Genomic DNA, 72,089 nt, shown 5'->3' with positions numbered 1-72,089 from the left:
CTATATACCCACATACTTACACATATGTATATGTGTGTATGTATACATAAAAACTAGAATATATGTGTATGTGTGTATATATGTATGCATTTATATGTGTATGCACACATATATATGCTTAGTGTGCATATATATGTGTATATATGTACATGTGAGTTGAGATATAAGTGTATGTGTATGTACATATATGTACACACATACATGCACATACACATACATGTAGGCATATGTGTCTATGTGTAAGTGTGTGCATGTGTGTGCATATATGCATGCATACATATATGCACATGTAAATATTCATGAATACATATATATTAATATTCTAATTAGTACAAGTTTATATAAGCAAACTATTATATACAAATGTGCAACATAAATATACACACATATCTACACACATATGCACATATATACACATCTACATATATACATATACATACATGCACATACATGCATACACATTCATACATACATATACATATACATATACATATACAGACACATACATATGGGCAGGTTGTGTTGCAGTGGATAGAGCACCAGTCCAATAGAACCTGAGTTCCAATCTCACCTCAGACACGTGACACTGGCTAGCTATATGCCCTTGGGCAAGACACTTAACCCCCGTTGTTTCATCCTGGGTCATCTCCAGTCATCCTGATGAGTATCCATTCACTGGATTCAGATGGGTCTGGAGGAGAAGTGAGGCTGGTGACCTTCACAGCCCTCCCTCACTCAAAACAAAGTCAAGTGCAAGTCATGTCATCATTTCTCTGATGACATTGTCTTCTTCAGCAATGAAGGACGAACATACAGACACTCATATACATATACATACATACATACACACACACATATATACATATACACACATATACATACCCCCACATATATATACACATGCACATACATATATGCATACACATATACATGTATATATGTACATATATGTGTATGTATGTGTGTATATATGCCTATATATTTATATATATACACATCTATATATATATATATATACACATATTTATATACATACACACACACACATATATATATACCTATATATATATATATATATATATATCTATATATATTTATATATACCTATATATATTTATATATATGTATAAATTTTTTTTGTACTAGGGCATTAGACAAGTGTGACCCCCCAAAAAAAAGTATGAGAAAAGGTAAGTTACTTCATTCCAAAAGGGAAAACAAATGTTTCTTCAGATAAATGCAGTTATAGAGGTATTTGATGCTGCTAAGATTAGAAAATATTTATCAGCGATGATCACAGGGAGCCAAGTTATCGCCATATCAGCCAGGAGGATAACAGACTGAGATAACACTTTTTAACTACGGAAAGAATGGTCAGATTCTCTCATTTTCATTATTGGTTTTTTGTTCTTTTTTTCTTAGTTGTTGTTTGCTGATCTTGATGTTCTTTTGATCTCAAGAACTCACAGTACACAAGAATCAATAACTAACTCTCAGGTCCCTTTGAATTCCCCTCTGAATTCACTGTTGTTTATTTTCTGTACACACATAACCACTAATCTAGATTTTAAGATAAGACAAACCAAACAAACAATATTATTTTTGCATTTGTATGAAGCTTTAAATCTTAGCAAAGTGCTTTAAGTTCACCATTTCAGTTGGGACTCAAAGTAGCTCAGGAAGGGAGGTATCCTTAATGATAAGGAAAAAGTATCATTCTGGAGAAATAAAGCCCATTATCAGCTCATATCAGAGATAGAATTCAAATCTTGTTCTTCCTATTACCATATACAACACAATGACTTTCATTAAGATTCAAGGGTAAGCATTATCATGGAGTCCAGTAACTTATACCTGACTGTTTAAGAAGGATAGCAACTACACATTAATGACAGAAGACTATATAATATGGGGCATTTGGATAGTAAACAAGGTGAACTAAAAATCTGAGTAAAAGAATGTAAATTTCAACTGAAAGGTTTCACAGATATTGACATTGGCAAAGAATATCAGGCATTTTCAAAGCAATTATTTAAATAATATTCAAAAATTATTCAAAGAATACAGTAGATTTTCCAAAAAGGTACAAAGTATCCTTGTATAGCAAAATTCCTGTGACCAAGTCCACAAACTAGTGCAAAGAATTACAGTGTCAATGAAGTTTAAAGAAGTGAGCAAAAGAACCTTATATTGTGGTAGAGGTATATTTATGACTAGTTTTGCAGAAAGAAAAAAGTTAACAAAAAGCCAGCAATGAGGAATACCATATAATTAAAAGTGATTGAGACCTTCAATTGTACAGGTAGCTTTAGGAGTTTTTGTCTCTATTAAAACAAATACATATCTCACTATGAAATTTCATTTTTCAGAATATAAATTAAAACGACAGAAAACTTGTGATGAATTGCCCGTGTCTTATACACGAACAAGGTCAGATTTGGGAAATCACATTTCAAATACTTAAGCATAGGACCTTTTTAAATTAAAATCCTTACTGTGATTAATTGGCTAAAGAGGAATGGGATGACTTTAGGAATAGTATTCTAAGAATAAAAAGACAACAGGATGTCTCCCATCTATGTGCCTTAACACTTGCTGTCTCCTGTGCCAAGGAATGCTTTTCCTTCCTCTTGGCTCATTAGAATTCCTTCACCACTTGACTCAAAAGCTTTCTTCTGTGTCATAGTTTTCCTCATTCTACTAATCTTCTAAATAGACTTCTCTCTAGTTCCCATTCTTTTTGCTCTGTATCTTGTAATAATCTATGCATATGTGTGTACCCGATTATGTACACACACACACACACACACACACACACACACACACACAGTCTCCCTCCATTCAAATATCAGCTGTTTGAGCACATGGGTTATTTATGTCTTTCTTTGTATCTTCTGGGTTCATGATACTGTCTGGGACATAGAAAGCACCTAATAAATTCTTGATGATTGTGTGATAAATGTATCTGATGGTAATAAAAGTAATTAAGAACGCAAGAGAAGAAATTATTTGAACAGTTACTATTTGAAAGACACATTTAAATAATGTGGAAGCAAAGACAGATAATTAATTAGGTATGAATACAAATGAGGACCACCCTCCAAACTTCTCCCCCTCCCTCCCTCCTTCTCTCTCTCTCCCTCTCTCTCTCTCTCTCTCTCTCTCTCTCTCTCTCTCTCTCTCTTTCTCTCCCTCTCTTTCTCTCTCTCACTGTGTCACATACAACATGGTCTTGTCATGAATGTTAAGAATGCAAAAGAGGGACTTTTGATTATCTCATGAAGAAACAAAAACAAAATAAACTGCAGAACATGGGGAAAAGATACAGTATGATTTTAAAAGTGATGATAGAGGGGAAAAAAGTCTCTATTGCTCGTTTGTTTCAGTTCAATAAGGAGAATGAACTTTGACATGGAAAGATAGGGCAAAAATCGGTAATAGGAAACTGAAATCCAAAATGAGGTAGGAGATCTAAAGCAAGCAGGATTTAAAGCGCTCAAACCTGTGGGTTCATATCCTTACTCTTTTGCTCTGTAACATATATGAAGTGATATCGTTCTTTTTTTCTTTATGTGCAAAAAATTTTGGTTTAAATAATATTTGAAATCCCTTACATGTAAAAATTTTATGATTCTATGATCTTCAATGATAATAAGGGATCAACTTGAATTTCTTATGTATTCTAATCAAAAAGGTCAAGATAGAGTATTGAAAAATTAGAAATATGACAACTCAGTTTTTTCTGTTTTCAATTATCTAGGAAAATTTCTTTTAAAATTTAGGAAACGCTGCAATATTGGAAACAAGCAAGTATTATTCCAATTTTCATCCAGGGAAATAATAGAGACTCTTGAAATCCAATACATAATTAGGAATTTTTGATCCATAAGAAGGGCATGCAAGTTGATGGAGAGAAGGTGTGCATTGTCCTCTTGGAAGGAAATAATGAAGCTGACACATTGGTGTCATTGCTTAACGTAATTCATGGTACATAGTATGTACTTAATAAATATTCATTTCTTGGTTGGTGAAAGTTTATTGCTAGAGACATTGAAATGAGGATTTGGGGTGGTGGGAAGGAAGTGAAGAAAATAAAGCAATAATAATACACCCTAGCACACCATCTGGTACCTTCCTATTTTAACTAGTTACTCCTTCTGTCAATTTGCTATCTCTAAGTGATGAGATCTCTTCTTTATTTGCTACTGAAGGTCTTCAAATGCTTCAAGCGCCCTCTAAATTCAGTAGCCTTGGACACAGTCGTAGATACTCTGCTTTCTTACAGAAATAGTTTGTGATCATATTTAGACAAAGAAATAGTAATTAACTTTGAGCCATCATAAGTTCGTCAAGGAAAAGTTATATCAGACTAACCCCATTTGTATTCTTGCTATGCTAGTAAATCTGAAAGATTCTATGGACGTATTGTAACTGAGTTTAAGTATTGTTTTTTTGTTTGTTTTTTGTTTTTTGTTTTTTTGCCAAAAAGTTATCACTTTAAAATGTCCTTATGAATCGGGGAGAAAGATCCGTCAGAGAAGAAAGTATGGCTAGTTATAAAAAAGTAAAACTGAAGAGTAATAGTTAATGTATTGATGTCAGCCTACATGGAAGTTTCTAGTAGAGTGTCGTCATGATCTGTTGTTGTTTTCTTTTCTTTCTTTCTTTTTTTTTTTTTTTTTAGCAATTGCATAGAAAGATAAATACTTAATCTGTGGGAGAGATTGATATCATGTGATTGGACTCAATCGAAATTCCCGAAGGTCTCAGTATACCATAACGATGAACGGGCCCAAATATGATTATATTTACTTCAATAATTTTTCTAAGTCCTTGATTTTTAAAGTACTTTCATTGGTTTCTTGATACTTCAGCCAAGTCTGAATCTCCAGCTTTCTCTGGGTTCTAAGTGGCCTACTACTTTGCCTCATGTCACCCTCTTCTCCAACAAAATTCTGCGGCCAAAAACTGTCATCACAGATGGCCATCCTTCTGGTGATGAATCTCTCCAAAATTAGTGAAGATGGTCTTTGGATGACAGTCAGTCTCTAGGCCCATGATCAAAGCTGTGACAGCTGTGAAGAGACATCAGAATAATACTTTATTTAAGGAAGATGTAAGTTAGTTGGAGAAATTTAAAGTACTATACCTGTGTCCTAATATACCAACCCCACAAATATATGATGAAGAAAACATCTTTGGATGTTAGATATTTCGTTTATGTGAAAAAGACATAGGTATTTGAAAGACAACATGGTTTAATACAGAGATATCAATGGATTTTGGACTTAGTAGAACTGAATCTGAAGCCAAACTATTTTAATTATTAATTCTATGACTGTGGAAAATTTATTTATTTTCCCTCATTTTCTTCATTTGTGAAATAATAAAAAAACTCTTGTTTTTCTTGTTGGTTGTTGCTGCACTTCATCTTCAAAGAAGACCAAAATGACATTTCCATGATACACTGAAATTTCAGTGTGTCCAACTGTGGCTGTATTGTTTTTTATCGCAGGGTTGGTGGTGCACTGGATAGAGCAGAATGGAGATATCACCGGACCTGGCATCCGGAAGACTTTATTTCATAATGCAACCTCAGATACTCACTAGTTTTGTGATTTTGGACAAGTGATTTATTCTCTGTATGCTTCAGTTATCTCAAATTTTAAATGGGTATAATAATGCACATACCACCAAGGCTTGTTGTGAGAATTAAATGAAATATTTGTAAAACATTTTCCCAAATCCCTGGTACACAGTAGGTACTATATAAAAGCTAGCTGCTAGTATTATTATCACTACTTTTTCATCACAATATTATTTGAATTATTAGTGCCAAAATCAAATAACATCAACAAAATGGAGTAATGTACAGTGATGAACAAATGCAATCACTTCCTATTTGTGAGGGAGTTATTTAAAGGACAATGCAGTACACTTTTAATACTCTTAGTAGAGGCATCAAAGGGGAAGCTAGTCCAGTGATTTGGTGAGAAGCACGGACAGTCAACTAGTATTGGCTGGCAAATGAATCTGAAGTATTGATTTTAGAAGATGGACTGAGTGTGGTAAAGAGAGAGGAGTGACAGGGAGTCTAGCACCCAGAAAATATATGGGAGAAAGATAGTGTGGTCAGAAGCTACGAGAGTTGTTGTAATTGGTGCACGGAGATTGACATCTTCTACTTTAAGATTAAAACAGTGCCTGAGGAGACTGGAATCAACCATCTCCGCTAAATATATGAGAATAAGATTTGAATGGGTGCACATATTTTTATGAAGTGGTGGTGGACAGGGGGTATTGGCATTGTTTACAATGCTACTGTTCACATCCATTATGCATTAATGTCAGTAATTGGAAGAATGGATGCTTGATCATTATTTACATTTCTTATGCCACTTATCTAATATGGAATTACTCAGTTCTCAGTGGTCTTTAAAAGGGAATAGAAAGTTTCTGCAGTCCACAAAGCGACCTTGAGCTTGAATTATGAGTTAGCAGTAAGTGACAATGTGAATTGGGTCTTAATAATTTTGTGGAAAGAAAGCAAAACATGAGTTGGGGTTCCCCCAACACAAATGACATCATAGGCTATTTTAAAAGAAATACAGTACAGAGAAGGATGGAGATTATTTTAGCAATGTACTCTTGCCTGGATTGATCATGTTTCAATTTGTGTTTAGTTCTTGAAAACCATTTTAACTAGGACTTGGAAAAGATAGAGACTAAGGAGAAAGTAACAACCAGAATGATGGGGGAGCCTGAAGATCATGCCATATAGAAATTGAGGATATTTAGCCTGGAGATGATCTTCCAATCTTCCAAATATTCCAAAGGCCATAACTTTGAAAAGGGAGAAGACTTATTTTATTAGGCCTTGAAAGACACAAGTAAAACCAACGAGTAGGCAGCTTTTACCTTAAAGGAGCAATTTCCACATAACTAGAGGTTTCCAGTGTTTCATGAAGGTAGTGTGATCTTCATCATTGAAAATCTTTAGAGAGATATATCTAATGAGATCAGATGCTATCAGGCTCTGATGTGACAGATATTTGGCTCTTCCTTATGACAGTGGATAAAAACTGAAAGTTCCTGTCTCCTGTCGGCTGCTGTTTATATGTTATGATACAGCTGAAGTTCTTACCTGGGGTGTGTGAATTTAAATAGTATATACATGTTACACACACACACACACACACACACACACACACACACACACACACATATATATATATATATATATATATATATATATATATATATATATATATATATATATAATAGGGCATATAAATATGTATACATATGCACATATATACGTATGCCCATATGTGTGTATATATAATATATGTACATATATATTTTTTTTTCAGTTCTTTGCCATCACAAAAAGACCTGCTATAAATATTTTTGTATGTGTTGGTACTTTTCCCGTTTTCATGATTTCTTTGGGATACAGCACTGAGACTAGCATTGCTGGGTAAAAGGGTATGCACGCACGTTTGTATAGCTTTTTGGGTATAGTTCCAAATGGCTCTCCAGAACAGTTGGATCAGCTCACTGCTCTACCAACAATGAACGTGTTCCAACTCTGCCACATGCCTCCTTTTCCTGTTTTGTCATGTTATCCAATCTGATTGGTGTAATGTGGTACCTCAAGGATGTTTTGATTTGCATGTCTATTCAATTGTGATTTAAAGGTTTTTTTTCATATAACTATAGATTGCTTTAATTTCTTCTGAAAACTGTTCATATCCTTTGTCCATTTGTCAATTGGGGAATGACTTGTATTCTTGTAAATTCGAATCAGTTCTCTATATGTTGTAAAGATTTTTTCTCAATTTTCTGCTTCCCTCCTAATCTTGGTTTCATTGACTTTTTGATTTAATGTAATCAGCATTACCATTTTGCATTTCATAATGTTCTTTATCTTGTATTTGGGCATGAATTCCTCCATTCTTTATAGGTCTGACAGTTAAACTATACCTTATTTCTATAATTTATTTTTAATATTAACATTTATACCTAGACTGTATACAACATTTCTGACTTAATTCTGATATACAGGGTGAGGCATTGGTCTATGTCCAGTTTCTGCCACGCTATTTTCCAGTTTTTCTAGAATTTTTTGTCAGTGAATTCTTATTCAAAAAAATGGGGTCCTTGGATTTATCCAACAATAGACTGAGGCCACCACTGACTACTGTGTTTTTTGTACCTTAACTATTCCATGGATCTACCCTACTATTTCTTAGCTAGTACCAAGTTGTTTTAATTCTTGCAGCTTTATAACACAATTACAATTTTCTATGGTTCAGCCATCTACCCTACCATTTCTTTTCATTAATTTCCTTGATGTTCTGGATATTTGATTCTTCCAGATTAATTTTGATATTACTTTTCTAGCTCTATAAAATTTTAGGTACTTTGGTTGGAATGGCTCTTAATAAGTAAATTAAATCAGGTAGAATTTTCATTTTTATTGTATTAACTCAGCCTACCCACAAGCAATTGATGTTTTTTTTTTTCCAATTATTTATACCTGGTGCCATGTGCATAAAAAGTGTTTTGTTGTTGTGTTTATATAGTCCCCGAACTGGTTTTGGCAGGCAGAATCACGAATATTTTATCATGTCTGCAATAAAGTAAAACAGGACTTCTCTTTTTATCTCATACTTTGGTCTTTCTTAGTCACATATATAAATGCAGATGTGGATTTATCGTGTATCTTGCAACTTTGCCAAAGTTGTTTATTGTTTCAAGAAGTTAGTTTTTTTTTTATACTTGATTCTCTAGGATTTTCTAAGTATATCATCATATCATCTGCAGGGAGTGATAACCTAGTTTCTTCTTTGAGTATTCTAATTCCTTCAATTTATTTTTTCTTTTATTGCGAATGCTAACATTTTTAGTACCATATTGAATAACAGTGTAAATGGGCATCATCGTTTCAACCCTGGTCTTATTGGAAGTGCATATAGATTTGTCAAGTTCAGCGGGGAGAGGTTGAGTTCCCCCACTAGCACAGTTTTACTCTCTGTTTTTTCTGTAACTCCCTTAACCTCTCCTCTAAGAATCTGGATTCTATAACATTTGTTGCATATATGTTTAGTAATGATATTATTTCATTGTCTATGGTGTCTGTTAGCCGGATATAATATTCTTCTTTATCTCTTTCGACTACATCTATTTTTGATTTTGCTTTATCTGAAATTAATATTGCTATCCCTGATTTTTTTTTTTACTGTAGCTGAAGCATAATATATTCTACTTTAGTCTTTTACCTTTACCTTATGTGTATTCCCCTGTTTCAAATGTATTTCCTCTATACAACACATTGTAGGATTACGGTTTTAAATGTATTTTCCTATCTGCCCCAATTTTATGGGAGAGTTCATTCAATTCACATTCAAAAGTTATGATTACTATGTGACTTTCTCTCTGTCCTAATCTGTCACCTTTCATGTATGCTTTTATTTCTTGCTTTTCCCTTCCCCTCCTCAAAAGAGCTTTATTTTTATCCAATGTCTCCCTCAATCTTCCCTGTCTTATATTAGCTCCCCATTTTTCTCTCCCTTTTCATTTAACCACGTTTTTCCCTCCCTTCTGACCAACCATTTCTTTTCTTTCCCCTTTCCCCTCCTACTACTTGTAGGGCAAGTTAAATTTCTATACTTAACTGAGTTTGTTATTCCTTTCTTGAACCAAATCTGAAGAGAAAAACTCAAACAATGCTCATCTCACTCCATTCTTACCGTCTACTATAGTATGTTTGGTGCCTCTTCATGTGATGTAATTTATCGTTTCTGCCTCATCCTTTCCTTTGCTCTCATTACAATCCCTTTGCACAATTTAATTACATTTTTATCATCACATCAGTTAACTTATTCCTACTCCCTTTATGTCTGTATATACCTTTTTGGTGCGGCTAGGTGGTGCAGTGGATAGAGCACCAGGGCAGGAGTCTGGAGGACCTGAGTTCAAATCTCACCTCAGTCACTTGACATGCACTAGTTGTGTAACCTTGCACAAGTCACATAACCCCAGTTGCCTCATCCTGGGTCATCTTCAGTCATCCTGATGAATATCTGGTCACTGGATTCAGATGACTCTGGAGAAGAAGTGAGACTGGTGACCTGCACAGCCCTCCCTCACTCAAAACAAAGTCAAGTGCAAGTCATGTCATCATTTCCCTGATGACATGTTCTTCTTTGGCAATGAAGGATGACCACACACATATCCCTTTTAAATGGCATAACAAATGCATATTTATAAAGGATAACATCTATCATACTCCCCATATAGGTCTGAAAACAGTTTGTGCATATTGAATAATAAGCTGGGTTTTTTTCTTCTTTTTTTCCCTACTTCCCCTTTTATGCCTCCCTTGAGCCTTGTATTTGAATACCAAATTTTCTATTGAGTTCTGTCCTTTTCATCAGGAAGGTCTGGAAATCCCGTATTTCATTGAATATCTATCTCCTTGCCTGAAAGATTATGCTCAGTTTTGCTGGGGAGCTGATTCTTTGTGGTAGTCCAAGCTCCTTTGCCTTACAAAATATCATATTCCAATTCCTCCCAATCTTTTAATATAGAAGCTGCAAAGTCCTGTGTGATCCTGAATATAGTTAACTGATATTTGAAATGTTTCTTTCTGGATGCTTGCAGTATTTTATCATTAATCTGATAGTTCTGGAATTTGGTTAAAATATTCCTTGGTTTATACATTTATGATCTCTTGCAGAAGATAATCAATGGATTCTTTTGATTACTATTTTGCCCTCTGAATCAAGGATCTCAGGGCAGTGTTCCTTGATGATTTCTTGGTAGATATTGCCCAGGCTCTTTTTTTCACCATGGCATTCTGGTAGAAAAATAATTCTTAAATTTTTCTCTCCAAAATCTATTTTCCAGGGCACTTGTTCTTCCAATGAGACATTTTACATTTTCTTTACTTTTTTTCATTCTTCAGATTTTGGTTAACTGATTCTTGATGTTATTAGCTTCTACTTGCCCAGTTCGAACTTTTAAGGAATTGTTTCCTTAGTTAGCTTTTCTCCCTCCTTTTTAATTATTCGTTCAATCTTTCCTTTCTCAAACATATATGTGTGTGGTCATATATATGAATATATAATATGAATATACATATAAATATATATTTATAAATATATATGTGCTTTATTTATTTTTCATTTCTCAGCATTCACTTCCACAAGAATTTGAATTCAAAGTTTTCTCCCCATCTCTCCCTAACTTACACCCCAGGACAGCAATCACCTTTTTCCACCCTTCCTTAAAACTATCCTTTCATCTATTACCCACACTTCTTCCAACTCCCATCCTCTCTCATTTCTTGTAGGGCAAAACAGTTTTTTTATATGGCATTGCCTGTATATCTTAATTTCCAACTGCATGACAAAACAATTTTTAATATTCATTATTGAAGTCCTGAATTCCATATTCTCACTCATCCTCCCCACCCAACCTCATTGAGAAAACCAGAAACTGAATGTAGGTCATCCCTGTGTAACAATGCAAAGCATTTACATAATAGGTATGTTGTAAGAGACTAACCATATTTCCCTCTGTCCTATCCTGCCCTGCATTTATTCCATTCTCTCCTGTTAGCTGTTCTCCCACAATAATTATTGCTTCTGATTGTTTCTTTCCCCAATATGCTGCCCCTTCTATTATCTTCCCCCTCCTATCCCTTTCCCCCTTCCCTTCATGCACGGAAAAATAGTTTTCCATATACAACTGAGTGTGTGATATTCCTTCCTTAAGCCAAATCCCATGAAAGGAAAGATCAATTATTTGCTTTCATCCCCCCCTTTCACCTCCATTGTAAAAGCTTTCTTCGCTTTTTTATGTGTGATGATTTGCTGCATTCTACCTCTCCCTTTGTCTTATTCCTACTACATTCCTTTTAACAGTAAATTTATTTTTTAGGTATTCTCCCTTTATATTCAGCTTTTGGGTCCTTAATCTGTGTGTGTATGTGCATATATTTATATGAATATGCATATATACATACACATATATGTGTGTATGACTGTGTGTATATAAATGTTCATGTATATGTATATATACATACATGTATATTTGCATATACTAATATATGTATGATATGTCCACACATATACACATATATGTATACATAAATACGTGTATATATATATATAAGTATGTGTATATATGCATATGCATGTGTATATATATGTGCATATGTGTATATACTCCCATACATTTTATAGCGTCTATCTTGGCTTCAAATGGGATATATCTTTCTGTCTCTTGCTTTTGGGGTTTGTTAATAATATATAGAAATGCAGATGATTTATGTAAATTTATTTTATAGCCTTCACCTTTGCCAAAGATGTTTATTATTTCAAATAGTGTTTTACTCTATTCCCTAGGATTCTCTAAGTATATCATCATATCAGTTGCAAAGAGTGATAACAGTTTCTTCTTTGCCAAGTTTAATTCCTTCTATTACGTGTTCTTCTTTTATTGCTAAAGCTAACATTTCTTGTGTCATGTTAAAAACAGTGTTGATGATGGATCTCCTTGTTTCACCTCTGATCTTACTGGAAATACATCTAGCTTATCCCTAGTACATATAATGTTTGCTGATGGTTTAAGTTGATTCTCCTTATTATTTTAAGGAAGTCTCCATTTGTTCCTATGGTATCCAATATTTTCCATTGGAATGCGTGTTATTTTTTGCCAAAGCTGTTTTTTTACATCTACTGAGACATTATTGAAATAAAAATATGGTTTCTGTTAGTTTTGTTTTTGATATTGTCTACAATGCTGATAGTTTTCGTAATTCTGAACCAGCCCTGCATTCCTGATATAAATCCTATCTGATCATAACGTATTATTTTCATGATAGGTTGCTGTATTCTTTTCGCTGATGTCTTATTTAAATTTTTTGCATCTATATTCATTAAGGTAATTGGTCTATAATTTTCTTTCTCTGTGTGGGGTCCTCCTGGTTTAGACATCAGAACCATATTTGTATCATCAAAATAAATTGGTAGGACTCCATCCATTTTTCCAAATAGTCTATATAGTATTGGAATTAGCTGTTCTTTAAATATTTGGTAGAATTCCCTTCTAAATCCATCTGATTGTGGAGATTTTTTCCTAGGGAGTTTGTTGATGGCTTGTTCAATTTCTTTTTCTGAAATAGGGTTATTTAAGTATTCAACTTCCTCTTCTGGGAATGTGGGATACACACACACACACACAGACATATATATGTATGTATATATATATATATATATATATATATATATATATATATATATATATATATATATATATATATATATATATATACACACACACACACACATATATATGTATATACATGTATATATACATACACACACATATATGTATGTATGCATATACACACATACCTACATACATATTCAAAGTATTGTCCATCTCACTGAGATTGTGATATTTATGGGCATACAGTTGGCCAAAATAATTTCTACTTATTGTTTCAATTTCCTCATTATTGGAAGTGAGTTCACCCTTGTCATTGTTGACATTGGTAATTTGATTGTCTTCTTACTTTTTTTGTAATCAAATTGACCAAATGTTTATCAATTTTGTTGTTTTTATTAATAAAAGAAAATTTAGTTTTATTTTTTAGTTCAATAATTTTCTTAATTTCGGGATGTTTTAATCTCTCTTTTGCTTCTCAGTATTTCTAATTTGGTAATTACTTGGGGATTTTCAATTTGTTCTTTTTGTAGCTTTTTCAGTTGCAGGAGGTTCATTGACCTCCTGTTTCTCTGTTTTATTCATGTAGACATTCAATGTTATAAAACTTCTCGTAAGGACTGCTTTTGTAGTGTCCCATAAGTTTTGTAGATTATTTCATTATTCCAGTTCTTTTGAATGAAGTTACTGATTGTCTCTATGATTTGTTGTTTAACCCACTCATTCTTTAGGATTAGATTATTTTCTTTTCTTTAATTTTTGGTCTACCTTTCCCTGGCCTTTTATTACATATAATTTTTATTGCATTATGATCTGATAAGGCTGTATTAATTATCTCTGCCTTTCTGCTCTGGATTGTGAGGCTTTTATTCCATAGTGTATGGTCATCGATTTTTGTATATGTGCTATGTATCTCTCAGAAAAGGTATATTCCTTTCAATCTCCATTCAATTTTCTTTCATTTTGTCAATCTCTCATTTGATTAATAGGATTTGTATTTAGTCAAGTGGGGAGTGTTGATTTGTTGCTTTTTTTTAAGGTTTTGCTTTTAACTATATACCCAATTTTAATTTGTTTTGTCTCTTTTATTGGTCTTTTTTATATATGTAAATGTACAAATAATTGCTACTCTTGCTGCATTCCCTCTCCACTTTTTCATATTAAATCACTCTTGCTGCCATCTTTAAGTAAATTGATGTTTCACTAATTTGATCTTTGATCCACCCTATATTTTTTATTATCCTACTTAGTTTTTTACTAATGTTTTGAATCTTTCCTTCAAGGAATCTTTATTTAGTGTAATTTCCATTTTATTTAGGCAAATAAAAGTGCATTTAATATTTCTGCTTTTGCGAATTTATTAAAGATTTTTTTTCTAATCATCAATAAATAAATAAAATTATGGGCTTTAAAAAAGATAAACCAGTGCAAGATTCTGGGAAGACGACGGAGTAGTTCAGAAAATTCCAGTATAAAATTGAAACATTGCTATAGTATAGGGAATGATGTGTTGGTGTACTTAGAAAATCATGAAAAAAAATTGAACTTATGGAGGAAGATTATTCACCCTCAGAGAAATAGAGGATAAAAAAGTGTAGCACAGTCTTACACAGATGCCTGTGAATATATATATATGTATATATGTATATATATATATGCATATATGCATATGTATATATATGTATATATAACTGTAGATATCTAAGTATCTGTATGTGTATGTAAGTATATGTTTGTGTGTGTGCATATATATATATGTGTGTGTAAACATATTTGTGCGTATATAAATATTTTTGTGCATGTGTATATATTAATATTTATTCACAATTGTAGCCTTGAGGCGGGCAAGGGAGACAGGAAAAAGAAAAAAAGTCAAAAGTACATAGGACAGAGGGAAACAACCAAAAGATTGACAGGACTGAATATAACGTGTGATATTTATTATATAGACCTTCTTGGAATAGAAATTTATTGCTGTATATTTTGAATCCTTTCATTTCCTCTGTGCATAGGGAAATGCTTCTTTTTCTTTTCTTGCTCTGTATTTTGTATTTGTTTTAGCATTTAAGTTTATAATAAGTTTCAATTTCTTTTCTTATTTTGTATTTAAATTGTAGTATTTGAATTAAATAAATTAATAAGAAAAGAAAAGAAAAAGTTCTGTTAAATTGCAAGCTAAAAAAGTAAATCTCATAAATGATCAACATCTCTGTATATTACTAAAGGAAAGAGAGAGAAAGAAAGAATAATTCCATTTAAAATAACTACATAGAGCATAAAATACTTGGAAATATATTCACCAGTATGTACATGGGAAATATATGAATGTCATTGCATAATATTCTTCACACAAATAAAGAATCTAAAGTATTACAGAAATATTAATTGATCAAGCGTAAGATGAACCAATATAATAAAAATAATAATACTACCTAAGTACATTTACTGTTTCACAGCTTTGAATTGGAAAGGGAAGTCATCAGAGATATCCTCACAGAGGAGAGGACTATCATTTGCCTTATTTTGTAATCCCCAGCACTTGTTGATTGGCACATGATAGGCACTTAATAAATGTTTATTGCCATCATCCTAATACAAGTGGTCATCACCTCTCACCTGGAGTTTAGCAATAGTCTTCTAGCTGTTTTTGCATGCCTTGTGCTATATTTCTCACTTTTTCTCCCACAGGATTTTCCTAAAAAGTACTTCTTACCATGAAACCTCCTTACTTAATATATTCCAATAATTCCCTAATGCCTCCATGAATAAAAAGTCATTTGTTTAGGATTTAAAACTCTTTGTAGAGAGATCCCTTCCTACCTTTCCTTATTTCTTTCTATGCACTCTGCTTCTAGCAATCTTGGCCTACTAGTTGTTCCTGACACATGATACTGTGCCTCACATCTCTATTTCTTTCCTCTGGCCATCCTTGTTCCCTTGAGTATTCTCCCTCTGCTCCTCTTGCACCAAGCTTCCTTGGATGTCTTCAAAATTAAGCTTAAATCCAATATCAAATTACCTTCTCCCTACACAAATATATCTTATATATACGAATTTTTTTTTTGGAATGAAAATTCCTTGTGGAAAGAAACCATGTTTTTGCCTTTCTTTTTTACTGGTACATAGTAAATATTTTTTAAATGTGTTTTGATTTACTAACATTGTAGTGTTTGCTGATTCCAAAATTAAATGAACTTTAGAACTTTAGAAATCAAAATTTTCTCAATGACTCTCCAATGACAGGGGGTTTTTCTTGTATATGTTAAGTTCATTGTGCAGTTGGAATGATGCGTATATCAAATAATAGGTATATCACATTGGACAAGACAGGTAAACTACTTTTTTCTGTTCTTCAGTTTCTTCAACAATAGAATGTGACTTCAGGGTTACACAAAGGCAGCTAGCTGATTATGACTGCTGCTTCTAAAGGCTGTTTTTAAATCCTACCTCAGACATTTTTAATAGATGTGCAATCCTGGCAAGTCACTTAAATTCTGTTTCTTTCAGTTTCCTCATCTCTAAGTAAGGATAATAATAGCACATACTTCCCAGAGTTTTTGTGGGGATAAAATGAGATAATATTTGTAAAATGTTTTGCAAACCCTAAAGTGCTATATAAATGGTAGTTATTAGCTCTTCTCTTTGTGACATTCAAGTTCAAAATCTGTGATCCTTGATTCATTTAACCATAAATGTAAAATTGACCTTCTGCTTATTTACATTGAGTAAGCAATATAATAAACTAGCAGATATTTGTGAAAAGTATATAAAAATAAGTATGTGAAAGGGATTTTTCATATATTGTGAAGATCCTCAGACATTTCTCTTTACAGAACATTTTGTGATATACATAGCACACTCTCAAGTCCCAGAACATTATAGAAAATACTTGATGAGAACATGATTACTCTAAAGAGATTTTCAGAGCAATCTGGATAGAAAAATAAATGACAGAGTGAGGGTGCTGGGGGAAAGAAGGTGTGATGCTTAATCTACTGGAGGAGACATGATGAAATAGGATTATTTGAACAAGTAGAGGAGGCAGCTTTGGCTTCCTTCAAGATTTAACACAAGTCTCATGTGAGCCAGCAGTGAAGAAAGAGATAGTGGCAAAAGGTATCTGAGTAAAGCGAGATAACAAAGAGGGGAGTAAAGGGATTGCATTTGGAAAACTATGCAAGATGTTTTCCTACACATACACATATACACATGCATCTTCGGAAAACAAATGTCCTAGTGAAGCTGTCGAATTGTGAGTCTTGGAACACCACAGAACTGGAAGAATCAAAATTAAAGGCAAATCAAAGAGCAATGAATATGCATACGGTGGATAAAAACCATCTGCAAAATATTTCCAGTGATGACTTTTGCAGACGAAATGGCACAATCAATGCATTATCTACATGGAGTACTAAGAAAATTGGCTTACTTTCTCCCTCAATTCCTACTATATTGAACTAATGAAAATTCCTCCAAAATTCCCTTTTATCTCTCCATTTTCTCACTATGACTGCTGCCCATGCCTCAGATACTCTGACATCTTGCTTTTAATTCTTGGTTTCTTTGGCTTCCTTCAGGATTCAACTCAAACCTGATGTTTTACTGAATGCCTTTTCGACGTCTATGGCTAGCCCTTCAGATTACCTTCCACCTCGTTTGTAAATATGTAGTTGTCTACATTTAGTCACCTATTAGAAGAAACTTCTTCAGGTCAAGAAAATGATTTTGTTTTTGTACAAACAGCACTTATCAAGGTGTTCCAAGGATAGTAAGAGCTTAATAAATGTATGTTAATTGACTGAGAAGAGATAAATGCTCTTGGTAAACAGATATCCAAGAACTATGACAAGTAAAGACAAAAATCACAGAGGGTGAAGAATCTGATGATGGCTTTATTTATATGACAGACAGAGGGCAATCATACTCACACTTGTAAGTTCATAGACCCATTCAAATTTTGAAGTATAAACAGTACCACCCTAACTAACGGTTTAGATCGAGGTAGCAAAAAGACAACAGATATGAGAGGTGGGGAAATAAGACACTGATACAACTACTAAAAATAGATATTTTAGAGATCCAATAGGACAAAGGATGTGCCTTGACAAAATATTTTTCATGACTCCTGTATTAAACAGTCAAACAATCTTTCAATCACATGATGACATGCTGTTTGGAAACAGAGTCTGGAGAAATTTTGATAGATGATATCAGATCTATTTTAAACATATATAATCTGAAAATATGGGTTTCATTAATGTTATATTAAAAATGTAAAGGAAAAAGGTATTATCCACATTGAAAATGAACAAAGAAAATACTCTAAATGATTGGTGTTAGCTTCAAGTTTTTCATAATCAGAAAATATAAGAACTTTTATTAAGATGTTTCATTAATCAAAATTCTAGTCCATATTAGTTGGTACTTTCAGAGTTCAGTGAAAATGGTATAGAGTTTTTGTCCCAATGGAAAACATTAAGGTATAATCCATTCATTTGAATGATAAATCATATATTTGCAATATTTCACACACACACACACACACACACACACACACACACACACACACACACATACTGGAAGCCCCAGAACCACAGTGCTTCAATACTTTCATGTCTATTCAATCAGGCCATGATAGATCCCACAACTCTTTTTTTTTAAAATAACATTGTTATGGTAGTGCCAGACATTTATATATGAAAGTGAACCCGATACCAATCTACTCAGCAGCATCATACACACATAATGGAGCCACACAGAAAGGATTTATAGGAAGATGATATAATCCGAAACACAACTTCCTGGAACTGATAAATATAGATACTGTCTTTCTCCCCTTTTCATAGGATGGTGAATACATGACGCTTTGCAATGTTAAGAAGCCAAAGAAATAGAGAGATATAATTGAAATGGTGTTTAAATTTGTCATTTTCTACAATCTGAAATAGGCTGAAAAACTCAAAGGAAATCAAATAATAATCGCTCCCAAATACTACAGTGTTTGAGAGTTTACAAACTGTTTTCTTTACAACTCTATGAGGGAAACTACACATGTATTTATTGTCTGCATTATCTTTTGTTTAGTCAAGTCTTACTCTTCATTACTCCATTTGTGGTTTGCTTAACAAAGATATTAGAGTGGGTTACCATTTCTTTCTCCAGCTCATTTTACAAATGATGAAACTGAGGCTTGATTAAGTGACTTGCTCAGGGTCCCACAGCTAGAAAGTATCTGAGGCCAGATTTAAACTCATGATGACCAGTTTTCTTCTCTCCAGGCCTTGAACTCTATACACTACACCATAAAGCTGCCCCACTACCATTTTACAAAGAGGGAAAATGGATGTGAGAGACGGCAAGTGATTAGCCTCACATGGTGATAAAGTTAACAAATAACATCAGGATTTGAGACTATTTCTAGTGCTATTACTCTTTGAGGTATGTCACATCATTATCCCTCTGGACTATTAACAGCATTGCTTTTTTCTTCAACTTTAAGATCCTACAGCCAAGTTACTATTTCTTTTGAGGTAGCTCTCTAGAACACAAAGATCTTGACTTTGATATTCCTCCTGGTCTCAACCCAAGTCAAGGTTTGAGATCTGCCTGGCAGCAGGTGAAGTAGGAAGTCATTCACTTAATAAGCTGATGAATTCCTGTGCAAGAGTAAAGAAAAGGTGAGGGTTAGTCTCTAACTTTAGGAGGGAGGAATTGGGGGAGGAGGTAGAGGAGGAGGCACACATACAATAGTCTATTCCTATAAATGCTGGGTTGAGCAATCACTAAAGTGAGAGCCTGTATTTAGGAGTCAGAGACAAAACACATTTTCCAGGTGGGATACAGGAGTCAGGATGTACTTTGACCAAAATAGAAACCAAGGAGAAAACAGAGAGCTGGTTCAAGGGATCTAGAAACAGCAATGATCATAAGTTCACATGATCCTTATGCCCTTACCTCTCCAAGGTGAAGCTGCATAGGTCCTTTAAGACATAGATGGGGCCTCCTGCCACAGAAAGTTGCAGCTGATCAGCTCCTATCATCATTGATCTCTAAATATACCACATTAAACTGCAACACATGGTGATCCTACTTTCATTTAACACAGGTGGTAAGTTAGTGTTAACAAAAATCATATGTCTGATGCATGCATTATAGTAAAATGGATGTACTAATTTCCAGGAAGAGAGGACTGCTCTATTTATATTTAGGTGAACACCTATTTTAGATTGTATTGTTGCAGACCTTCAAACCATATAGTGTAAGCAGAGAAGTAATTAATAACAAAAATACTAATTAACATTTATATCAAGGATCAGCAAACTATGAGCCTCAAATAAACTATAGCCTTCTTATCCTAGAAGAAGAGTTTTAAATGTGAAAATACAGATTTTTCTAAGGCCCTAGTTTATTGAAACCTTCTCTCTCTCTCTCTCTCTCTCTCTCTCTCTCTCTCTCTCTCTCTCTCTCTCTCTCTCTTCTCTCTTACAAAAAATTAACCTACGTAATTAATTTTTGTCATTAGAACAACCCTATGTGGTAGATGGTATTGTTATTTCCAGTTTTATGCTTAGGGATAGAAAATGTGTCTTGGGGCAAAGGCAACGTGGTGGAGGAGAATGATGAATCTGTAGAAGCTCCCCCCCCCCCCCGTAACCCACAAAATACCTGTAAAAATGACTCTAAACAAATTCTAGAGCAGCAGTATCCGCAAAACGACAGAATGAAAGAGATTCCCAGCACAAAACAGCTTGGAAGGCTGACAGGAAAGGTCTATTACACCAGGGGCATAACACAACTCAGCGTGCATGGTGCTGTGACAGAAGGGACAGGACTAGAACAGGCTTCAGGGAGTCAGTGGCTAAAGCAGTTCCCACATTGCTTAACCCACAGACGCCAAAAACAATGTCAAAGGTCAGGGAAAAAGCTCTTTCACCTGAGATAGAAGGGAACATGATCTAGACTCTCCAGCAGCAGCCACTGTTACAACAACAGCATCCATATTTGGAGACCTCCGTTTGAAAACTCTGGGGTAACTGAGCAGCTGATCTAAATCTCAGGCTTGCATGGCTCTCCTTGGTTGAGGAAGAGTGCTTACAGTGGAGCTAGGGGTGCCTCTGGAGAGGGAACCCCACTGGTAGATCCTGGGCAGAACAGAGTATTTGTGCTTGCCCCTAGACCACATCACAGGCCAGGAGAGGAGGAAACTCCTTTCCTTTGATTGCGCCACCTTGGAGGAACTGAGAACTTACAGGTCCCCAGAGTATACCCCCCTCTTGAAAAAGTAGTCAAGTAAATGGCTGGGAAAATGCCCAACAATGGGGGAAAAAGACTATAGAAGGCTCTGTTTTTGATGAACAGATATTTTCTTCCATCCTTTTGAATGAGGAAAAAAAATGCATACCATCAGGGGAAGACCTAAAAGTCAATGCTTCTTCTTCCAAAACCTTCAAGATAAATATTCAATGGTCTCAGGCCATGGAAGAATTCAAAAAGGATATGGAAATCCAGTAAGAGATGTGGAGTAAAAATTGGGAAGAGAAATGAGAGTGATGCAAGAAAATCATGAAAATCTAGTCAACAACTTGGTAAAGGAGACCTAAAAAAATTCTGGAGAACATAACACCTTGAAAAATAGGCTAACTCAATTGGCAATAGAGATCCAAAAGTCAATGAGGGGAAGAGTGCTTTAAAAAGCATAACCAACCAAATGGAAAAGGAGGTTCAAAAGTTCACTGAAAAAAATAGTTCTTTCAAAATTAGAATGGAGTAAATGGAAGCTAATGACTTCATGAGAAACCAAGAAATTACAAAACAAAACGAAAGGAATGAAAAAAATAGAAGATAATGTGAAGTACCTCATTGGAAAAACAACTGACATGGGAAATAGATCCAGATGAGACAATTTAAAAATTATGAGCCTACCTGAAAGCATCTTTCATGAAATTATCAAGGAAAACTCCTCTGATATTCTAGAACCAGAGGGCAAAATAAATATTGAAAGAATCCACAGATCACCCCTTGAAAGTGTTCCGAAGAGAAACTCCTAAGAATATTGTAGTCAAATTTCAGAGTTCCCAAGTAAAGGAGAAAATATTACAAGCAGCTAGAAAGAAACAATTGGAGTATTGTGGAAATACAATCAAGATAACAAAAGATCTATCAGCTTGTACTTCAAAGTACTGAAGGGCTTGGAATATGATATTCCAGAAATCAAAGGAACTGGGATTAAAGCCAAGAATCACCTAGCCAGCAAAGCTGAGTATAATATATCAGGGGGAAAATGGTCATTCAATGAAATAAAAGACTTTCAAGCATTCTTGAGGAAAGAACCAGAGCTGAATAGAAAATTTGACTTTCAAACTCAAGAATAAAGAGAAGCATGAAAAGGTAAACAGGAAAGAGAAATCACAAGGGATTTACTAAAGTTGAACTGTTTACATTCCTACATGGAAAGATAATATTTGTAACTCTCGAAACTTTTATCAGTACTTGGGGAGTTGGAGGGATTACACACACACACATACATACACACACAGACACACATGCAGACACACACACATATACGGATATAAAGAGAGACAGATCACAAGGTGAGATGAATGGAAACAGATGATACCTAAAAAAAATGAAATTAATGGATGAGAGAGGAGTACATTGGGAGGAGAAAGGGAGAAATGTGATGGAGCAAATTATCTCTCATAAAAGAGGCAAGAAAAATTTTTTTTTCAATGGAGAAGAAATGGAGGGGAGGAGGTGAAAGGGAAAAAGTGAAGTTTACTCTCATTACACATGCCTTAAGTAGGGAATAACATGTTCACTCAATTTGATATGAAAAACTAAAAGAAATTAGGGGAGAAGGGAATAAGTGGGATGGGGAGGAAGATATAAGGAATGGCAAATCGGAGGAGAGAGTAATTAGAATTAAACACTTGTGTGGGGGACAAGGTCGAATATGAGAATAGAATAAATGGGGGGAAGGATAGGATGGAGGGAAATACAATTAGTCTTACACAACATGACTATTGTGGCAGCCTTTTGCAAAATTGCACATATAAAACATATGTTGGATTGCTTGCCTTCTCAGTGAGAATGGTTGACGAGGGAAGAAGGGAGAGAAGTTGGAACTCAAAGTTCTAGGAAGAAGGTTGAGAATTGTTTTTGATACAATTGGGAAATAAGAAAGACAAATAATGAGGTATAAAAATCTATGTTGCCCTATAAGAAAAGAGAGAAGGTGGGGATAATGGAAGGGAGGAGTGTGATAGAAGGGAAGGGTGATTGGAGGAAGCAGTAATCAGATAGCATGGTGTTTTGATGTGGAGGGAGGGTAGAGATGCGGAGAAAATTTGGAATTCAAAATTTTGTGGAAATTAATGTTGAATACTAAAAATAAATAAACTAAGAAAGAACAAACAAACGAATGAAAGAAGGAATGAATGAATAATAAGAAAGTGTACTTGTAGAAGTAGGTCCAAACACAACTAGGTGTCTGAGGCAGAGGGATTGAGATTTAGATTATCCTGAGCCAAAGGGTTGCTGCCTTACTTCTCCATAACCTCTTTCTTTCTCTTCTTTCCCTTACACACCACCCCTGCATTATATTACACGCATGCACACACACACACACGTGTGTATATATGTATATGTATGTATATATACATATATATGTACATACATTTATGTATATACACACATACATGTGCACGTTTGTATTTATATTTATATATTTCTGTGTATCTGTCTATGTTTGTAACTATGTCTATATAAACATTTCAATCATATTATTTACTGCAATACATTATTTTATAAGAAATTCTTATTGGAGTATACTTTTCAACCTCCATCAAACTCCAGATAATAGAAAAGATAAACATTGATGCAGAGAACAATCTCTACCCAGTGAACCAAAGTAAAACCATGAGAACATGATATAGAGTATCAACAGAGAGCTCCACAACTAGTGCTTTTCTGCCAAAATACTCCAAAGTTATACAGATTTTTATCCAAAATTGGATATTTTTCATTCCTCCGTGTTTTATACACACACACACACACACACACACACACACACACACACACAGAAATACAGATGTTCTGTTTTATGTCATGTTTTATATATATATATATATATACACACACACATATATATGTATATGTATACGTATATATATATATATATATATAGTTTATTTATTTATTTTTTAATGTTGTGCAATCACTACCATAGAACTTAGATTTCCCCCCCACACCTACCCCGTACCACACCCCTCCCTCCCCAAGACGACATACAATTCTATATAGGATCTACGTATACTTTCCTATTGAATATGTTTTCACTATAGTTGAACTAAAATAAATGGAAAAAATCATATAACAAATAAAAACATAATACACATACACACACATACACAAACATGATGTGCTGCACTCTGTGAATGAATTCCATAGTTCTTTCTCCGAGTGTGAAAGGCATTTTACCTTAGAAAACCACTGGGAATTTTTTTTTTTTAATTCTTGCATTGTTACGAAGTTCCAAGTCTACCAGAAAAAACCCTCACACACTGTGGTCGTTGCTGTGCACAAAGTTCCCTGGTTCTGCTCCTTGCACTCAGCATCGGATAATATAAGTCCTTCCAGGCCTCTCTGAGGTCTTCTTGTTCATCATTTCTTATGGCACAATAGTACTGGATTAAATTCTTATACCATAATTTGTTCAGTCATTCCCCAATTGATGGGCATCTCCTTGATTTCCAGTTATTGGCAACTACAAAGAGTGCTGTTACAAATATTTTTGTACATGTGGGACCTTTTCCCATTTTTATGATCATTTGGGAATACAGTCCTAGAAGTGGTATTATTGGGTTAAAGGGTATGCACATTTTTAGCCCTTTGGGCATAAATCCAAATTGCTCTCCAGAATGACTGGATCAGCTCACAGCTCCACCAAGAATGAATTAGTGTTCCAAGTCTACCACATCCTGTCCAACATTTAGCATTTTCCTGTTCCGTCATGTTTGCCAATCATTTAAGTGTGATGTGATAACTCAGAGTTGTTTTGATTTGCATCTCTCTAATCAAAAGTGATTTAGAGCATTTTTTCATATGATTATAGACATCTTTCATTTCTTCCTCTGAAAATTGCCTGTTCATATCCTTTGACCATTTATTAATTGGAGAATGACTTGTATAGTTGTACATTTGACTCAGTTCTCTACATACTCTAGAAATGAGGCCTTTATCCCTGAGATTAGCTGTAAAAATTCTTTCCCAATTTAGTACATTCCTCCCAATTTTGGTTGCATTGGGTTTGGCTGTGGAAAAACTTTTCAGTTTAATGTAATCAAAGTTATCCATCTTGCAGTTCATAATACTGTCTATCTCTTCTGTAGTAAAACATTCTTCCCTTCTCCAAAAGTCTGATAAATACACTATTCCTTGATTCTCCAGTTCGTTCATGGCATTAATCTTTATACCTAAATCATGTACCCATTTGGACTTAATTCTTGTGTACGGTGTGAGGCATGGGTCCATGCCTAGTTTCCACCAAACTGTTATCCAGTTTTCCCAGCAATTTTTGTCGAGCAGTGAGTTCTTATCCCAGAAGCTGGGTTCTTGGATTTATCAAACAGGATGTTGCTATATTCCTTGTGTCTTCAGTGCCAAATCTTTTTCACTTGTCTACTCTTCTGTTTCCTAGCCAGTACCAAGTGGTTTTTATAATTGCTGCTTTACAGTACAATCTGAGATCTGGTAACACTAGCCCACCTTCCCTAGCATTTCTTTTCATTAGTCCCTTCGATATTCTGGACCTTTTGTTCTACCTGATGAAATCTGATATCATTTTATCCAGCTTTAGAAAATAATTATCTGATAGTTTAACTGGAATGGCACTAAATAAGTAAATTAATTTAGGTAGAATTGTTATTTTTATTATATCAGCTCAGCCTACCCATGAGCAACTGATGTTCTTCCACTTAATTTAAATCTGACTTTATTTGTGCAAAAATTGCCTTGTAATTGTGTTCATATAGTCCCTGGGTTTGTTTCGGCAGGTAAACTCCCAAGTATTTTACAGTGTCTACCCTCACTTTCAACGGGATTTCTCTTTCTATCTCTTGCTGTTGGACTTTGTTGCTAATGTATAGGAATGCAGAAGATTTGTGCGAGTTTATTTTGTAACCTGCAACTTTGCAAAAGTTGTTTATTATTTCAAGTAGTTTTTTATTGAATCTCTGGGATTCTCTAAGGATATCATCATATCATCTGCAAAGTGATAACTTAGTTTCTTCTTTGCCTATTCTTATTCCTTCCATTTCTTTATCTTGTCTAATTGCTACAGCTAACATTTCTAGTACCATATTGAATAATAACGGTGATAACGGATATCCTTGTTTCACCCCTGATGTTATTGGAAATGCATCTAGCTTGTCCCCATTGCATATAATGCTTGCTGAAGGTTTTAGGTAGATGCTGCTTATTATTTTGTGGAACTTTCCCTTTCTTCCTATGTTCTCCAGCGTTTTTAAGAGGAATGGTGGTTGTATTTATGGAAAGCTTTCTCTGCATCTATTGAGATAATCAGGTGGTTTTTGTTATTGAATTTGTTATTGATTGTTATCATTTTGTTGTTGATATGACTGGTAATGCTAATAGTTTTCCTAATATTGAACCAGCCCTGCATTCCTGGTGTGAATGCTACCTGATCATAATGTATTAATCTCGTGATAAGATGCTGTATTCGTTTTGCTAAAATCTTATTTAAAATTTTTGCATCTATATTCATCAGAGAAATTAGTCTATCATTTTCTTTCTCTGTTTTTTTCTCTTCTTGGTTTAGGTATGAATACCATATTTGTATCATAGAAAGAATTTGCGAAGACTCCTTCTTCCCCAATTTTCAAAAATAGTCTATATAGTATTGGAATTAACTGTTCTTTAAATGTTTCATAGAATTCACTTATAAATCCATCTGGCCCTGGAGATTTTTTCCTAGGGAGTTCATTGATGGCTTGTTCCATTTCTTTTTCTGAGATGTGGTTAAGTATTCAACTTCCTCTTCTGTTAAACTGGGCAATTTGTATTTTTAAAATACTCATCCATCTCGTTTAGATTTTATAATTTGTGGGCATAAAGTTGGGCAAAGCCAATCCTTTCTTCTAATATTTATATCACTTCATGGTATATTCAATATAAGATATACCCAGTTGGCTAACTAGGACAGGAGATATAATATTTTAACTGTAGCATTGTAGTCAGTTTGACAATTTGTTTTTGATGTTTTCCACCATTCACATATTGTTTGAGGCTCCATATACCTTTAGATCCTGGTTGTGTTCTATGTTGAACTCACAGTCATTTTTACTAAATGTTTAATCAGGTAGTTAGAATGTCTTTTGTTAAAGCACGGACAACTGAGAATATCTTTGCCTTTGAAGTGGGAAAACAATAGGCCTTATGTGTTCTCCTAAGTGGAATTCTTTTTAGAGCAGTACCCTTATGTCTTTTTATTCCCATTATTCAGGTGAACTTAAATTCAAAATAAATGATTTGGTGACTGTCTACATAGCATCTGTCTTTTCTCTGTGACAGTGTTCAGCCACCAAAACACACATTTGTAGTGTCTCAACTGTGATATTCTCACACTTAGCTATCCATCATGTCTCTGCTGGACTCTAGGCTACCTTCAGAAGAGCTTTTTAAACAGTGGACAAATTATTGGTCTCACCAGCTTTTCAATTCCAACAGTTTTCCAGCCTGAGTCTTCCCTGTTTTCCCTTTCTTCCCCCACCCCCATTCATTTTCTTTCCTTTCCATTTCCTCATCTTGAAAAGGGTTAAGTGATTTGAACATAGCAAAGAGTTTCTGAATATTTGGAAGAATATGCTTTCTGCACAATATTCCTCTTTGTCCTGCAGAAACAAAGTTGAAGAAAAAATTTTCCTTAAGACATATTCAAATCTCTCAAGCAACATGTTACTTTAGAACAGATTTGATTTTACAATTTAACCATCTGACAAGCAAATGTTTGTCTATAACTTCCTTCATATCCCCCACAAATTTGAGGTTTCTTGGCAGTCAAAGAACACATCCTAATAGTTGTGTTATCCCAAAATTTGGGCATTATAAGCAAAGTTAATTAGCAAATGACCGAATTGTTGTGTTTATCAGCATGAAGTTAGTTATTTTTGCACTGTTCCATTTAGGAGCACCTGCAGGGAAAGGATCAGGAGAAAGGAATTACTTCAATTCTAACCTGTCTCTGAAGGGGGGGGGTAAAATTCCCTCTCAACTGTTTACTGAGCTTACATTCACGTAGAGTGAGGTTAAATTTAGCATCAATTCAGGTTAATCACAAGTAATTATATTGTACATGTTCTCCCATGCTCATAAGCTTCTAAAGTGCCATGCTCGAAATTAACTTACTTGTGATAAAAAAAGACTATGCTCAGTGTTTTCCAAATATAGTGGGATAGCCATTTGTAGAAAGCAACAATTTATCCACAAACCAATTGACTTCTTCAAAATAATAAAATCTTGAAGTAGTGGAATTTCTCTTTGATGAGGACATTTAGATATTTTTATTTGGTCACTCTTCCAGTGAAGCACTCCTCTCCCTCACCTCACTATAATCATTATTGCAAAACCAATCTTGTATTCAGTTCTCTACTAAAATCAAATTTAAATGATAATCATGAGGTAGGCTTCCTGACACAAGTTCCTCACAGACTTTGCATAATGCATTGTCTTTCCTTGTTATAAACAACAGGGTTTTCAGTAAAGGCATGAGCATGGAAAGGGGAATTGCACTCTAGGAATAACTTCAAGAGGTATAGTGCCAGGTACAAATATAGGGTGAAAGATAGATTCCTCATATCCTCTTACTGGATTCTCCTTAATTTCATCTGTCATTAGCACATGATCTCTCTCAGTGTAGCATGGCATGTGGCACATTGTAGGGGCTGAATAAAACCTAGCTGAATGATTGAATGAGTGCCACTAAGCCTGACTTAATTCTGTCATTTGAACACTGCTCTGGTAAGGTACAAACAACAAAACAAAAACAAAAAACAGGCACCACCTCATTGTTTCCCAGCTTGGCTGAAAGAAGACTTTATATAATATAGAATTCCTTACTGAAAATTGTATAGTCTCTTAAGATACATAGAACAAAAAAAACAAAAAGATACACAGACCAACTCCTTCTCTTCTAATAAAAGAGATGCTCCATCCTTCCAGTCTCAGAGGGTCACCTGACTCCAGGAATGTATCTTTTCCCCAGATGGATCATTTTAGACAGGATACAGTCTCCTAAGGGGCATGTATTTTTCTCCCATGGAATCAGCTACCACTGGTAATGAGGCAATGTTGTTTCACCCTGCCCAGCCCATGTGTTCCTCTTAATTAGCCCAGGGTCACTTCACTGTTCAGCAGCATAAAACTTTTCTTCCATTATCACAAGTAAAAAGCCAAGTTAGAAAACTACATGATCTTTGAACTGTACAGACTGGTAGTTTAACTGTGGAAGGGATATGCCAGTAACTATACGTGGTTATTTCTTTCATTCTCTTATCCTTTGTTTCAGTAACTTCAGTTTAACAATGTTAATATGAGACAGTTCATATTTTTGTTTTATTTCCATCAAGCCCTGAGCAAAGGTTAATCTCTTTTATGACCTTTGTGCTTTGAAAAGTGAACACATTGAACATTAAATGAACAAAAACGACTAATGCTGGCTTTGCCTTTTAAATATTGTTGCTATCATCAGAAAAAAATGCAGCATTCCCTTTTTCCTGTCTTTTAATAGCACCTTTAATAACAATGAATAGAGGAGAAAGGGTATTAGATAGGCTATATATTTTCACTTCTATTAAATTGATGGTCAGCTAATTTGTCCAGGGTTCTGATCGACTTTCAAGAGCAATCTACATTGTGACATTCTGTTTTAGTTTTAGAGGTCAGAAAGCTATACGGGATGTGGTTAGACTCATATTAGAGTCAAAGTCTCAAAGCCTCTATGCTAACTGGATTCATTAAACTTATATTTCAAAGTAATAAAGAATCATCTATTGCAATGAATAGTTCATTTATCAGCCTAAAGGGGCAGAAGCTGAAAGTTTAAAGTTCAAGAATGAGAGAGAAGAGAACTTGAGGAGTATCAGGGTCTCAGTTTAAGCTCATGACCCCATGGCTAAATTGCTATTTTCATCAGTGGGTGTTTTTTCATGTTGATTTGTTAGAGGTGAAAAGGATGGTAGTAGTCATGAATTTTCTGGCTTGTACCTGGTTTTCAAAGAAGAAAGCATTTTGTCCCTATAGAAAACAGCACAAAGCACTTTGTCCGTGCCATTATTGTTATTATTTAACCTAGTGACCCAGCAGGACAATCAGGTAGGGTGAACATCTCTGAAGGATTGTTCTTTCACTGAATCAGACACTCACAGAGCTGGAGGGGAACTCAGAGGCCATTCAGTCAAACACTACCCTGAAAAAGAAGTCTCTCCATAACATACCCAAGAATTGATTATCCAGACTTTGCTTGAAGATCCCCAGTGAGGGCATTTTCATTTTTTTTTAAATAAAATCTTTTTCTTATTGTTGGTACCTCCAAGTACTAAAATATGTACTTCTATAAAGTTTAAATTTATCTCTTTATCCTTTACTCCCATTATTCCTAGTTGTGCCCCCTATGGCCTAGAAGAACTAGTCAATTCCTCTCCCATGTGATAACTCTTTGCATAATTCAGATAATAAGACAAAAATTTTAAAGATGAGAAGGATTTTGAGATCTTGAAAACTGATAGCACCTTTCCCTACCCTTACCAGGTCATTTCTTGTCCAAGGTAAATATAGTTATTTCCTTCAACACAACTTTACAAGGCATAATGTCAAGAGTATTACCCATCCTGATTTCCCTGGTAACCCTCTCCATGTTTTCAATATCTTTCCTAAAATGTGATTCCTAAGACTAAATTCAGTATGTATTTCATTCTTCAAAACATAATGGAAACTATTTCAGCTAAGAAGGGATGCATTAAGTGAATTCTCAAGTTTCCTTTTACATCTAGGAGCCTATAAAAATGATTTAAGAGTGGCACTAGTCAGTCTGAATTTTGAGTTGGCATTATGTATTTACACTTTAAATCTCAACAAAACAAATTTGAGAAACATATCAGATTGTTTTCTCTTTTCCTTGCATATAGGAGTTCAATTAACTACTTAACATTTAGGTGTTTAATACATAACACGTATAAGAATAACTAATATTTTAAACAAGTGAGAGTTAAATATTATTAATACATAGCTTGTATATAGAAATATTGTATTTCTGCTTCATTTCATGCTTGTATCATTCAAATTTGCTATTATAACCTAATGTTAACATTTTCCTCATAATTTTATGCAGTTTATTTTGAAGTCAAGGTATATTAAAGCATCACAAGAAGTTACAAAAAAATCTCTGATGAAAAAGTAGAAAACATAAGGACACTATATTAAATTAGTCCTCTAAATCCTCCTAGTTCAAAATATTGAATTTTGTAAAAGCCAAGGAATGCTTTATGGAAGGGTATAAGCTTCCCTCTGCAATGTCCACATTGGGAACATATGGTCAAGTATTCTAATTTCCCTTACTACATAAGTTGGTTTCAATGATCCATGAATTGATCTACACATGGTTTTTAAAATCTATTTATAATTTTCATCTTTGTCATCTCTTGAGGTAATAAGATATACAAGTTTATTATTTCTTTCATGAACTATTATTTCCCTTAACTTGTCCCAAATTTACCTTTCTCCATATTTAAGAACTCCATTTTATTTATGACCTTAAATGCTTCAATCATAATCTTTCATTTTTTTCTCTAAGATTTTGTTTGTGTATGATGCTATATTTACTGACTTTTCTGTCTAACATCATTCCTGATATCTGATATGGTGTGTAACTTTTATTCCTACTGAGTTAGCTAGCTCATCATCACATAAATGATTCACCTGAAAAAATATATATGTATGACACTCACACCAGATTTCTTTCTACAGCCATCTTGGCTCCGTGTTCCTCTTACAAAATGCCTGGTGAAGCACCAGAAACTGTCCCAGCCACAGAGCAAGAGTTGCCCCAGCCCCAGGCCGAGACAGGGTCTGAAACAGAAGCTGACAGTGAAGAATCAGTACCAGAGCTTGAGGAACAGGATTCTATCCAGGCAACCACGCAACATGCCGGGCTGGCAGCAGCCACAGAGATCGATGAGGAACCAGTCAGTAAAGCAAAACAGAGTGGAAGTTAAAAGAAAGCACGAAAGGCTATGTCCAAACTGAGATTTCGACAAGTGACAAGGGTCATTAGAGTCACAGTCCGGAAATCTAATAATATCCTCTTTGTAATCACAAAGCCAGATGTCACCAAAGCTGAGTCTCTGGGGAAGCAGAGATTGAAGATTGCTCTCAACAGGCACAGTTACATGCTGCTAAAAAATTCAAAGTTCAGGGTGAGGCTGTTTCAAGCATACAGGAAAACACATAAACTCCAACTGTACAAGAAGAAAGTGAAGAGGAAGAGGATGATGAAACAGGTGTGGAAGTTAAAGACATAGAGTTGGTCATGTCCCAAGCAAATGTGTCCAGAGCAAAGGCTGTCTGAGCACTAAAGAACGACAGTAATGATATTGTAAATGCAGTTATGGAATTAACAATGTAACAATCTGGAAACAGGTATTTTTTCAATGTTTCAGAAAAGATTAAATGCAACCTGGTTTGAAATTTCTTCTGTTTCTATCAACAAAGTTGTGGCTTCTTGTTAGATGAATATATGTGTGTGTGTGTGTGTGTGTGTGTGTATGTACATGCATCTTAAAATATCAGAGGGAATTTTTCCAGACAGTTTAAAAATAGTACTAATGAGGGATAGAACTAAGATGGCAGAGATGAAGCAGAAAGTTATCTGAACTCTCCCCCATTCCCCTTAGATACATCTTTAAATCAAGCTTCTAAACAGATTCTACAGAGACAAATCACACAAAAAACAAAGTGAAACAATCATCTAGCATAAGATAACTTAGAAGGACTATAGAAAAGATCTGTCTCACTTGGGAAAAAGGGGAGCACAGCCCAGCACAGATGGTGTCCAGGCAAGCTAGCTTGAGGCTCTTAACTGTATCACAGTTCAGTTGCCAAGGTTGTGGGATCTTGTCTCAATATGCCACCATTGAAGCATCCAGTCCCAGCAGCGAAGGCAAATTATAAGCCCCTGTCCCCCGTTACAGTAGGACCCACTACGCTAGGCCACCCCTAGCACAATGAGTAAGCCACAAGTACCTGAAGCCCAAGCATAGAAAGCCAGTGACCAGATCCCTCTCCCACAGGTTGAGAATCTTGGGATAGTGGTCTCTATGCCCCAGGAGCACAATTCAACTTGTAAAATCATGAAATAGGCTTGAAATTGAAAAAGAAAAAGAAAAGAGACCTGACAATAGAAAGTTACTGTGATTAAAAGGAATATCAAAACATAAATGCATGAGAGGACAGTGTCAAAATGTCTATTTGGGAAACCTCAAAAGGGAATATGAGTTGGCCTCAAGTGCAATAATTCCTCTAAGAAAAGCTCAAAAAGGATTTTAAAAATCAATAGAGATAGAAGAATTGGGAAAATAAATGAGAATTATTCAGGAGAATTATGAAAAAAATTCTCAACAGATTGGAAAAGGAAGCACAAAAGTTACTGAAGAAAACAACTACTTTGAGAATGGAAGTGGCCAAATGGAAAATCAGGTACAAAAGGTACCTGAAGAAAATAATTACTGAAAAATTAGAATTGTTGTAATGGAAACTAATAATTCTACCAGAAATCAAGAAACAATTTTTAAAAAAGAAAGAAAAAATAGGAAAAAATGTGGAATATCTCATTGGAAAAACAACTGACCTGGAAAAATAGATCAATGAGTAATAATATGAAAATTACTGCACAACCTGAAAGTCAAGCTTCAAATAAGAACCTAGACAACATCTTTCAAGAAATTATCGAGGAAAATTGCCCTGATATTCTAGAAAAAGAGGGGAAAATAGAAATTGAAAGAATCAGCTCATCACCTCTTAAAGAGATCCCCAAATGAAAAGTCCCAGGAATACTGTAGACAAAAATTGAGTTTCCTGGTCAAGTAGAAATTATTGTAAAAAGCCAGAAAGAAATAATGCAAGTATTGTGGCTCCACAATCTGGACAACACAAAGTTTAGCAGCTTCTACATTAAAAGATCTGGAAGTTTCGTATATGATATACCAGAGGGCAAAGGAACAAGGATTGCAACCAAGAATCACTTACCTAGCAAAACTGAGTAAATATAATCCTTCAGGGTGAAAAAAGGACATTCAATGAAATAGAGGACTTTCAAACATTCCTGATCAAAAGATCAGAGGTGAAAAGCAAATTTGACATTCAAATACAAGAGGCAAGAAAAACATAAAAATGTAAACAACAAAGAGAAATCATAAGAGACTTAATTAAGTTAAGCTGTTTATATTAAAAGATGATTTTTGTAACTCATAAGACCTTTCCCATTATTAGGGTAGTCAGAAGGTTGGTTATAGTCCTTCCTCTTCAAAGAGGACCAAAATGACATCATCGCAATAAAGTGAAATTTCAGGGTATCTGACTGTGGCTAATCACTTCAATATGAGCTCAAGAATACTCTACCATAGTTTGGGCATACACACACACACACACACACACACACACACACACACACACACACACACACACACACTGCACAGGTGTTAGTTGAATATGATGGAATGACATTTTTTAAAGAAAGGGAGGAGAGGGATGTACTGAGAGAAAGAGAGAGTGAAGTAGAATGGGGTAAAGTATTTCACCTTAAAGAGGCAAGAAAAAGCTTTTCAGTGGTGAGAAAGAGGTGGATGGTGAGGGGGTGTGAGAAAACCTTACTTTCCTGAAAGACAAACACACACACACACACACACACGCACGCACGCACGCACGCACGCACGCACACAGTCAATTGGCTATAGAAATCTATCTTACCTTGCCGGAAAGTAAGAAGTGAAGGTTATAAGAGAAGGGTGGTTTTGGCTACTGAAGAAGCACAGATTGGAGGAGGGGGTAATTTGAAGAAAAATACTTTTGAAAAGGGACAGGATGAAAAGAGGGGGAGAATAGAATAAACACTATTTAACAATAGTGACTGTGAAAAAAAAATGAAGTAAATTTCTTTGTTAAATGCCACATTTCTCAAACATATAGAGCACTGAAACAAATTAAAAAAATAACCACCATTCCTCAATTGATAAATGATCACAATATATGAACAGTTTTCAGGTGAAGTAATCAATGCTATATATAGCCATATGAAAAAAAAATGTTCTAACTCACTATTTTTTTTAATTAGTGAAACTTCAATACAATAAGAACAGAAAAAGAAACATAGTATAAATTTAATGTTGAAATTTAAATAGAAAATAGGAAAAGAAAAAAGCTTGTCATACGCAGCAGAAGAGAGCACTGAAATATATAGAAATAAGTTTCCATTTCAATAAAGTTTATATAATAAATACTGTGTATTGTGTTCAGAACTCTGCATCCTTTCATTGTGTCCTTATAAGTTTTCTTTTGTTCTCTTGTTTGCATTTTTTACTTTGTTCTTTTTTCTTTCTTCCCCCTCTTCTAGGACTACAATTAAGCACAGATATATTTAAATGAAGATATACATATGTACATACACCTATACACATACATTCCAACTCACTAGTATTGCAGAAATGTAAATTAAAACAATTCTGAGGTACTACTCCATGCCTATTAAAATATTTAATAGGACAGAAAAGGAAAATAATAAGTGGTGGAAGGGATGGGGCAAAATGAGACACTAATGCATTGTTGGTGCAGTTGTGAACTGATTCAATTATTCTATAGAATAAGTTGGAATTATGCCCAAAGGGTTATAAAGCTATCATAGCCTTTGACCTAGTAGCACCATTACTAGGTTTGTATCTCAAAACAGTTTAAAAAAGGAAAAACGACCTATATGTACAAAAATACTTATAATAGCTTTTCTCTAGTATGAAAAGTTGAATGGTTAAACAAATTGTGGTATATGATTGGTATGGAATACTATTATGCTATGAAACATGATGAGCAGGATGCCCTCAGAAGAAGCCTGGAGACACCTTCATGACCTGACATAAAGTGAAAAGTACTGTGTCCAAAATAACAGTGATATTTTAAGATAAACAGCTCTGAGTGATGTAGCAATTCTCAGCAGTATAATGGTCCAAAACATCTCTGAGGGGGTTATGTTGAAAAAATACTATCCATCCCCAGAGCAATTATGGATGCTGTCTGAAGATCGATTGAAGCATACCGTTTTTGCTTTATCAAATTTTTCCTGACTTTTTTTTTGGGTGGGGAGGGCGGGGAGGAAAAGTGTGGCTATGTGTGTGTTTTTTTTTACCACAACATGACTATTATGGAAATGTTTTGTATAACTACACATGTATAATCTAGATTGAATTGCTTGCCTTCTCAATGGAGTACAGAGTAGGGGGGGGAGGAAGGAAGAGAATTTGGAACTTGAAGTTTTCAAAAGGAATGTTAAAAATATTTTTACATATTACTGGGGGAAATCAACTACTAAATAAAAGTAAGGAAAATAATATGATTATCTCAATAAATGTTGAAAAAGCTTTGGACAAAATACAACACCAATTCCTATTACGAACACTAGAATTTTTCTTAAAAATAATAAACAGTATCTATCTAAAACTAGCAGCAAATATTAGGTGTAATGGGGATAAGCTAGAAGTTTACCCAGTAAAATCAGGGGAGAAATAAATATGTCCATTAGTACCACTATGAGTCAGTATCGTACTAGAAATTTTAGCTTTACAAATGAGAAAAATAAGAAATTAAAGGAATTAGAACAGGCAATGAGCAAACAAAGCTATCACTCTTTGCAGATGATATGATGGTATACTTAGAGGATCCTAGAGGGAAAAAAAAAACCTGAAAAAAAGATACATAAAACAATTAATATTAGCAAAATTTCACGATAGGAAATTAACCCACATAAATTATCAGCATTTCTATATTTTTACCAACAAATCATAGCAGCAAGAGATGGAAAGAGAAATTCCATTTAAAATAACTATAGAAGATACAAAATATTTAGGAGTCTACCTGCCAAAATAAACCCTGTACCTATATGAACACAGTTACAAAACATTTTTCACATATATAAAGTGGCATCTAAACAATTTGACAAATATCAATTGCTCATGGGTAGGGCAAACTAACAAAATAAAAATGACAATTCTACCTCAATTAATTTTCTTATTCAGTGCCTTACCAATAAAACTACCAAAAGTATATTTTTAGTTCTAGGAAAAAACAATAATAAAATTCATCTGGAAGAAAAAGTGGTCTAGAGTATCAAGGGAAATAATAAAATGAAATGCAAGGGAAGGTGGCCTAGCTATGCTAGATCTAAAACGGTAATGTGTAGCAGCAATACCATTTGACCCATCAATATCACTTGCAGGTCTGTATCCCAAAGATTTCATAAAAGTGGAAAAAGACCTACATGTACAAAGTATTTATAGCAGCTCTTTTCATGGTGGCCAGAAATTGGAAATTGATGGAATGTCTATCAATTGGGAAATGGCTGAACATGTTGTAGTATATGCAAGTAATGGAATACTATTTTTCCATAAGAAATTATGAGCAAGCAGACTTAAGAAAAACCTGGAAAGACTTAGATGAATCAATGATGAGTGAAGTAAGCAGAAGCAGGAGAATACTGTACGCAGTAACAGCAGAATTGTGTGATGACTAACTTTGATAGACTAATCTCTTCTCATCAATGCAAGGTATGAGGACCCTAAAGACCCATGAAGAAAAATGCTTTCCACATCCCAAAAAAAAATATGGAATCTGAATGTGGATGAAGAATAATATTTGCTTTCTTTTATGTTTATTTGTTTTTTCTTCTTCAGGGTTATTTTCATTGGTTCTAATTGATCTTTACAACAAAACTAGTGTTAAAAATGTGTTTAATATGAATATACATGTACAGCCTATATTGGATTCCATTCTATCTCTGGGGATGGGTGAAGGGAGAGATGGAGAAGAAATTTAGAACTCAAGACCTGATGGAATGAATGTTGAAAATGTAAAATTAATTAATTAAAATAAAGATTCTGTATTGCCTTTTCTAATTGGTTTACTTTCTTTTCATCTTCTTGTTTTTCTTGGATTAGTTATGATTTTTTTTTAATCACTCTCATTTGATTTTTAAAGTCTTTCTTAAGTTCGCCTATGAATTCTTTTTCTGTAGGTGGCCATTTCATATCATTCTGTGGGGTAAAAAAATAGTTTCTTTGCTTCAGTATCCTCCTCTGAAGATAAACCTCTGTTTTCTCTATTCTCATAACAACTCTCCGTGGTTGAATTTTTTTTCCTTTGCCTCTACATTTTTTTTTCAATTTGGAGTAACTCAGTTTTTATAATCACCTGTAGGCCCAGGGTATGGGCCTTCGATCTTCTTTCCATTCTCTCTTCTGGGTTAAAACTGACCAATATCTCCAGCCTCCTGTAAATTTCCACAGCCTGCTCCACTGCTTCTGCACTCACTGAACTTGTGCTGGCTCCTTTTCACCCCAGACAATGTCTCTGCAGTTCTGTCTGTTGTTTCTTTGTCACAAAGGTTTCCTCAGTCTTCCCTGGCTCAGATGCCCAAAACTCCTCACTGTCCTAGGGGTAAAAGTTCCCTACCCAGGCAGCCTCCCAAGCAGCTAAGGTAAGAGTTCTCCACTTGTTTTTTAAGCAGGCCTAGAACCTAGTCTGGAGGTAGTTATTTTTCATCTGAAAATTTCCTATTCATAACCTTTGATCATTTATCAATTGGAGAGTGGCTTGATTTCTAATAAATTTGACATAATTCTCTATATATTTTAGAAATGAGGTCATTGCCAAAGACACTGGTTGCAAAAATTGTTTTCCAGTTTTCTGCTTCCCTTATAATCTTCATTGTATTAATTTTATTTGTGCAAAAATTTTCAATTTAGTGTAATCAAAATTTTTCACTTTCTGTTTTAGATTGTTCTCTGTCTCTTATTTGGACATAAATTCTTCTTCATATATCTGACAGACAAGATATTCCTTACTCTGCTACTTTCTTTATAGTATCAGCTTTATATCTAAATCTTGTACTCATTTTGACTTTGTGTGTTGGCCCATGCCTAATTTCTGCCATGCTATTTTTAGCTTTCTTAGGAGTTTTTGTCAAACAGTGAGTTCTTAACCAGGAATGTGAAGTCTTTAGGTTTATCAAATAGTAGATTACTAGAGTCATTGATTATTTTGACTTGTGCACCTAACCTATATCACTGTATTCATTAGCCAGCAACAAGTAGTTTTGTGATTGATGCTTATTAATACAGTTTGAGTTCTGGTAAATCATTTCTTTTCATTAACTCCCTTGATGTTCTGGACCTGCAATTCCAGATGAATTTTGTTACTATTTTTTCTAGCCCTATAAAATAATTTTTGGTAGCTTTATTTAATATTGTTATTTTTATTATATTAGCTCAGACGATCCATGAGCAACTCATATTTTTCCAATTATTTAAATGATCCACAACCTTAAAGAAGAAAATCCCTTGAAAATCAGAACTGGGGAAGGGGAAACTAAGGAAATTATAAGAGATCAAGATAAAATAAAGCTAAATAAAAAGAATGAAAATATAGAAGAGAATGTGAAACATCTCATAGGAAAAAGAAATGATTTGGAGAAAAGATAAAGAAGGGAATAATTGGACTACCTGAAAGCTATGATTAAAAAAGCATCTTGATGTAATTATGCAAGAAATAATTAAAGGAAATTGTCCTTAAGCATTAGAACAGGAGGGGAAAGTAGAGATAGAAAAAAAAAACCTATCACTTGCCATCTGAAAGAGATCCTATGAATAAAATCCATAGGAATATTATAATAAAATTCCAAAAACCTTGGTTCTAGGATATGATATTATGAGAAACAAGAAAAAATAACTACTTTGTTGCCACAATTAGAATCATACAAGACCTAGCAGTGATGACAGTAAAAGACTGCGGGTCTTGGAACACTACAGATTGAAGATCCAAAGACCTGGGTTTCTGGACAAAAACAGCATACCCAGCAAAACTAATCATAATCATGAAATGAAAAAAATAATGGACATTTAATGAAATATCAGACTCTCAGGACTTTGTTTAAAAAAACAACCAAATTTAATAGAAGATTTCACATACAAAACCCAAGAAAAATATAAGGTACATACTAAACGCTAATTACAATGTGCTGAATAAGAACAAATTGCTTAACTTTTATGTAGATAAAATGTAAAACTCACGTTTAAAATTGTTATTAGTATTTTGAGTTATTAGTATTTAGTGATGTATGTATTCCATATGTCCATATGTTTTGTAAGAAAGATTGGGGTAGACTTGAGTATTACATGACTTTAAAAAGAAAAACTGTTTAGGAGCAGCTAAAAACAGTAACTACTTTATATAAATGATGTGCAATAAAACGAATTGACATAGAGAAATTAGATAGGAGAAGTTAATTCTGTAAACTTAATTACTTCATGAATCAATTCTAGAGGGAACAATCCATACATTTTTAAGATTATAATAATTTTATAAATTCAAAAAGAAATAAAATGCTAAGTGGATAGGGAGGAGGGAGAGAATAAAGAAGGGATCTCTAGAGGGGAGAGTGAAGGAATAGGTTTAAGGAGATGTATAATAGAGTGTTTGGATTTAAGGGAACAGTAGTATAAGGAAGGGATCCTTGGAGGGGGGCCAGGTTAATAAATAAGAAGGCAGGGCATAGGGTAGTAGTGAAGTCAAGGAGTTAGGAGGGATACTAAATAAGTAATAGAAACAGACATAAAAACAAAGATCAGAATTAAAATTTGCTAGAGAAAGTATATTTCTGTACTGTGTACCTATGTGTATATATATGTATGTGTATATAGGGCTTATGGAAAAATTACGTCAAAATTTGTTTGCCTGGATAAGTTCATTAGCATTGTACATCAGTTTTATGATGGCATTCTTGCACAAGTTTTGGGCAATGCACAATGCTCTCATGCTGTCCTAATCACCAGTGGAGTGAAAGAAAGTTGTTTGCTTGTTCCCATGCTGTTTCCAAGAATATTGTCAAACGCCTTCAATGTATACAAAGACAACATTAAGGTCATCTACTGCACTTATAGTACGTTCTTCAACTTGAAAAGGCTACAAGTCAAGTCCAAAGAAGAGGGAGTGTTGGTGCATGATTTTCTGTTTGGAGATCCTTGTGCACTCAGTGCATACTCTGAAGCTGAGATGCAACAGAGTATGGATCTATTCTCTGCTCTTTGTGCTAATTTTGGCGTAACAATTCACTGCACAAAAATATGTGCTCCATCAGCTACCACAAAACCATCAATAAGTAGAACCATAAGTTATCATAAATGGAGTTTTGAATGCTGTGGTTAAGTTCACTTACCTTGATAGCATACTTTTCAGGGATACACGTATTGATAACGGTATTGACAAACAGATTGCTTGAACTAGTTCGGTGTCTTGGAGGCTCCTGAAGGAAAGTGTGGCAGAGAAGAGGTATTAGACTGACTACCAAACTTAAGTTCCACGGAGCTGTAGTGTTGACTTCATTGCACGTCTATAAAATCCGAACAGTATTTCAATGTTATGCCAGGAAACTGAATATCTTCTATTGGAATTGTCTTAGAAAGATTATGAAGCTCAACCAGCAGGATAAGACACTAGATAATGATATTCTTTCTTGAACTAAACTACCAAATATTCAAACTTTACTGGAAAGAGCACAACTCTGATAGGCTTGTCATGTTGTTCAAATGCAAAACATATGCCTGCCAAAAAGATTATTTTATGGAGAACTTACAAAAGGTAGATGATCACGTGGTGGACAGAAAAAGGCATACAAGGATATTCTAAAGGTCTAAGAAGAACTGATTGTGTGACATGGGAGAAACTGACACAGGATCACACAGCGTGGCTTGCCCTCATCAGAAAATATCCTGTGCTCCTGAGCAAAACAGAATTGAAGTGCCTCAAATTTAGCAAATTCACCAAAAGTATTTGGATGGACTATCTGTGCCTGACTTTTCATAGAACATTCTGAGCTTATATTAGTCTTATCAGATACACTGTAATTTGACTCAAGCATAATTATTTCATTTTAATTCTCCTCAAGAGCAAAGGATAGCAACCAATTGTACTGATAATACATTTTTGCTTGTTGTTAATATAATTTTGCTTGTTAATGGGGGAGTTCTACCCCACCCATTAATGGGCCAGTCCATTAAAGGGAGTTTGATTGGGGAAGATTTGTAAGAAGGCCCAAACCTTTTGTTAATTTTCTAATGAGGTACTATTTCTCAGTGGTTGTAATGCCTTCTGGCTCTAAAAGGTGTATAAAGGCTCTGAGATGAAGTTTCACTTTGGGGCTTATTGATTGGAAGTATTTGATTGGTCAGATGAGACTCTGGGTAGCTGCTAAGGAGGCCCCTGGCTTTCAAAACCCAGATGTTGGTGCTTCTCTCTCTGGTAACTATGTATGCATATAACGGTTAGATAGTTGGATATCTCTGTTGACTCATGATGTATGAATTCCAAATGTCAGACAGTTGGAATCCATGTCTGTTGATCTTGATTTCTCTGTATTTCCTTTGAAGTTCAGTGCGCTGACTTTTCTCCCTGAACTAAGTGAATGATACAGGTGTTTGATTAAAGTGATTGTTGGCTCCTTGAAAGTTGTCTTTCCTTTTAGAAATGCAGATCTAAGAACTTCTGATAACAGGCTCTCTTGAGTATGTTGGGGTGCTTTCTGTTGCACCAACCAACCAATCAACTAACCAAGCAGCCATGTTTATGAAAATTTATATATATATATATATATATATATATTCTTAGCTAATTGTAGCCTTTGCGGAGGGAAGGGGTTGGAAGAAGGGGGAAAAGAAAAAAGTGCATGTGCACATCAGAGAACAAAAGAAAATTAACAAGGAAACAAAGAAAAGGTTGACAGCTCTAAACATAATGCCTAGTACTTTTTATATAGACTTTCTTGAAAAGGACATTAACTCTCATGTATTTTGAATTCTCTCTTACATGCTCTTGTGCACATGACATGCTTTTATTTAAGTTTTGGATATATTAAATTGTAGAATGACTTTACAAGTTCTGGCATATGAATGTAATGGAATACTGTTGTTCTATAAAAAGGATGAGCAGGCAAACATGAATCTATGCTAAATGAAGTGAGCAGAACCTGGAGAATATTGTACCAACAACAGCAACACTGTACAATGGTCAGGTATGATAGACACAGCTCTTCTCAGCAACACAATGATTGAAGACAATCACAAAGGAATTGTGATGGAAAATCACTAACCACATCCAGAGAAAGAACTACAGAATCTGATTGCAAACTGAAACATATTATTTTCTCTTTTTTTCTTTTTTCATATTTTTTCCCTTCTCATTTGCTTTCCATTTTGTCCTGATTCTCCTTTCATAACATGAATGATAAGAAAATGTGTGTAATATGATTATGTATATATATATATATATATATGTATGTATATACATATATAATCTATACCAGATTGCTCCCTTTTTGGGGGAAGGGAGAAGAAATTGAGGGAGGCGGAAAATTTGGAACTCAAAATTTTACAAATATGAGGGATGGAAGCTACATGTAATTGGAAAAAATATTATGAAGGGGTAAAAGTCAAAAGCACAGATCCTTCTACAACTCCATTATCAATATATTCCACTAGTGAATTTTGTTCTTGGACTCATGCCCTTTGTTTCTTGTTCTTTCCTTCTAATATTACATCCAATTTACTAGGTATATATTTTTATATAGTTTCTCACTAACTGCTTTTATATAGTTATTTGGGGTGTCTCATATTATAATCCAAGTTCCTTCAAAGCAGGAACTGCTTTTGCCATTCTTTGTTTCTATTATGATTAGGACCTTTCCTGACACATAATAAGTAGTTAATAAAGGTTTTTTGACATGATCTGACTTAATTGAGTTCCTTAATTATGAATGTTCTTCCCTATCTTCACAGTGACTTTTGAAAGTGTAGGCATCCAGAAAAACTAGCTATCAGTTAGGGACAATTCTATAGAGAAGCAGCATGGTATTCTGAGATAAACTTTGCATTTATGATCAGAGGAATGGAGTTCAAATTGTTATTTTGCTTCTTATTCTCAGTGTGTCTGAGGATGTCATTAAGCTTCTCTGGGCCTCATTATCCTTATTTTTAAAATAAGAATTTTGGATTAGACTAAAATAGTTCTAGGCCCTAGTTCTATAATTGTTCCATTTAATAATTACTTATTAAAACACCTAATGTATGAAGGGAACTACACAAAGTTCATCATGCAAAGAAACACCAGACCATTTATGAGCATAGCATTACTGGCAATAGATGAAATGTATGAATTAAAGACTGAGTTCCACAAAACCACAAATAATATATCATAAATTGCCAAGATAAGTGTTATGAGCCAGTAATTTGGGCAGAAATGGAAATAGTGCATGAATACTAACTTCTAGAATTCAATGGATCTATGCTTACACCTTGTCAATTGGTAAGGAATTTGAATGAAGGAACGAAAAAATACATGAAAATAAATTATATGTATTCATAAATAAAATATATTCATTTAAAACTACAGGCCCCCCTTAAATTATTTGAATACTCAGCCCCTCAAAGAGCTTGCTAGACAAGATTTCCTTTTGTAGAGAAATTGGAAAGTAGAGTTGTATATAAGAAAACATTTTCCATGAAATAAGAGGCATTGAAGATGGTGTAACAAAAAGAGCCCTAGTCTTGGAGCTAGAAAATACCAGTTAAGTCCCCTATTAGACAATATCCCTATACAATCTTCGCCAAGTGACTTCAAGTTTCTGGTCTTTATTCTTTTGTGTAAATAGAGGCTGATACTGCTTAGGTCGTGTATCTTATTAGTTATGTGTGTTTTGTTAATCATAACATCTTACTTAAATTATTATTTATATTATTACATAAACTACATATTATTTTTCTCTTTCCCCCAGTAGGTTATGTTTACTTAAAGATTTAATGAACATCCTTTAATTTCAATTTTTGACAACTTACCAAATATTAAAATGAGGAATAAGAAATTATACTGATGAAATTGCAAAGGATGAAATGTTTAGCTTAGTAAACAAAATCTGATAAAAATATGAGACAAATTTACCTATTTAAGAATTATGGAAGTAATATCTGTATCTTTTGATTTGGAAAAAATCGTATTTTACTACCCAGATATCTGATATAGCATCCCAGGGCAAATTATAGCTGAAGTTAGCCCTGAATAAGTCTTATAGATTAAAGTAAGGTTTAGATAGGTGAAGGGACTTGTTCAGGGTTTCACATCTATTAAGTGAGGAGATAGGCAGAAATTCAATTATAAATAGAAATATCAAAGATCTTTCGCTCCATTTAGGAGATATAGGAATGTCCTAGAAATAGAGTTCAAAAATAACTGTCCTCATGATCATTTTATCCCCATTTCAATCTATTCTTCACCCTACTATCAGGATAACCTCCATAAAATACCACATTTTTTATATCACTCGTTTAATAAGAAACAATTAGTGGTTCCTCATTACCTATAGAACAAAGTCTAATCTCTTTAGGATGACATCTGAGGCTCTTCAACATCTATTCTCCAAATTATTTTCTAACTTTCTCTTCTCCACTGTCCATATTGGAGTCCTATGGAGTAGTCACACTAGTTTATTAACTGTCCACATAATGCATTCTTGCCCCAATATCTTTGTTCTAACTTTTTTCTCTTTTATAATTCACTTTTCCTTCCTGTCTACCTATCTATATTAATTAATTCTCCCTTTGTGTCAAAATTCAACACAAGACACACTTTCCTTACTTTCTGCAATGATAGTCAAAATACATAAGATTCGTATTCTTTTCTGAAGTTCTACATCTATAATATAATAATGATGCTTCATAGAATCTCCTAGATTCTAGGGATAGCATCCTAATTTTAAAGATAATTAAAATAAAGAGCAGAGTGGTGAAAGAACTTTCCTTGGGCTATATAAGTATAAAGTAGCAAAACCAACACCCAATTTTCTCAGACTCCAGATTCAATATTTTTTTTTTACAGTACCCCAGGACTACACTGCTTTACATTACACTATGCATCCTTATTTTTGCTACATTTCTCGTATTCAAAGTCAACATTGTAATATTTCCACCCACTCAATTTATTCATTCATTCAATAAAAGCATTTCTGAAACAGAAATTCATTGAGCCACCTAGCCTCAGTAATTATAGATTTCTTTCTGGAAATACACTTATAAAGGACTAGGGCAGTCAATAATAGCTTCATAAAGTAGACAGAATATAAAGTGAGCTATTAAAAATATTTAGAAGCCAAAAGTGGCAAATATCATTAATCTTACTTGTTAGGTGTTGTGGGTCAGACAGTGGATCTCTTGAGTTCAAGAATTCTATGCTGCATTGGGCCAAACTGATCAGGTATCCACCATAAGTCTGCCATGAGTAGGGTGTGGACATTGAATTGGAGGGTCATGAGATTGCTTAAGGAGGGACAAATAAGTCAAGCTTAAAAAAGAAGAAGTTCAGCTTCTATGAAAATTATTATTGTGATGAGACCTGTTCATGTCTATCCTGGGTAAGATAGGAAAATACGAAGAAAAAAAAAACCAAGACAGAAAGAAAGGAAGGAAAGAAGTAAGGAGGGAAGAAAGGAAGTAAGGAGAGAAGAAAGGAAGGAAGGAAGGAAGGAAGGAAGGAAGGAAGGAAGGAAGGAAGGAAGGAAGGAAGGAAGGAAGGAAGGAACGAAGGAAGGAAGGAAGGAAGGAAGGAAGGAAGGAAGGAAGGAGAAAAAAATTCACTCAAGAATTGGAAAATGGTCTGGGCTATTTCCTTTTCTAAGCACAAGTTACTTATCACTGGAGTTTAAATAAACTTTTTTACAAAAAATATTTTTCCAAATTTCAAGTGGGATCTAAAATTAGAACTCAGAATCTTGTGCGTGGAATTTATCCTTTTGTTTCTGGTTATGGAAGATTCCTGATCCCTTCCTTAGAAAGAGTTTTTTTTTTTCATATTGTTATTCAACATATTGCTTCCAGTGCCTTTTCTCTTTAGGCCTTTCTCTGGTTGGCTCTGTCATACAGATATGGAAAATTTACTTCTCCAGAGAGAAAAATCCCCAGCAGTCAGTCATGACAATTCTACAACATTCACTAAGCTTCTTTCATTGAACATTCCACTCAGATCTGCTGTGATCAAAGGAACCCTTAAAATAAATATAAAAGACTTCCCTTCCATCAACATTCAAGCTGAAGACTTAACCACTGTTTTTAGAGATAAGTAGTAAGGAACAAAGGGACATTGTGGTAAATCCTTATACTTAGCATATTCTTACAATTTGCAAGATTCACTGATCACCAGTATTTGATTCTATTTTATTTTTTTTTTTACTTCAGGTACTTCAAGAACAACATTCCTAATCCTTTCATCTTACTGATGAGGAAGCTCAGGTAAGTTGTATTTCCCATTCGTATATGGGTCTTTGAGCTCCGTTGTAACTGATGCTATCAATTTGTCATCATTAGAGCAACACCTACTCTTAGCTCAAGACTAATATATTAAATATGCTAATATATGCATATGTTGAATATATTAATATACTAAAACTTGATTTACTCAAATACAAATAAAACAACAATTTCAACATTTTAAGGAAGTTTCCTGCTTGGTGGCCTTTCTTCTTAGGATATACCATATGTATGAATTCTATTTCCAGTTTACAGACTTCAGATTCAAAACATGTCATATTTAGTGACACTTTAAGTATAGCTTTAAAATATCAAAATTCTTTCTTGAAATATTTTGTTTACATCAATTTTCCTGTTGAGTCTAGATTCAGTTCATGCTAATTGGATAAACATTAGTAAAGCACATTCTACTTTGTAAAGCAAGAGACTAAGTTGAGGGCACATGTAGTTCAGTCTTTTCACTCATAACTCGACTCTTCATAACCTTTTCTTTGCAAAGATATTAGGTTGCTTTTTCTTTCTCCAGCTCATTTTTTTTCAGTTGAAGAAACTGAGACAAATAATGTTAAGTGACTTGCCCAGGGTCACACAACTAGTAAGTGTCTGAGGCCAAATTTGAACTCAGATCTTCCTGACTACATATGTATCACCTAGTTGCTAACTTGAGGGCCAGTGAGGGACATGCAAAATTAAAATTGAACATGGTCCATGCCCTCATGCAGATTGCTGTGTAGCAGGGGATATAGCAGATACTTACTGAAAGTTTGCATCCAAATATGAAGTTTCAGGTAAATGTCAAGAAACAAATTTTGAGTTGCAGAATATTTTATACCCATTTATGATCATCAGACTATGGAACACTCAGATGTATTATTAAGACATTTATTGTTAAAATTATGAAGCCTTTCTAGAAGACGTACTAGAAGACTCACTTAAGAATGCAGAAACATTGATGAAAATGACCTTTCATTTATAAAATAGGTCTTTCAATTAGTTTTTTTTGCTTTTCACAAATGCCATTACACATCAAGACAAACTCAAAATGTATTTTTATTTAATAAAAAACCAGTTGATTAAATATCGATTCAGAAATACACAATACTTCTTTGTAGCTATTTCTTTTATAGAGCCATTTTTCTTTGATTAAAATGAATGTGTTCATATGTATGTCCATATGTGAGAGTATATGTATGTGTATATATGTGTGTATGTATATGTATATATATACATGCATATATATGTTTACACATACTATATACTTATACCTGCATTTCACTTGTATGTAGGTATGTATAGAGTGTGTTCAAGGAAAAACATCACCTTTGTTGTGAGAGCTACTGAACTCTTTTAAGTGTTACTTTCCACCTTTGGTGTCCACTTGCATCACCTAAAACATGTGTGGCTAGAAGAAGGTGTAGCATGCATGAGGGACACATCTTGGTAAAGCATTTTGGCAGACAAGATAAACCAGGCTAAAGGTAATGGAGGCATTTCAATTGCAACAGCAGGTTAGAATGGTATCTACCTCAAACATATGAACATTTTCCGTGGAAGAATGGGCAGGAGGAATAAAAGCCATGAAGACGGCTGAAGCAGACAATGTGAAGTACTCAGAACTTGGTTAGGAATTGAAGGCACAGAAGTCATCCACTACATCTCAAGCCATCTTAACTCTGTCCTGTCACTGGAGTGTGGTGATTCTGGAGGAAAGAGTGAGGCCAGAGACTGTGTAACTCTGCCTCCCTAAATCCAATATATGTACAAATCAAAAGACATCAACCATACTGTTTTACCAACTTTACCTATCTCACAGTCTTGTGATGACAGGTGGGTGATGAAGCACAGGTGAAGATACACTGGGATCAGTAGTCACAACCTTGCATACAGTCTGCCCAGGCCATACAGTCATCTTGTCATTGACTGTGGGATTTGTCAGTCCCCTGCATATCTGAACAATCTTTCAAGGATCACATTGCTCACCTTCTGGTGTGAGGAAAAGGTCTCTTAAAAAAGTGTCTGCTGTGGGAAGAAGCCAAGATGGCAGAGTACAAAGACACACATATCCTAGCTCCTAACCCACAGCCCATAAAATACCTCTAAAGAAGAACTCCCAACAAATTCTGGAGCAGCAGAAGCCACAGAACAACTCATTGAAGATTTCTATTCCAGAAAGACCTGAAAAACCAGCACCAAAGGTCTGTTGCGCATCGGACAAGGAGCAGAGCCCAGCCCTGACTTGGCTGTGTGGCACCGAGAGGAGCAGATCAGAGCAGGTTTCAGGGACAGAATCTCCAGCAGCAGCGCAGGTCCCTCCACCCACAGTCACCAAAGGTTAGTTAGAGGGTCTTTTTGGCCAGCCAAGAAGGGAGTGGGGTGTCCCCATGAGTCAGGCTCTCTCGGGAGGCAGCAGCAAGGGCAGCAGCAAACAGGGGCTCCCAAAGCAGGCAGGAGCTTGGATCCATTGTTGAAAGTCTCCTCATAAACCCCTTGAGGGAACTGAGCCCCGTGTGGTGGAACTGCCCCCATCCCAGAACCTGAACTTAATCTCACTGAAGAGCAGCCCCGCCTCCGTGGAAAGCTTGGAATCTGGGAAGCAGCATTTGAATCTCAGCCCCCAAGCGCTAGCTGGGCAGAAAGGGAGGAGATGTGGGTGTAGAGAAGAAACTCAGAAGTCAAGTAAATGGCTGGGAAAATGCACAGAAAAGGGGGAAAAAATAAGACCACAGAAGGTTACTTTCTTGGGGAAGAGGTGTCTACCCCCATCTCTTTAGATGAGGAAGAACAAGGCATACTGTCAGAGGAAGTCAAGGGCCCTCCCTCCAAAGGGGACTTAAATTTGGCTCTGGTGGTAGCAGACCTTAAAAAAAAACAAGTTAGCAGCTTGCTAAAGGAGAACCAAAAAAACGCTGAGGAAAATAGCAGCTTTAAAAAGAGGAAACTGGGATCAATTGGAAAAAGAGGTCCCAAAAAGCCAATGAGGAGAAAGAGGTTTTAAAAAAGCAGAATTAGCCAAATGGAGGAGAAGGTTCAAAAGCTCACTGAACAAAATATTTCATTGAAAGAGAGAATTGAGTCCAGGGAAAAGAATGACTATGAGTTAAACCAAGAAGTTAGTAAACAAAACCAAAAATTAAAAAAAAAAAATAAATAAAAGATGATGTGAAAGAACTCATTGGAAAAACGGCTGACCTGGAAAATAAATCCAGGAGAAATAATTTAAAAATTATTGGGCTACCTGAAAGCCATGATCAAAAAAAGAGCTTAGACACTATCTTCCATGAAATTATCAAGGAAAACTACCCTGATATTATACAATCAGAGGGCAAACTGGATATTGAAAAAATTCATTGATCACCCCCTGAAAGAAACCTGAACAGAGAAACTCCTAGGAATATTGTGGCCAAATTTCAGAGTTTCCCAGATCAAGGAGAAAATACTGCAAGCAGCTAGAAAGAAACAACTTGAGTACTGTGGAAATACAATCAGGATGACACAGGATATGGCAGCTTCAATATTAAATGAATGAAGGGCTTGGAGTAGGTTATTTAAGAAGTCAAAGGAACTGGGATTGAAGCCAAGAATCATCTACTCAGCATGTCTGAATATAATACTTCAAGGGAATAAATGGACATTCAGTGATAGAGACAAATTTGAAGATTTCATGTTGAGGAAAAGACCAGATGTGTATTTAAAAATGTGACTTCCCAAAACAAGAATGAAGAGAAGCATGAAAAGGTAAACAGGGGAAAGACAAAAAGAAAAATCATAAAAAACTCTCTAAAGCTGAACTGTTTACATTACTACATGGAAAGAAAATATTTTTAACTCTTGAATCTTTTCTCAGTATTTGAGTAGTTGGAGAGATTGTACATACACACTCACAGCCATACACATAGATAAATAGAAAGTACAGGTTGTGTTATATCAGAAGAGATGATATCCACACACACACATACACACACACACACAAATAAAAAAAATAAAATATAATCAAAATTAAGGGGTGAAGGAGGGAAATTCCAGAAAGAGAAAGGGAGTAATGAAACGGGGCAGGCTATAACTCATAAAAGAGATAGGAAAAATCTTATTCAATAGAGGAAATAATTGAGAAGTAGAAGGAGGGGGAATAAAACTACTCTCCCCACATGTGGCTGAAGGAAAGAATAACATACTCACTAAATCTGATGCGAAAATTTATATCACACCACAGGAAAGTAGGAGAGGAGGCAGCAAGTGGAGCAAAGGGAATGTTAGAAGGGAGGGCAAATGGCAGAAGGGAGTCACTAGAAATAAACACTTTCTAGAAGGGACAAGGTCATTTGTAGGAGGGAAAAATAAGAGGGATAGCGTAGGTGAGAGGGCAATATAATTGGTATTACACAACATGATTATTACGGAAGTCTTTTGCAAAACAACACGTTTAGTCTGTATTGAATTGCTTCTCTTCTTACTGGGGCTAGGGAGGGAGGGGAGGAGGGAGAGAAGTTGGAATTCAAAGTAGTAGAAACTGATGCTGAGAATTTTTACTGCATATAATCGAGAAATAAGAATTACGGGGATAGGGGTATGGAAATTTATCTTGCCCTGCAAGAAAAGAGAGAAGATGGGGATAGTACAGGGGTAGGGTGTGATCGAGGGGAGGGTACATTGAGGGAAGGTGCAACCAGAATGCAAGGTATTAGGAAGTGAGGGGAGAGGGGTGTGGGGAGAAAAATTGGTCATATTACAAAGTGAGGTAAAAGCAATTAGTATGAAAACAATAGACTGAATTAATTACTGAGAATAAATCAATGACATCTTTAGTTTGGAGAAAAGAATTTCATTATAACTTTCCAAGAGGAAGGTAACCTCTGATTAAATTTAGCATTGATGGAAAGGTCAAGGTTTTAATGGTAAATTAGATGTTACTATTGCCATTTAATCAGGAACTAGAACATGTATAGAAAGACATGTAAGCCACTTAAGACTTGTCTAAAAGATGTTCCTTAGCCAAAGTGAAACTACAATCATATTTTAAACCTGGTTATAGGAACTTGCCATTTTTAGGCGCTATGGGACTACTAAGTCACTGTTCTTCTGAGTCTAACTCCAGGTATGGGAAGCAAGAAAGGCGATCTGAGCCTCCATTACATGATGCCAGTATGCTCATGAGATGTTGGTATGGAATGCATAGGTGATCTCAAAGGAAGAGTGGAAGAGCTGCTGTTAAGCATGGGATTCTCTGGACTCAGTTTCCCCACTGACACCTGGAAGACTTTAAGCCTGACTGAATGCAAGTGGACAATCTACTCCTGCCTGGAATAGATATGAAGTTGGGGAGATATTGTTTCCCTGCAATGTCCCTACTCTTGGTGGCAATTTCCTATAGTCAAGAGGTTTGTAAGCTTAATGCTACATGTGTTCAATTATAGATTATTGGTAGAGGAACATCCAAGGCTGTCTAAAATTAAGCTATTAGGCATAGAACTTTAGACCAACAACATTAAGTTAGGGTCCTTTTATTCTTAGTAATACTGTGGAGATAATTAGATCAAGAGATTATGAAGTTAGCAACATGAATATTATCTGTGTCTCAGTTGGCTTATGTTTAAAAAAAAAAAAAGTTCTTTTGTGGTCCATATTGTAAATGGTTTAAAAAGGTGTATCACCTGACCAGAAGTTTGAATTGCTTTATCTGTTATAAACTGTGTTAAAAATAAATTTAAAAAAAATAAAGTTCTTTTTCCATCAAAAAAAAGAGTGTCTACTTAGAAAATCCTGGAAATACTTACATGAACTGATACTTAGTGAAGTGTGCAGAAAGAGGAAAACACTCTTCACAGTAACAGCAACACTGTGCAATGACAAACTTTGGTAGACAATTATTGTTCTCAGCAATGCAATGACAGGAGTGGGGAACCTATGGCTTCAAGACCACATGAGGTCCTCTAGGTACTCATGTGTGGCTGTTTGACTGAGTCATAATTTCACAGAACAAATCCTCTTAATAAAAGAATTTGTTCCAAAAAACTGGAACTCAATCAAAAGATCTTACCCAAGGACTTAGAAAGCCACATGTGGCCTTGAGGCCACAGGTTTTCCACCTCTGATCTAAGACAATTACAAAAGACTAAAGATGGAAAAATCTGTCCACGTCCAGAGAAAGATTTATGAAGTCTGAAAGCAGATCAAAGCACACTATTTTCTGTCTTTCTTTTGTTATTTTTCTTTCTTGTGGTTTTCTCCTTTGGTTCTGATTCTTCTTAACAACACGACTAATGTGGAATTATTTTTCATATGATTGTACTTAGCTTACATAAGATTATATAATGTCTTTGGAAAGGGGAAAATTTAGAACTCGAAATCTTATAAAAATGAATGTTGATAACTTAAAATAAATAAATCCATTATTTGTTTAAAAAAATGCATGCAATTTGTGAACAAAATTACAAAACACTTTTTACATAAATAAAGTCAGATCTAAGTAACTGGAAAAGCATCAGTTGCTCTTGTGTAGGCCAGGCTAATATAATAAAAATGACAATCTTACATAAATTAATTTATCTTTTCATTACCATCCCAATCAAACTGCCAGATAACTATTTTCTAGCGATAGAAAAAATAATATCAACGTTCAACTGTAAGAACAAAAGGTGCCAAATATCATGGAATCCATGAAAAGAAATGCTAGGGAAGGTGGGGTAGCCCTAGCAGAATTCAAATTGTATTATAAGGCAGCAATCATCAAAACAACTTGTTACTGGTACTTAGAGGGTTAGACCAGTGGGATGAGTTAGGTACTGAAGACATAGTAGCCAATGAAGATAGCAATCGACTGTTTGCTAAACCCAAGGACTCCAACTTCTGGATTAAGATATCATTCTTTGACAAAAGTTGCTTGGAAAACTGGATAACAGTGTGATGGAAACTGGGCACAGACCAATATCTGACCCCATACAGAAGAATAAAGTCTAAATGAATATATAATTTAGGTATGGACTGATACTATAAAAATTAGGCGAGTGTATTTCTCAGATGTATGGAGAATGGAGAAATTTTTAACTAAGCAAGAGATACAGAACACTGTGAAGTGCAAAATGGATAATTTTGATTACATTAAACTGAAATTTTTTTGCGTAAATATACCCAGTGCAACGAAGATTGGCAGGGAAGCAGAAAACTAGGAAATAATTTTTGCAATTACTGTCTGTTATAAAGGCCTCATTTCTAAAATATATAAAGAAGTGAATCAAATTTACAAGAAAAGAAGTCATTACCCAAATGAAAAATGATCAAAGAATATGAACAGGCACTTTTCAGAGGAAAAAATGAAAGCTATCTATAGTAATATGAAAAAATGCTCTAAATTACTATTGATTAGAGTAATACAAATCAAAATATCTCTGAGGTACAACATCACATCTATCAAATTGGTTAACATGACAAAACAGGAAGATGATAAATATTGGAGAAGATGTGGGAGAGTTGGAACACTAATTCATGGTTGGTAGAGCTGTGAACAGATCCAACGGTTCTGCAGAGCAATTTTTAACTATGCCTAAAGGGCTACAAAAATGTACGTAGTGACTGACCCACGAATATTACTTCCAGGACTGTTTTTCAAAGAGATCATAAAAATGAGAAATGGTTCCACATGTACAAAAATATTTAGAGCAGCTCACTTTGTGGTGGTCAAAACCTGGGAATCGAGTAAATGCCCATTAATTGGGGAATGGCTGAAGAAGCTGTGGTATATGAAGGTAGTGGAATACAATTTTGTTATAAGAAAAGATGAACAGGAAGACATCAGAAAGGCATGGAAGGTCTTATATGAATGGATGTTGATTGAAAAGAGCAGAACCAAGAGAACTTTGACCAAGACAACAACCACAGTGTGCAAAGAATTATTCTGTTAGAATTAGCCCTTCACAGAAATTCAAGGACCTAAACATTTCCCAATTGACTCTTGAGGCACAATGCCTTCCACATCCAGAGAAAAAACTGTATAATAGGGTCACAGAATGAGGTAGAATATTTTTCTTGTGCAATGATTTGTTTTCTTTTGTTTTCATGTGTTCTCCCATTCATTTTAATTTTTCTATGCAAGATGACTAAGGCGAAAACGTATTTAATAAGAATCTATGTGTAGAGGTCAAAGCCAAGATGGCAGAATAGAAGGAAAGACCTGTAGAACCTCTCTCCCCACAGCCCATAAAATACCTGCAAAAAATGACTCTAAACCAATTCTTGAGCAGCAGAACCCACAAAATGACAGTGAGAAAGATTTTCACCCTAAGACAGCCTGGAAGGCCAATAGGAAATGTCTATTGTACTGGTCTCTAAGTGAAGTGCAGCACAGCCTTGGCTGCCTGGCACAGCAGGGACAGAATTGCAGCAGGCAGGGGCTAGGAATCTTGCACAGCAGCAGCAGTTCCCAGATCCTCACCAACACCAAAGACAGCTTCAAAGGTCAGTGAGTAAGTTCTCTCACTTGGGTGAGAAAAGGACAAGGTTCTGCACTATCCCTAGCTCCTGATGGCTCCATGCACCATCAGGTGGCAGCGGCATCCATTTTTGGAGCCTGCAGCCTAAAGACCCTTGGATAATCGAACAGGTAATCTGGGTCTTAGCCTTGAGTTATTGCCCTGGCGTCAGGAAGGTTACTGGCATGGTTGAGCTGGCGGAGGATCTGGAGAGGATCCTGGGCAGAAAGCCTTGGGGTTTCTCCTAGACCAGAGAGCAGGCCAGGAGAGTAGGAACTTCTTCCCCCTTGATTGGCACCTTCAGGAACTGAGAACTTACAGGTCCCTCAAGTATACACTCCTCTTGACAATGGACTCAAAAGTCAAGTAGCTGGCTGGGAAAATGCCCCAAAAAAGGATAAAAATAGGAATATGCTTACTTTCTTGGTGAACAGGTATTTTCTTCCATCGTTTCAGATGAGGAAGCATAATGCAAGTCCTCAAAGGAAAACATAAGAGTCAAGGTTTCTGCATTCAAAATCTCCAAAATAAATACGAAATGGTGTCACGTCATGGAAGAGCTTGGAAAGGATTTGGAAAATCAATTAAGAGAGGTGGAGAAAAAAATTGGGAAAAGAAATGAGAGTGATGCAACAAAATCATGAAAAAGAAGTCAACAGCTTGCTAAAGGAGCCCAAAAAATGCTTAAAAAATAATACCTTTAACAGTACACTAACTCAAATGGCAGAAGAGATACAAAAGGCAATGAGGAGAATACTACTTTAAAAAGCAGAATTAGACAAATGGAAAAGGAGGCTCAAAAACTCACTGGAGAAAATGTGGCTTTAAAAATTAGAATGGAACACATGGAAGCTAATTAATTTATGAGAAACCAAGGAATTACAAAAGAAAACCAAAAGAATGAAAAAAATAGAAGATGGGAAATATTTCATTGGATAAACAAATGAATTGGAAAATAGATCCAGGAGAGATAATTAAAAATTATGAAACTACTTAATAGTCATGATCAAAAAAGATCCTAGATATCATCTTCCATGAAATTATCAAGGAAAACTGCCCAGATATTGTAGAATCAGAGGATAAAATAAATATTGAAATAATCCACTGCTCACTTCCTGAAAGAAATCAAAAAAAAAAAAAAGCTCCTAGGAATATTGTAGACAAATTCCAGGATTCTCTGCTCAAGGAGAAAACATTGGAAGCAGCCAGAATGAAACAATTCGAGTATTGTGGAAATGAAATCAGGATAACACAAGATCTACCATATTCTACATTAATGCATTGAAAGGCTTGGAATATGATATTTCACAAATCAGAGGAACCAGGATTAAAACCAAGAATCACCTTCCCAGCAAAACTGAGAATAAAAAATCATCATTCAAAAAATAGAAGGCATTCAAGTGTTCTTTATGAAAAGACCAGAGCTGAATAGAAAATTTGACTTTCAAACACAAGAATCAAGAGAAGCACGCAAAGGTAAACAGGAAAGAGAAATCATAAGGGACTTACTAAAGTTAACTGTTTGCATTCCTACATGGAAAGACAATGTTTGTAACTCTTGAAACTTCTGTCAGTATTTGGGTAGTTGTAGGGATTATATACATCTAGATAGAGGGCCCAGGGTGATTTGAATAGGAAGGGATGATATTCAAACAATAATATTAAGGGGTGAGATGGGAATATATTGGGAGGATAAAGGAAGAAATGGAATGAGGCAAATTGTCTCTTATAAAAGAGGCAAGAAAAGGCTTTTTCAATCGAGCGGGAAAGGAGAGAGGTGAGAAGGAAAAAGTGAAACTTACTCTCATCATATTTGGCTTAAGGAGAGAATAACATGCTCACCCAATTTGGTAGGAAAATCTATCTTACACTGCGGGAAAGTAGGGAAGAAAAGAGAAAGCAGGAAGGGGTAGGGGGATGAAAAAATGGAGGGCAAATGGGAAGAGGCAGTAATTAGAAGTAAACATTTTAGGTGAAGGACAAGATCAAAAGAAAGAATATAATATATAGGGGGCAGGATAGGATGGAGAAAAATATAGTTTGTCTTTCACAACATGGTTTTTATGGAAGTCTTGCAAAACTATTCATATATAGCCTATAAGGAATTGTTTGCCTTGTCATTGGGAATGGGGGGGAAGGAGGAAGGGAGAGAAGTTGGAACTCAACGTTTTAGGAACAAATGTTGAGAACTGTTTTTAAATGCAATTAAGAAAAAAGAAATGCAGGTAATGGGGTATAGAATTCTATCTTGGCCTTCAAGAAATGAGAGAAGATGCAGATAAGGGAAGGGAGGAGTGTACCACAAGGGAGAGGAGATTGGGGGAAATGGTGTTCAGAATGCACAGTGTTTAAGGACTGAGGGAGGGGAGAGATGGGGAGAAAATTTGGAACTCAAAATCTTATGGAAATGAATGCCGAAAAATACAAATAAATAAATAAATAAATGATTTTAAGAAAGAACATATGTGTAGAACCTCTATAAGATTGCATGCCATCCCAGGGAGGGAATGGGAGAGGGAGGGGAAAAATCCAAGATATGTGGAAGTGATTGTGGAAAACTAAAAACAAATAAATTAATTGTTTTAAAAAGTGTAGTACAAGTGAAGCTTAGAGAGATACAGAAATTTAGGCTCAGTAAGAGAGCAGATGAAATTTAGGTTTATGCTGACACTAACAATCCAGACCTCTTTTATGATACCCTGAAAGCTATTTACGGACCAAAGACCTAGTGCATCTCAATTACTGAGTGCTTGTAGAGCCATATTGCTTAGTTATAAAGACACAATCTTAGAAAGATGAGCTGAATATTTCCATAGTTTTCTTAAAAGATCATAATCAATGAATGTTGAAGTCATTGACCACTTATCTCAGGTTAAAATCAATACCTCTGCACCCAGTGTTCCAACTGAAGAAGAGATTTTGAATGTTATTAGGCTCCTTTCCTGTGGCGAAGCACCTGGTGTTAATTCTATTCCATCTGAGATTTATAAGGTGGGGAGTCCACTGCTTGTACAAACCTGCCTGAAATTTTCTAGGTTTTTTGTTATAAGGAAGTTATTCTCCAGGATTTCAAGGACACTTCCATTGTCTGTCTCTATAAAGGTAAAGGATATACACTGCTCTGGGATAATCACAGTTTGGTGATAGGGGGGTCTCTCTCTTTATCATTGCTGGTTAAATCTGACCAGCATCCTACTTAATAGGCTGCTCCATCACCAAAATGATGTTCATCTACATATGAGACAGTGTGACTTCAAAAAGGGCTGAACAATTCCAGGAGATAAGCCAGGAGCACAACAGATGTCTGCATACAATGTTTGTATATCTAACTAAGATCAATCACAAAAGCTTATGGAAAATTTTGTCAAAATTTGGTTGCCTGGAGAAGTTCATCAATATTGTATACCAATTTGTTGACATCATGCTTGCCTGGGTTCTGCATAATGGACAATGTTCTTGCACTTTTCCAATGACCAGCCAAAGGAAACAAGACCTATATATGTTTTTAGCATGATGTTTACTGCTGTGTTGTCAAATGGCTTCAATGAGGCCAAACATGGCATCAAGTTTAACTACCACACTGATAGCAAATTCTTCAACTTGAAAAGGCTTCAAGCTAAGACCAAAGTGGAGGGAATGTGGGTGCATAATTTTTTTGTTTGCAGATGGTAGTGCACTGAATGCAGTCTCGGAAGCTGAGATGCAACAAATTATGGATCAATTCTATGTTATTTGTGTTAATTTTGACCTATAAATTAAGACCAAGAAATAGGTGCTCCAATCATACAAGTCATTCCCCAATTGATAAATGGTCAAAGGATATGAACAGGCAATTTTCAGAAGAAGAAATTAAAGATATCTATAATCATATGAAAAAATGCTCTAAATCACTGTTGATTAGAGAGATGCAAATCTACACAACTCTGAGGTACCACATCACACCTATAAGATTGGCAAACATGACAGAACAAGAAAATGATAAATGCTGGAGAGGATGTGGGAGAGTTGGAACACTAATTCATTGTTGGTGGAGCTGCGAGCGCATCCAACCATTCTGGAGAGCAATTTGGAACTATGCCCAAAGGGCTACAAAAATGTGCATACCCTTTGACCCAGCAATATCGCTACTAGGACTGTATCCCCAAGAGATCATAAAAATGGGAAAGGGTCCCACATGTACAAAAATATTTATAGCAGCACTCTATGTAGTTGCCAAAAACTGGAAGTCAAGGGGATGTCCATCAATTGGGGAATGTCTGAATAAATTATGGTATATGAATATAATGGAGTACTATTGTGCCATAAGAAATGATGAGCAAGAAGACTTCAGAGAGGCCTGGAAGGACCTATATGACCTGATGCTGAGTGAAAGGAGCAGAACCAGGAGAACTTTGTGCACAGCAACGACCACAGTGTGCGAGAGTTTTTTTCTGGTAGACTTGGAATTTTGTAATAACACAAGAACTTCTTTAAAAAAAAAATCCCAATGGTGGTTCTCTAAGGCAAAATGCCTTCCACACTCAGAGAAAGAAATATGGAAGTCATTAGCAGAATGTAGCAGATCATGTTTGTGTATGTGTATGTTTTTGTGTATCATGTTTTGATTTGTTATATGATTTCTTCCATTTATTTTAGTCCAACTACATAGCATGACTATAGTGAAAATGTACTCAATAGGAAAGTATATGTAGAACCTATACAGAACTGTATGCAGTCGTGGGGAGGGAGGGGGGTTGTGGGGAGTAAGTGTGGGGGGGATAAAATCTCAATTGTATGGCAGTGATTGTTAAACATTAAAAAGTAATTTAAAAAAGAAAAAGAAAAAAAAAGAAATACGTGCTCCATCAGCCAACATCACATCATCCATTTTTGGAACCATTGGTCACAGTAAATGGAAAAGTTTTGAATACTGTGAGTTCACTTACCTTGGCTCTTCACTTACTTTTGCAATATAGTTTCCAGGGAAGTAAACATTGATAATAAGGTCGACAAACACATTTCCAGAGCTAGCTCAGTGTTTAGAAAGTTTTGAAGCACAGTGAGGTAGAGAAGAGGTGTTAGATGTATTGCCAAACTGAAGGTCTACAGAGCTGTAGTGATGACCTCATTGTTTCATGCCTGTGAAAACTGGTCGGTATACTAGTGCCATTCCAGGAAAATGAATCACTTCCATTTGAATTGTCTTAAGAAGACACTGAAGTTCACCTGGTGTTATAAGATTCTAGATGCTTAGATCCTTTCTCAACTAAATTACCACTAAAACTCTACCGCAGAGAGTACAACTCCCATAACTGACCATGTTTTTCCAATGCAAAATATTTTATGGAGAACTCACACAGGGGAAACGATTACACAGTGGTCAAAAGTGATATAAGGATACTCTCGAGGTCTTTCAAGGACTTACGAATTGATTATGTGACATGGGAGCACTGCCCAGCTTGGCATGCCCTCATCAAAGAGGGTGCTGTGCTTTATGAGCAAAGAAGAATTGAAGTAGCTCAAAAGAAATGTGAGCTGTGCAAATTTAGATTATCCACTCCAAATATTCATATGGACTATTTGTACCCAAATTGTGGTTGAGCATTCCAATCTCTTATTGGTTTGATAAACCACAGTTGGACACACTATAACTTCACTCTAACATAGTGATGTAATTTTGGTCCTCTTTCAGAGTGGACAACATATATATGTATATATATGCATACAATCATACCCACACACACATATACATATATATGTAATGTACAGTATACTGACTTTTTATTTGGTTTACCTATATTTGATCTTTTATTTCTGCCTTTATCTTTACAGTCACATCAGAAGAGATATCCTTACTGCTCATTAAGATTAATGCATCCATCTGTAATATGGATATAATTTCTGCCAAAAAACACACTTACTCTCATATATGCATACACATACATACATGTGTGTATATAAGTATACAAGATGTATCTACACATATTTATGTATACGTACATATGTATGTATATATGTGTATATGTCTATATGTTTATGTGCATATATATGTATATATGCATATACATGTATAGATATAGATATAGATATATGTACTATATAAGCAAAATAAATCAGGAATCTGCCAGGATTCTATGATTTCCCCACTTCCCTTTCTAATCTTCTACATGGATATCCAATTTTTCTACTAGCATTTTCTATAAGAACTCTCTCACTAAATGCAAACCTATATTTTTGTAATGTGCTAAGTATATTTTCTGTCTTACAGACTTAAGATTTAGTTTTGGAAAAATTTAGAATTTTATTTTAGTTATTTTATATACTAGGACATTCATTTCCAGAGGTTACAAAACTGTTCTAACAGTTCCTTTCCTCCCATATGAAAAAATATTCAGGGAGAAAATACATTTGCATGAGTTGTCACTTGCTGAGAAAATAGGAATCGGTATCTCCCTCATGGCAATCAGAAAGGGATCCCATTTCTGATTGTGAGAAACAAATCGAATATGAGAATATAAGGAGAAAGATGTCTACTTAAGTAAATTAAGACTACATTTGAATGACAAATAATTTTTTCCTTAAAAAAGAATCACCTGCCTTTGAACATTTGCACTCTGACATGTGGCATGTTTAAGAATAATTCTTGAAAAAATCTTAGAAAAATATGCATTGTCATATAAAATGCTTTGTGTATGAATGGAGGCTATATAATGTCTACATTAATACATTTTCTTTTGGTAATAACAGATGAAAGTTTTTTTGACAGTGCTTTTAAAAAATATTCCTTTTGTATTTGCAGCCACTCAAAAAACTCCAATGAACAAAAAAGTCATCTCACTTTAAAAGTTCCTCTTTGCTTCCTATTTTCTGCAAGCAGTTGGTTTAAATATTGTCTAAAAGCAGGAACTTTTCTCCTATTCTCTCTGTAATTCTTCATATCATCCAATAATGTGCTGATGACTTTGCACAGCTCTGCCCTATTCAAATCAAATTTACTTGCAAAGCCAATACATAACCCTCCTAATGTCATTGGTCCTCTTCAAAAATGAAGGATGAACAATCTATACAGGTTAGAAATATGATAAACATTGTTTACTTAGTGCATCATGACTAGTTAATTGAAACAATTGCTAGTTGCTTGACAGGGAGTCCTTTAAGTTCATAGAAGAGAGTCATTCTATACAGATGAAGGCAAAAAAAAAACCCTAAAAACATATCCATTTTATCATCTCTTTTGTACCATAACATTTTGTTTTGTTGTTGCTGTTGTATATCTGCCTTCTTCCTTCCTTCTCTTTCTTCTCCACCCCAAGGTGCCTATCATTTTATTGGGTCAACTAGGCAGCAAAGTGTAATGCTCTAGGTTGAGTCAAATACTTACATAGGCACTTAAAAGCTGTGTGACCCTGAGCAAGTCATAATTTCTTTCCTTCAGCTTCCTTATCTGTCAAATGGACATAATAATACCACCTGTCTCTAAGATTATTGTGAGAAACAAGTGACTAATAATTGTAAAGTGCTTAGAACTGTGGCTTTCTCCTAGTATGTCCTATGTATATGTTGATGATGATGATGATAGTGATGTCCTCCTTGTTTATCAATGGTTTATCAATGGAGGATTTAAGAAATATCTACTGAGAACCTCTTAAATACTAGGGGTGTGTAATGCTTATTTTGCCCTCTGGTTCTAAAATCTCAGGGCAGTTTTCCTTGATAATGTCTTGAAAGATGATGTCTACGCTCTTTTTTTGATCATGGCTTTCAGGTAGTCCCATAATTTTTAAATTGTCTCTCCTGGATCTATTTTCCAGGTCAGTTGTTTTTCCAATGAGATATTTCACATTATCTTCCACTTTTTCATTCTTTTGCTTTTGTTTTGTCATTTCTTGGTTTCTAATAAAGTCATTAGCCTCCATCTGTTCCCTTCTAGTTTTGAAAGAACTATTTTCTTCAGTGAGCTTTTTAACCTCCTTTTCCATTTGCTAATTCTACTTTTTAAATCATTCTTCTCCTCATTGGCTTTTTGGACCTCTTTTGCCAATTGAGTTAGCCTATTTTTCAAGGTGTTATTTTCTTCAGCATTTTTTTGGGTCCCCTTCAGTAAGGTGTTTACCTGCTTTTCATGCTTTTCTTTCACCTCTCATTTCTCTTCCCAGTTTTTCCTGCACTCCTCTAACTTGATTTTCAAAATCCTTTTTTAGCTCTTCCATGGCCTGAGCCCATGGAATATTTATTTTAGATGTGTGGAATACAGAAGCCTTGATGGTAAGTGTTGTTCTTCCTCATCAAAAAGGAAGGGAGGAGATATCTGTTCACCAAGAAAGTAACCTTCCATGGTCTTATTTTTTTTCCCTTTTCTGGGCATTTTCCCAGCCAGTGACTTGACTTCTGAGTGTCCTTTCCACACCCACCATGCCTCCAGATCTGCCCAGCCAGGGCTTGGGGGCTGAGATTCAAATACTGCTTGCCAGCCTCAGGGATTTTGGCAGGGTGGGGCTGCTGTTCAGTGTGAGATTAAGTTTAGGTGCTTGGGTGCGGGCAGGGCCCCCACAAGGGGCTCAGTTTCCTGAGGAGGTTTATGGGGAAACCTTCAAGAATAGATCTGGGCTCCTGCTTGCTTTGGGAGCCTCTTTGTGCTGCTGTCCTTGCTGCTGCCTCCCTAGGGAGCCCGAGTCATGGAGACACCCTGCTCCCCTCTCGCCAAGCCAAAAAGACCCTCTCACTGACCTCTGGTGCCTGTAGGTGGAGGGACCTGCGTGACTGCTGGAGATTCTGCCCCTGAAGCTCTCTCGGATCTGCTCCTCTCACTGCTGTGCTGCCAAGGCAGGGCTGGGCTCTGCTCCAGGTCCAGTGTGGGATGGACCTGTCGGGTCAGTTTTTCAGGTCTCTCTAGAATAGAAATCTCCTCTGCTCCATTGTTCTGTGGCTTCTGCTGCTTCAGAATTTGTTGGGAGTTCTTCTTTACAGGTATTTTATGGGCTGTGGGTTCAGAGCTAGTATATGTGTATCTTTTTACTCTGCCACCTTAGCTCCTCCCCCTGAAACAATCTTCTCAGCTAGTCATTTGGGGTAACTGGAACATTTGCATAAAACTTAAACAAACAAGATCTTTATAGGACAAATTCGTAAAATTAATAGTGCTATTTATGACAATGTAGGGAAAGAAACCAAAAAGGAAAGAGAGAAAAATAATATTGAAAGAATACTTTAATTTTTATTATGAGAGTATATGAAGGAAAAATTATGTCACTGATGTTAAGAAGATAAGCCAATAAACATAACGTTGGCTGTTCTGTCATATTTACAGTTGACACCAGATGGGCTACAGTGCAGGATAATCACTCCCTCTCTTTAACAAGTAGACTCTGCTCTATGGGAGCAGGAGGGTAATAGCAAATCCTAATTCTTCCATACATTTCTGTTCCCAACACCTCTTATATATTGTTACGTTAATCATGCTACTATGCAGCCTTGGTTCCCTTATAACACATGGCATATAGACAATGAGGTGACTACAACTATGGCCTATACATATATAAATAATTGTTAGATAGAATTCATAAGAAAAAAAAAGAGTGGGAGAGAAGAAAGGAAGGAAGAAGGAAGGAAGGAAAGGAGGGATATAAGAACAGATGGGAGGAAAGAATTATTTATTAAGGGTTTATTATATGCCAAGCACTGCACTAAATGCTTTTATAAATATTTTCTGATTTTATCTTCACAGCAACCTTGGGACGTACTATTACCTCCTATAAGAGAATAGCATAAAAATTCTTGTTTAATTTTTAAAAAATAATGAATAATCACTTTTAAAAAATAGTTTTTAAGAAAACTCCATCTCTAGTGGTGTGCCATGTGTATGTGTGAATGTGTGCTTGTGTACTTGTGTGTGCAACTTACCATGTAGCACATGATTTATAATATCAATTTTTTATATTAATTTTATTTATTTTTAGTGTTCTACAGTCACTACCATATAACTTAGATATTTTTTCCCTTACCTAATCCACACCTCCCTCCTCCCTCCCAGAGATAGCATATAATTCTATAAAGGATCTACACATACATTCTTATTAAATACATTTTCACTATGGTCATACTGTGCAGAAGAACTAAAATGAATGGGATAACTAATATAACAAGCAAAAACATAATACATACACACAAAGTGATCTGCTACATTCTGCAATTGACTTGCACAGTTCTTTCTCTGGATATGGAGGGCATTTTGCCTTAGAAGACCTTTGGGAATTTTTTTAAGTCCTTGAATTGCTACAAAGTTCCCAGTCTACCAAAAAAAAAAAAAAACCCTTGCACACTGTGGTCATTGATGTGCACAAAGTTGTTGTGGTTGAGCTCCTTTCGCTCAGCATCAGATCATATAAGTATTTTCAGGCATCTTCTGAAGTCCTCTTGTTCATAATTTCTTATAACACAATAGTATTGCATTACATTCATACAATATAGTTCATTCCACCCTTCCCTAATTGACGGGCATCACTTTGATTTCCAGTTTTTGGCCACTGCAAAGATTACTAATATAAATATTTTTGTACATGTGGGACTCTTTCCCATTTTTATAATCTCTTGGGGATACAGTCCTAGTACTGATATTGCTGGGTCAAAAGATATGTATGCTCTGACAAAGCTTTGGCCATAGTTCCAAACCACTGTCCAGAATGGCCAACAATGAATTGATGTTCCAACTCTCCCACATCCTCTCCAACATTTATCATTTTCCTGTTCTGTCATGTATGCCAATATAATAGATGTGATGTGGTACCTCTGAGTTCTTTAGATTTGCATCTCTCTAATCAAAAGTGATTTAGAGCATTTTTTCATATGATTGTAGATATCTTTAATTTCCTCCTCTAAAAATTGCCTGTTCGTATCCTTTGACCATTTATCAATTGGGGAATGACTTGTATTGTTGCACATTTGACTCAGTGATGTATATATTACAGAAATGAGAACTTTATCCCCGAGATTAGCTATAAAAATTCTTTCCCAATATACTACATCTCTCTGAATTTTCCTTGCATTGAGCTTGGTTGTGCAAAAACTTTTCAGTTTAACGTAATCAAAATTATCCATCTTGCACTTCATAATGCTTTCTATCTCTTCTTTAGTAAAAAAATTCTTCCCTTCTCCATAAATATGATAAATACACTATTCCTTACTCCTCCAATTTGTCCATAGTATCAATCTTTATACCTAGATCCTGTACCCGTTTCCATTTTATGCTTGTGTATGGTGTCAGGCATTAGTCTTCACCCACCTCCCACCACATTGTTATCCAGTTTTTCCAGCAATTTTTGTCGAGCAGTGAGTTCTTATCCCAGCAGCTGGGGTCCTTGGGTATACCAAACAGTGGACTGCTACATTCTTTGTCTACTGTGTCTTGAGTACCTAGCATATTTCACTTGTCTACCCTTCTGTTTCTTAGCTAGTACCAAGTGGTTTTGATAACTGATGCTTTATTATACAATTTGAGATCTGGTAGTGCTAGGCCACCTTCCCTAGCATTTCTTTTTATTAGTCTCTGATATTTTGGTTCTTTTGCTCTTCAAGATGAATTTTGATATTATTTTTCCAGCTCTAGATAATAGTTGTTGATAGTTTGATTCATATGGCACAAAATAAGTAAATTAATTTAGATAGAATTGTCATTTTTAATATATAGGTTCAGCCTTCCAATGAAAATCTGATGTTTTTCCACTTACTTAGGTCTGATTTTATTTGTGCAAAATGTGTCTTGTAATTTTGATCATATACTCCCTGGGTTTTTTTGGTAGGAAAACTCCCAAATATTTTATAATGTCTACCCTAGTTTTAAATGGGATTTCCCTTTCCATCTCTTACTGTTGGACTTTGTTACTAATATAAAGGAATGCAGAAGATTTGTGCTGGTGTGGGTTTATTTTGTAACGTGATAATTTGCCAGAATTGTTTATTATTTCAAGTAGTTTTTTTACTTCAATCTCTTGGATTCTCTAAATATATCATCATATCATCTACAAAGAGTGATAACTTGGCTTCTTCTTTGTCTATTCTAATGTTTTCAATTTCTTTACCTTGTCTAATTGCTACAGCTAACATTCGTAGTACCTTATTGAATAATAGTGGTGATAATGTCCATCCTTGTTTCACCCCTGATCTTATTTGAAATGCATCTAGCTTATCTCCATTGCATATAATGCTTCCTGAAGGTTTTAGGTAGGTGCTGCTTACGATTGTATAGAAAGTTCCATTTATACCTATGTTCTCCACTCTTTTTAATAGGAATAGGTGCTATATTTTGTCAAAAGCTTTTCTGCATCTACTGAGGTAATCATGTAGTTTCTGAGAATTTTCTTGTTAATATGATGAATAATACTAATAGTTTTCCTAATATTGAAACAGCCTTGCATTCATGGTATAAATCCTACCTGATTATAATGCATTATTCTCGTGATAAGATGCTGTATTCTTTTTGCTAAAATCGCATTTAAAATTTTTGCATCTATATTCATTAGAAAAACTGATCTATAATTTTCTTTCTCTGTTTTATCTCTTCCTGGTTTAATTATAAAACAATATTTGTACCATAGAAAGAATTTGGGAGGACTCTTCCTCAATTTTGAAAAAATAGTCTATATACTATTAGAAATAAATGTTTTTTAAATGTTTCAGAGAATTCATTTGTAAATCCATTCAGCCCTGGAGATTTTTTACTAGGGAGTTCAACGATGACTTATTCAATTTTTTTTTTCTGAGATGGGGTTATTTAAGTATTCAACTTCCTCTTCTGTTAATCTGGACAATTTGTATTTTTTTAAATACTCATCTATCTCATTTAGATTGTTGAATTTATGGGCATGAAGTTGGGCAAAGCAATTTCTAATTATTGTTTTAATTTTGTTATCATTGGAGGTGAGATCATCCCTTTTATTTTTGACATTAGTAATTTGGTTTTCTTCTTTTTTTAAATGAAATTGACCAAAGGTTTATCAATTTTGTTAGTTCTTTTCATAAAAGTAAATATTGGTTTTATTTATTATTTCAATAGTTTTCTTAATTTCAAATTTATTAATATCTCCTTTGATTTCCAGGATTTCTAATTTGATATTTACTTGGGGATTTTCAATTTTGTTGTTTTTCTAGCCTTTTCAGCTGCATGCCCAAATCATGATCTCCTCTTTCTGTATTTTATTCATGCAAGCGTTCAAAAATATAAAAGTTCCCCTAAGAATTGCTTTTGCAGTATCCCATAAGATTTGGTAGGTTGTCTCATTATTGTCATTCTCTTGAATGAAGTTGTTGATTGTTTCTATGATTTTTTGTTTAACCCCCTCCTTCTTTAGGATTAAATTATTTAGTTACCAATTAAGTTTTGGTTTATTTTTCCGTGGCCTCTTATTACATGAAATTTTTATTGCATTATGATCTGAGGATGCATTTACTATTTCTGCCTTTCTGCACTGAACTGTGAGGTTTTTATGCCCTAGAACGTGGTCAATTTTTGTATATGTGCCATGTACCGCTTAGAAAAAGGGATATTCCTTTCTATTCCTATTCAGTTTTCTCCAGAGATCCATCATATCTACCTTTCCTACAGTTTTATTTACCTCCTTGATGTCTTTCTTTTTTATTCTGAGGTTAGATTTATCAAGTTCAGACAGGGGGAGGTTGAGGTCCCCCACTAGTATAGTTTTGCTGTCTATTTCTTCCTTCTATTCCCCCAGCCTCTCCTCTAAGAATCTGGATGCTATATCACTTGGAGCATCCATGTTTAGTAATGATTATGCTTCTTTGTCTGTGGTGCTTTTTAGCAAGATATAGTTTCCTTCCTTATCTCTTTTGATTAGATCGATTTCAGGTTTTTCTTTTTCTAAGATTAGGATTGCTACCCCTGTTTTTCTTACATGAGGTGAAGCACAATATATTCTCCTTTAATCTTTTACTTTTACCCTGTGTGTATTCCCCCATTTCAAATGTGTTTCTTGTAAACAACATATCGTTGGATTATGGCTTTTAATCCATTCTGCTATCCATCTCCGTTTTATGGGAGAGTTCATTCCATTCACATTCACAGTTATGATTACAATCTCTGTATTTCCATCCATCCTCTTTCCCACCGTTTGTGCTTTTAGTTCTCCCATTTCCCTTCCCCTCTTCAATAGTTTTCATTTTTCACCACCACCACCACCTGTAGTCTTCCCCTTCCTTCTTTTAGCTCCCCTCCATTTTATTCTCCTTTACACTTACTTTTAGCTTCCTCTCCCCTTTCTTCCCCCTTCCACTCCTACTACTTATAGAGTGAATTAGCGTTATATACTTAATTAAGTTTATTGCTCTCTTCTTGAAGCAAATCAGATGATAGTACTTCTCAAACAATGCTCATCTCCCTCCCCTCTTTCCCTCTGTTACAATATAATTTTGAACTTCTTTCTGTGATGTAATTTACCATTTTCTGCTTCCTCCTTTTCACACCTCCTGTTACAATCCCCTTGCATGCTTAAATCATATTTTTATCACGACATCACTTACTTTATACCCATTTCCTCTATGTATAACCCTTTTTTATTTCATAATAGATGTACAATTCTCAAGATTAACCAGTATCATCTTCCCTTATATGTAGGTCAAAAGTTTGCCCAAATTGAGTAACAAGTTTTGTGTTTTTTTTCCCCTCCCTGTTTACCTTTGTATGCCTCTCCTGAGACTTGCAAATGAAGATGCAGTTTTCTATTGAGTTTTGCCCTTTTCGTCAGGAAGGTCTGGAAATCCCTTATTTCATTGAATGACCATATGCTTGCCTTAAATATTATGCTTAAATTTACTGGGTAATGGATCCTTGATTTTAGTCCCAGCTCCTTTGCCTTACAGAATGTAGGATTCCAATTCCTTTGATCTTTTAATGTAGAAGCTGCAAGGTCTTGTGTGATCCTGACTGTAGCTTCTCTATATTTGAATGATTTCTTTCTGGCTGCCTGTAATATTTTCTCCTTCACTTAATTGTTCTGGAATTTGGTAACAATATTTTTTGGGACTTTATTTGGGATCCTTTTCAGGATGTGAATGGTGGATTCTTTAGATGACTGTTGCCCTCTGGATCTGGCACATCTGGGCAGTTTTACTTGATGATTTTTTGGAAGATATTATCCAGGCTCTTTTTTTTCATCGTGGCTTTCTGTCAGACCAATAATTCTTAAGTTTTGTCTCCTGAATCTATTTTTCAGGTTAGCTATTCTTCCAGTTAGATATTTTACATTTTCTTCTATCTTTTCATTCTTTAGATTTTGTTTGACTTATTCTTGATGTAGTATAGAGTCATTAGTTTCTACTTCCCCAATTCTAATTTTTTTTTAGATTGTTTTCTTCAGTTAACTTTTGTATCTCCTTTCCCATCTGTCCAATTATTCCTTTTAAGGAGTTATTTTCTCCAGTTAGTTTTTGAACTTCCTTTTCCATTTCTTCAGTTTTCCTTTTTAAAGAGCTGTTCTCTTCATGGAATTCTTTTTTTCATGCTTTTCTTTACCAGGTTCTCTTATATTCCCTTCTTCAGGCGTTCCAGGAGACCTGTTTGTGCATATGAGCCATTCATATACACTTCTGAAGTTTCACATGGGAGTAGTGTCAGTACTGACCTTTTTGGTATTTGTGTTTTGGTCCTTGTCCCCATAGAAAGATTCTATGGTTTTATTCACCCTTGTCTTGCTATTTCTTGCTCATGATGGTGATTGTGTGTTGTGGCCCC

The 72,089-nt window shown here is 35.1% G+C and overlaps 1 pseudogene; it reads left to right on the top strand.

The window, feature by feature from the left end:
• Positions 1-32,306: 32,306 nt before the first annotated feature.
• LOC140498555 (nascent polypeptide-associated complex subunit alpha pseudogene) lies at positions 32,307-32,939 on the top strand (annotated as a pseudogene).
• Positions 32,940-72,089: the final 39,150 nt, after the last annotated feature.

This window comes from Notamacropus eugenii, chromosome 4, assembly GCF_028372415.1.
Source record: "Notamacropus eugenii isolate mMacEug1 chromosome 4, mMacEug1.pri_v2, whole genome shotgun sequence".
In the NCBI taxonomy this organism is placed as follows: domain Eukaryota; kingdom Metazoa; phylum Chordata; class Mammalia; order Diprotodontia; family Macropodidae; genus Notamacropus; species Notamacropus eugenii.
This window is presented reverse-complemented; position numbering and strand designations above follow the sequence as displayed.